Here is a 72,089-nt window from a genome sequence, read left to right as displayed (position 1 = left end):
GGCCAGTGGATAAAACCAGCCTAACCCTGCCCTTTGTCACGTCGATGCGCTCGCAGTCGTCCAAATTGATACCTGAGAGGGGCTCTTGTCCTGCTGCTTCCCACGCGTTCATGCCAGCCGTTGAAATTTCGGCTGAGTCATCGGCCTGGACGACCTCTACCTCATCTCCATCCCACTGTATTATGCATTGGTGCATTGTGGAGGGAATGCAACAGTTGGCGTGGATCCAATCTCTTCCTAGCAGAACAGCATAGGTGCTCTTGCTATCGACGACGAAGAACGTCGTAGGGATAGTTTTCCTTCCTACGGTCAGATCCACGTTCAGAACACCTTGTGCGTCAGACGCTTGGCCGTTGAAATCGCTCAATGTCACGTTGGTCTTGATTAGATCCGAGCTAGAGCGTCCTAACCGACGTAGCATAGAGTAGGGCATAATGTTGACTGCCGCTCCGGTGTCCACCAGCATCTTATTGACAGGCCTCCCATCAATATAACCTCGCAAGTACAAGGCCTTCAGATGTCTGTAACTTCTTTCCCGTGGCTTCTCAAAGATAACCGGCCGTGGGCCGCAGTCAAGTTGTGCCACAGGTGCCTCGTCTAATCCTGGAGCACTGAACTCCGAAGGAAGGATGAACACCATGTTTGTGCCAGCCGATGTTTCATCATCGGCTTTCCTCTGCTTGGGGCGCCACTCCATTTTCTGTGGACGACCCTCTTCATCCAGGGTTCGCTGAACTTTCGCAGCCAGATCAGGTCGCGCCTTCCTTAGCGTATGCAGGTATAACCTTTCGGCTTCCTCCAAGCCGCGCAATCGCTGAACCCTGCGCTTTTGGGAACGGCTGAGCCCGTCAGGGCACCACCTTGGCCGGTGGTACCTGTCTTCTTCTTCTTCTCCCTCGTCTTCTGAATCCTCGAGATCTTCCAAACGAGGGGACTCAGCGCGTTTGCTTTGTGTTGGGAGAGGCCCTAGACGTTTGAACGCGGACACGTTGGCTGCCTCCTTCTTCTCCTGGTTGCATTCTGGGCAATTGCCGATTGTAGGCAATCGGCTCATTCCTGAATCCCAGCAGTGTCTGAAGAAGGGGCAGTCCCAATGCCTATCTTCGTTGCCTTGCTCCCTTGTCTTTTCCTTGGCACGGCGCTCGCACTCCTCCTCATCGCGATCATGCCGACGACGTCTTCTGGCTTCTCTAGCCAGACGATCTCTTTCATCATCATCGCTGGATCGTCGGCGTTGGTCACACTGACTCACATACTTGTTGAGGAGGTGATTAGAGAGGGGTCGCTGATATCTTATGTTCTTCACTTCTCCCTCTGTGATGTAGCGCTTGCCATCGTGACGGAGCCGATCGCGTGGAGCGGCCTCCTCTGTGTCCTTGCTACGAGAGCAGCTGCCCTCGTCTCCGTCCTTGCCAGCGTGGTGTCCAAGTCCTACCATGTTGATGCTGCACGAGGATCCTGGCTGGCAACCTTCAGGATAAGTGCACTCCACCATGTTAATGGCGGGGAAGGGGTGAGTGTCGACCTTCATGGCGTACTGGTTGAAAATCAGACGTCCTTGTTCTATCGCCATTTGGATCTGCTGACGCCACACCCTGTAGTCGTTGGTGGCATGGGAGACCGAGTTATGCCATTTGCAGTATGGCTTTCCATTCAGCTCCTGAACCGTGGGGAATTTGAGACCTTCGGGTATCTTCAACTGCTTCTCCTTGAGCAGGAGGTCGAAGATTTGCTCAGTTTTGGTCACGTCAAAATCAAACCTTCTGGGCGGACCTAGTGGCTTTACCCATTTGCAGGACACGGGGGTTGCCCCCCGAGTCCATTCAGCCACTGCTACCTCTTGATCTCCCGCAGAAACTTCGTCTTCATCTGCCTCGACCAGGACCACTTGGCGCTTGAATTTGTCCTGGTACAAGTCCGGGTGGCGCTGTTCATATGCCGACAGTTTCTGAACCATGTGCGCCAGTGAAGGGTAGTCTGCTTGAGAGGCCATGTCCTTGATTTGTGATGCAAGGCCCACCACTGCCAACTCGACTGCTTCCTTTTCAGTCACACGAACCGAATAACATCGGTTCCTAAGATTTCTGAAGCGCTGGATGTATTCTGCCACAGTTTCTCCATGCTTCTGACGTATTTGTGCTAGATCGGCAAGGCCAGACTCGGAAGCTTCTGAGTGGTACTGCATATGGAACTGTTCTTCCAACTGCTTCCAAGTCCGGATCGAGTCTGGTGGCAACGAGGTGTACCACCCGAAAGCCGATCCCGTGAGGGACTGTGAGAAGAACCTCACGCGTAGTGGATCCGACACTGAGGCTGTTCCTAGTTGTGCCAAATATCGGCTCACATGCTCGATGGAGCTGGAACCATCTGATCCACTGAACTTGGAGAAGTCAGGGAGCCGATACTTGGGTGGTAGCGGGACCAACTCGTATTCATCGGGGTACGGCTTGGAATAGCCGATTGTCCTCCTTTTCGGCACCATGCCGAACTGGTCTCTCAGGATTGTACTGATCTGATCCGCGGTGCTGGCTGCAGGAGTCAAACTCTGAAGATTCGCCGGGGTGGCGTACTTAGCCAGCCATGCTTGCTTTTCCAGCTCTGAGCCAACTGCAGGAGCTGGGCTCTGGAGGTTCGTCGGAGTGGCGTACTTAGTTAGCCACGTTTGCTTCTCAAGATCTGTCGCTGACGCTCCTCCTGTTTTCCCATAAGTCCCTGATGTTGCGGCCTGGTTTGTGAGCGCCCAGCTACCGCAGTCTGGCACATATGTGCACATGTACCCGTGAGGGATCTCCTTAGGCGCCTCCTGCAAGAACTGGCAATCACTAGGGTCACCACCGATCTTGTAGACGACGAATGCCGGTGAGTTCGGCACTTCTGGTGCTGCCCACGCAAATGGCAGCGGTGGACGGGACTGGAGTGGCAACTCTCCTTGATGTGTCCCGAGAGATGGTCCTGACGGCGAGTACTGATGCCTCATGATCTCCTGGATCACCCGAAGAGCAACACGCTCCAAAGTGTTCACCAGGTTCTCAGAGTGGCGGTGTAGCGAGTGAGCCACCATGTAGTTGATCTCCTGCCGCAGGGACCTGGTGCGTTCTTCTGACGGGGCAGAGAGGTCTATCCCATCGAGTGCACCGTTAGGCGAGAACCCCTTCCACCTGATGCCATGTGAACGGGTTCTGTGAAAAGAGCCGATGAGATCGGCCTCGAGGATCGCTTTGACCTCGTCATACTTCTTCTTGAGCTCGTCGGTCAGATCCTCATACGTGACTGGCGTGCCATCCGCCATCTCAGATGTAGATGGCGATGTGGTTGATGTCGAAGCTTGTCCCACCGGGCGTGCCAGAATGTGTTGCGGTCAAAACCCACCGGCGAGCAGCGACGGGCAACACAGTAGAGCCGGGAACAACTTAGGGCTGCGGCTGGCCCTGGTCCCTCCGAGCGACGGCCCTCAAAGCCTCTGGTACACACGTCCGATGCTGATGCAAGGGCGTGCCACCTGACCTATACCTGGTCAGGAAGGTGATGGAGATGCCTCGCTTAGTTTCCTGCATGGCATACACGTAAACATTAAATACGAGCCTCGATCGGCTCTCAGGTTATCCTGTGAATCGGCTCAAGGAGCCGATCCACCCATGATTCGTACGAGGTGCACGAATATATGGTGGTCCTGCTTGATCAAGATAAAGCTAAAACGATCTACGACGATTTAGGGTTTTCACCGCATAATCGGATCATCCTACTCACGATTGGGCCTCGCGGCCACGCACAGTGATCGTAAGCCGATCCTAGACAAGGCCTAAAAACCAACACGAGGTTGATCCCCGGAACATCCTGTCTAGGACTAGCAAACGACACCTTGCGTGCCGCTGGATCCTCCAACCCTTTGTAAGGCCTAACTATTGCAGATATTAAACTAATCCTTGAAGAACAAGGAGCAACCGTAACGGATCGGATCTACTAAATAATGATCAAGCGGGGTGCCGCCCCCACACCTAAGATAGGTGTGAGGGCGGCTAGATATGCAAGGGTTGCACTACGATAGCATATGATACGAAGAACAATGCTAACCCTAACATATCTAAGATAACTACGTTGCTCGCCATCAAAAAGGCTTCAGTACGAGCAACGCATGAACAACATAAAGCTTGTGCTGCCTAGATCGCAAGATGCGATCTAGGCAGCATGATGCTTACCGGTAGAAACCCTCGAGACGAAGGAGTTGGCGATGCGCCGAGATTGATTTGTGGTTGAACGTTGGTTGTTGTTTATTCCATAAACCCTAGATACATATTTATAGTCCAGGGGACTTTCTAACGTGGGAATAATCCCCACCGTGCACGAGACAAATTCTAACTAACCGACACGTACCCTACTACATTACAGATACACGGGCCAACTAGCCCAAACTTAGCATATAAAGGCCGATTCACGTATTTCTTCAGTATATAATCTTCAAATCCATCTTGATCGCGGCCCACCTCTGACTCGGTCAAATTCTGGTGATAACACATGCCCCCCTGGTTTTGGAATTGATAATTCCAAAATCACTCTGCTTTTCCTTCGTCGGGTCATGTCGTGGCAGAACCGTCGCAGTATCCTTCATCATGATGCCTTGCCTTCTCAACTTCTCCGCGTGACCTGGCAGGTTTTTTTTTCTTTTAGGCACCACTTCCTCGAAAACTGTTGTGGCATTGAATTTCCACTATATCCCCTTTTATTTAACCGCTCCGCACAGTTTACCTCCGCATCCCCTCCGCATTGGAGAGTTGGGGAACAATAGTTTTGCTTAGCAAACAACTACGAACTAGGGTTTATCTTAAACGTGGTCTAAAGCAGCTAGAGGGTCGTCCAAGGCACTTATATAGGCGTCCGGGACGAGTTCTGGTCGAAAAGATACAAGAATAACCGACCCAGAATAGATCTGGTCGAGACAGACTCGGACTGGTCCGGTCTGGAATCCGTTCGACCGGGCTGTGGACCGGGCGGGCCGGTCTGTGGTCCGGTCAACCGGGCTGGCAACCGGAAACTTCGCAACTTTCCGGTTTTTGCCCGGTACGATAAATCTCATCCGGTTGGCGGCCGGTTGGCGACCGGTCGACCGGGCCAGGGACCGGGCTGGCCGGTCTGACCGGGTTCTGGACCGGCCTGGACGTCGTCTTCTCCTCTCGCGCATGCCTCCCGCTCCTCCCTCGCGCGTCCATGAGATATCTTCATGTCCAGCTCCATGTCCAGCTTCACGGCCATCTTGACGTCCGTCTTCATGTCCAGCTGCTCCTCTCCTCGTGCGATGCTCGTCTCCTCTTGATACCTGATGATAGATAAGTAATAGGACTTAGGCAGTATAAAGTTCTCATCAATCAAAGTATCGTTTAGAAACAAGTTCACCTGTTGTTTAAGTAGCTTCGCACGAGCTCTTGTAATTGGTCCAATCCGAACTTCATTGGACTTGAGCTTCACAGCAGGTTCATCTTCATTTATCAATGACGGAGGTAGTGGTGTAGTAGGGATGTCCTCATCATCTCCCCCCCTTCAAAAGGCGTCGACCCCGACGCTCCAAGGTCTTCTCCGTCATATGGTGTCAAATCAGCAACATTGAAAGAATTACTGACACCAAACTCATCAACTGGAAGATCTATCGAGTATGCATTATCATTGATCTTGGCAAGCACTTTGTAAGGACCAGCACCACGAGGCTTCAACTTAGACTTCCGTAGCTTCGGGAACCTATCCTTGCGAAAATGTACCCAGACCATATCACCAGGCTTGAACAACATCTCTTTGCGCTTCTTGTTCATCCTTGCAGCATTGCTCTTGCCTTTCTTTTCTATCAACTCTTTAGTCTTCACATGGATCTTACGCACAAAATCTGCCCTCTTGGATGCCTCCATATTAACTCTCTCATGTATGGGCAAAGGCAACAAGTCAAGTGGAGTAATGGGTTTGAAACCATACACCACCTCAAAAGGACACAGCTCCGTGGTAGAATGTACCGCCCTGTTGTAAGCAAACTCCACATGCGGCAAACATTCTTCCCACTCCTTCAGGTTCTTCTTGATCATGGATCTCAATAGTTGTGACAAGGTTCGATTCACCACTTCAGTTTGACCATCAGTTTGGGGATGACAAGTAGTACTGAACAGTAGCTTTGTCCCCAGCTTTCCCCAAAGTGTCTTCCAAAAGTAGCTCATGAACTTCACATCACGATCAGAAACAATAGTCTTCGGGACTCCATGTAATCGAACAATCTCCCTGAAAAATAGGTTAGCAATATGCGACGCATCGTCGCTTTTGTGGCAGGCAATAAAGTGTGACATTTTAGAAAATCTGTCCACTACCACAAATATAGAATCATGGCCTCTCTTAGTACGCGGCAAACCCAACACAAAATCCATACTAATATCCTCCCAAGGTGTAGTAGGTGCCGGTAACGGAGTATACAAACCGTGAGGCTTCAGCTTGGACTTGGACTTGTTGCAAGTAATGCACCTCTTCACATACCTGTCCACCTCCCGCCTCATCTTTGGCCAATAAAAGTGATCAGCGAGCATGAGTAGCGTCTTCTCACGCCCAAAGTGACCCATCAAACCTCCAGCATGAGATTCCTGCAATAAGAGCAAACGCACAGACGATTCTGGAACACATAGTTTGTTAGCTCGAAACAAGAACCCATCGTGTATGTGATATTTTTCCCATGCTTTACCAATAACACACAAGCGGTATGGTTCAGCAACATCATGATCAGTCGCATATAAATCACATAGCACCTCTAATCCAGGAATTTTAACATCAAGATGAGTTAACAGCATAGTCTTCCTAGATAAAGCATCAGCAACAATATTATCTTTTCCCTTCTTATGCTTAATAATGTACGGAAAAGACTCAATGAACTCAACCCACTTAGCAAGACGCCTATGCAAAGTAGATTGGGCTTTCAGATATTTCAAAGCTTCATGGTCAGAATGTATGATAAATTCTTTTGGCCACAAATAATGTTGCCAAACCTCAAGAACTCTAATTAAAGCATACAATTCTTTATCATAGATAGGATAGTTGAAATTAGCACCAGAAAGTTTCTCAGAAAAATATGCAATTGGGCGACCCTCTTGCATCAACACACCACCAATTCCAATACCACTAGCATCACATTCAATCTCAAATTGCTTATTGAAATCAGGAAGTGCAAGCAACGGTGCAGAAGTTAACAATCGTTTCAGTTCATCAAAAGCATGATCTTGGGCAACGCCCCACTCAAATGCAACACCCTTTTTAGTCAATTCATTCAAAGGTGCAGCAATAGTAGAAAAATTGGGCACAAAACGGCGATAAAACCCAGCTAGACCATGAAAACTTCTAACTTGACTCACATTCATGGGAGTAGGCCAATTTTGAATAGCTTCAATTTTAGACACATCTACCTCTACTCCATGCTTAGAGACAACATAACCCAGAAATATGACCTTATCTTTGCAAAATGTGCACTTCTCAAGATTACCATAGAGTTTACTATCACGCAACACTTGCAAAACATGTCGAATATGTATAATATGATCAGATTCATTGCGGCTGTAAATTAATATGTCATCAAAATACACAACCACAAACTTGCCAATAAAATCACGCAAAACATGGTTCATCAATCTCATGAAAGTGCTAGGTGCATTAGTCAAACCAAAAGGCATTACTAACCACTCATATAAACCAAATTTTGTTTTAAAGGCGGTTTTCCACTCATCCCCTTCTTTCATCCTAATTTGATGATAACCACTACGCAAATCAATTTTAGTGAAAACAGCAGCACCACTCAATTCATCTAGCATATCCTCTAAACGGGGAATAGGATGACGATATCGAATAGTAATGTTGTTTATCGCTCTACAATCTACGCACATACGCCATGTACCATCTTTCTTAGGAACAAGAATAACAGGAACAGCACAAGGACTAAGGCTTATGCGGATATAACCTTTGTCAAGCAGCGCTTGTACTTGCTTCTGTATCTCCTTCGTCTCTTCGGGATTCGTTCTATATGGCGCCCTATTGGGCAGCGATGCTCCGGGGATCAAGTCAATTTGATGCTCAATACCTCGCAATGGTGGAAGTCCTGCGGGTACCTCTTCCGGAAACACGTCGCTGAATTCCTGCAAAACATTAGAAACACCAAGAGGAAGAGGGGTCATGTCGTTAGAAACCAAAACCGTACCCTTGTACATGAGCACAATAGGCATGGCTGTAGGATCCTCACAAAATTCTCTCATGTCTTGTTTGGTGGCTAATGAGACTAAGGAATTCACTCTCTCACTTTTCGTTATATCACTCACGGCATTACAATTCTCTCGCCTATCTATGGATGCATCCTCCAAGTTTACTTCAATCTTCTGACGAGACTCATTGACAATTTTCTGTGGTGACATAGGCTGTAAGTTAATTTTCTTGCCCTTGAACTCCAAGTGATATGTATTGGCGCGGCCATTGTGTTGCACAGAACGGTCATAGAGCCATGGCCGGCCCAACAGTAGATGACAAACCGTCATAGGAACCACATCAAAGTCAATGGAATCCTTATACGGCCCAATCTCAAAATCAACACGCACCATGTGGCTCACCTTCATCTCACCATTATTGCTCAACCACTGAATATAATATGGATGCGGGTGCGGTAGATACTTCAGTTTTTGCTTGGCACATAACTCTTTGCTTGCTAGATTGCGACAACTCCCGCCATCAATAATGACCTTGCAAGCTTTATCAGGACCAACTAGTGCCTTTGTTTGGAACAAATTATAGCGCTGTGTAGATGCACTTGACTGCACATTAAGAACACGCTGTGAGACAACAATAGTTTGAGCTTCAGAAGGAAAAGCATCATAACCATCACTATCATAATCATCCTCATCTGGAGCATTGGGATCAACATCATCTCCAGTTTCATACTCATTGTCCTCATTAACTATCATAACTTTGCGATTAGGACAATCCTTCTTGAAGTGACCCTTGCCACCACATGTATGACAAACCATATCACGGTTGCGCGCTGTCGACATATTAGAACTAGTTCCACTTGCCGCAGGGACGGGCTTCTTTGTGTTAGACACATTAGACACCGGCTTGCTAGACGAAGAAGGAACATCCGTAGGACGCATAGATGGCGCCGTGGAGGGTGGCAGCCTAGGCGTGTAACGCCCCGCACTTGTAGCACGGCCCCTCTGTTGCGCTTCTTCAGCCAACTGTGACTCAGCTTCTCTTGCATGATGTAGTAACTCATTCATGGTAGCATATTTGTGATGACGCACAATGCCTTTGATATTAAACTTGAGCCCATTGAGAAAACGCTGTAGTATCATCTCCAAAGACTCACGGACACGGGCACGCTGCATAAGCATCTCCATCTCCATATAATAAGCATCAACTGTCATAACACCTTGCTTCAATTGGGTCAACTTATCAAACACAGAACGCAAGTAATTGGTAGGGACAAAACGAGCTCTCATTGCCGCCTTCATAGTATGCCAAGTGATAATAGGCAGCTCACCATCTTCTTCTCGATTCTGGACAAGAGCATCCCACCAACGCAATGCGTAGTCATCAAATTCAGAGGAAGCAAGTTTGATCTTCCTATCTTCAGTATAATCAGGATGTAAATGCCATAGTCTCTCAATCTTCAGCTCCCATGTAAGATATTCTTCAACATCAGTACCTCCTTCAAATCTGGGAATTGAGAACTTGGGCTTACCCAAACCATCGTCTTGTTGTTGAGGAACACGGCGGGCTCCAATTTCAGCAAGACCGCGATTGACACCACGTGGAAGACCACGACCAACACCACGTCCCATGCCTTGAGCGGCAGCTGAAGGAGATATGCCCTAGAGGCAATAATAAAGTGGTTATTATTTATATCTTTATGTTTATGATAAATGTTTATATATCATGCTAGAATTGTATTAACCGAAACATTAGTACATGTGTGATATGTAGACAAACAAGAAGTCTCTAGTATGCCTCTTAAACTAGCTTGTTGATTAATGGATGATTAGTTTCATAATCATGAACATTGGATGTTATTAATAACAAGGTTATGTCATTGTATGAATGATATAATGGACACACCCAATTAAGCGTAGCATAAGATCTCGTCATTAAGTTATTTGCTATAAGCTTTCGATACATAGTTACCTAGTCCTTATGACCATGAGATCATGTAAATCACTTATACCGGAAAGGTACTTTGATTACACCAAACACCACTGCGTAAATGGGTGGCTATAAAGGTGGGATTAAGTATCCGGAAAGTATGAGTTGAGGCATATGGATCAACAGTGGGATTTGTCCATCCCGATGACGGATAGATATACTCTGGGCCCTCTCGGTGGAATGTCGTCTAAATGTCTTGCAAGCATATGAATGAGTTCATAAGAGACCACATATCACGGTACGAGTAAAGAGTACTTGTCAGGAGACGAGGTTGAACAAGGTATAGAGTGATACCGAAGATCAAACCTCGGACAAGTAAAATATCGCGAGACAAAGGGAATTGGTAATGTATGTGAATGGTTCATTCGATCACTAATGTCATCGTTGAATATGTGGGAGCCATTATGGATCTCCAGATCCCGCTATTGGTTATTGGTCGGAGTGAGTACTCAACCATGTCCGCATAGTTCACGAACCGTAGGGTGACACACTTAAAGTTGGATGTTGAAATGGTAGTACTTGAATATGGAATGGAGTTCGAATATTTGTTCGGAGTCCCGGATGAGATCCCGGACATCACGAGGAGTTCCGGAATGGTCCGGAGAATAAGATTCATATATAGAATGTCATTTTATGTGAATTAAAATGTCGCGGAAGGTTCTATGGAAGGTTCTAGAAGGTTCTAGAAAAGTCCGGAAGAAACCACCAAGGAAGGTGGAGTCCACATGGGACTCCACCTCCATGGCCGGCCAACCCTAGTGGGGGAGGAGTCCCAAGTAGACTCCCCCTTAGGGGGCCGGCCACCCCCCCATATGGGAGGTGGAAACCCCACCTTTGGTGGGAGTCCTAGATGGGCTAGGTTTCCCCCTCTTATGGAAGGTTTTTGGTTCGGGTCTTATTCGAAGACTTGGACACCAACCCTTGGGGATCCACCTATATAATGAGGGGACAAGGGAGGGGGCCGGCCACCCCAAAGACCACAAGCTGGCCGCCCCATTGAAGTGGCCGGCCACCCCCTCCCAAACCCTAGCCGCCCCCCTCTCCTCCATATCTCCCGCGTAGCTTAGCGAAGCTCCGCCGGACTTCTTCACCGCCACCGACACCACGCCGTCGTGCTGTCGGATTCAAGAGGAGCTACTACTTCCGCTGCCCGCTGGAACGGGGAGGTGGACGTCGTCTTCATCAACAACCGAATGTGTGACCGAGTACGGAGGTGCTGCCCGTTCGTGGCGCCGGAACCGATCGTGATCAAGATCTTCTACGCGCTTTTGCAAGCGGCAAGTGATCGTCTACCGCAGCAACAAGAGCCTCCTCTTGTAGGCTTTGGAATCTCTTCAAGGGTGAGACTCGATATCCCCTCGTTGCTACCGTCTTCTAGATTGCATCTTGGCTTGGATTGCGTGTTCGCGGTAGGAAATTTTTTGTTTTCTATGCAACGTTATCCTACAGTGGTATCAGAGCCGTGTCTATGCATAGATGGTTGCACGAGTAGAACACAATGGTTTGTGGGCGTTGATGCTCTTGTTATCTTTAGTTTGAGTACTTTGCATCTTTGTGGCATAGTGGGATGAAGCGGCTCGGACTAACTTTACATGACCGCGTTCATGAGACTTGTTCCTCGTTCGACATGCAACTTGTATTGCATAAGAGGCTTTGCGGGTGTCTATCTCTCCTACTATAGTGAAGATTCAATTTACTCTTCTATCGAAAACATTAGTATCAACGTTGTGGTTCATGTTCGTAGGTAGATTAGATCACTCTCGAAAACCCTAAACCACGTAAAATATGCAAACCAAATTAGAGACGTCTAACTTGTTTTTGCAGGGTTTGGTGATGTGATATGGCCATAATATGATGATGAATATGTATGAGATGATCATTATTGTATTGTGGCAACCGGCAGGAGCCTTATGGTTGTCTTTAAATTTCATGTTGAGTAGTATTTCAAAGTAGTTGTAATAGTTGCTACATGGAGGACAATCATGAAGACGGCGCCATTGACCTTGACGCTACGCCGACGATGATGGAGATCATGCCCAAAGATGATGGAGATCATGTCCGTGCTTTGGAGATGAAGATCAAAGGCGCAAAGACAAAAGGGCCATATCATATCACATATGAACTGCATGTGATGTTAATCCTTTTATGCATCTTATTTTGCTTAGATCGCGACGGTAGCATTATAAGATAATCCCTCACTAAAATTTCAAGATAATAAAGTGTTCATCCTTAGTAGCACCGTTACCAAGTCTTGTCGTTTCGAAGCATCTCGTGATGACCGGGTGTGATAGATTCAACAAGTACATACAACGGGTGCAAGACAGTTTTGCACATGCGCATACTAAGGTGGCCTTGACGAGCCTAGCATGTACAGACATGGTCTCGGAACACGTGATACCGAAAGGTAGAGCATGAATCATATGGTTGATATGATGAACACTTTGAGTGTTCGCCATTGAAATCACACCTTTTCTCGTGATGATCGGGTTTAGGTGCGGTGGATTTGGTTCGTGTGATCACTAAGACAATGCGAGGGATATTGTTTTGAGTGGGAGTTCACTTAGGTTTTTAATTATGTTGAATTAAAATTTGAACTCAATTTGTCATAAACTTAGTCTAAACTATTGCAAATATATGTTGTAGAGATGGCGTCCCCAATCAATTTTAATCAGTTCCTAGAGAAAGAGAAACTTAAGAGCAACGGTAGCAACTTCACCGACTGGTTCCGTCATGTGAGGATCTTCCTCTCTGGCGGAAATCTACAATTTGTGCTTGATGCACCGCTAGGTGACCCTCCTGCAGAAGATGAAACCGATGAAGTAAAAGCTGTTTACGCAACTCGGAAAACTCGGTACTCTCAAGTTCAGTGTGCCATCCTGTGCAGTCTGGAATCCGATCTTCAAAAACGTTTTGAGCACCATGATCCTCATGAGTTGATGAATGAGCTGAAAGCTATATTCGAGACTCATGCGACCGTGGAATGCTATGAAGCATCGAAACATTTCTTCAGCTGTATGATGGAAGAAGGCAGCTCCGTTAGTGAGCACATGCTCGCCATGACCAGGCATGCGAAGAAACTCAGTGACTTGGGAATAGTGATTCCTAACAGACTGGGGATTAATCGTGTCCTTCAATCACTGCCACCAAGTTACAAGAACTTTGTGATGAACTACAATATGCAGAACATGAACAAGGAGTTACCTGAACTCTTTGGCATGCTAAAAGCTGCTGAGATTGAGATCAAGAAAGAGCACCAAGTGTTGATGGTCAACAAGACCACCAGTTTCAAGAAACAGGGCAAGTCTAAGGGAAAATTCAAGAAGGGTGGCAAGAAAGCTGCCACGCCTCCTATGAAACCTAAGAACGGCCCTAAGCCTGATGCTGAGTGCTATTCGCAAGGAGAAGGGAGCCTGGAAGCGTAATTGCTCCAAGTATCTGGCTGATCTGAAGAGCGGCCTTGTCAAGAAGAAGAAAGAAGGTATATCTGATATACATGTTATAGATGTTCATTTCACTGGTTCTCGTTCTAGTACCTGGGTATTTGATACTGGTTCGGTTGCTCATATTTGTAACTCGAAATAGGAACTAAAGAATAAACGACAACTGCTGAAGGATGAAGTGACGATGCGCGTTGGAAACGGATCCAAGGTCAATGTGATCGCAGTCGGCACACTTCCTCTACATCTACCTTCGGGATTAGTTTTAAGCCTAAATAATTGCTATTATGTACCTGCGTTGAGCATGAACATTATATCTGGATCTTGTTTAATGCAAGACGGTTATTCATTCAAGTCTGAGAATAATGGTTGTTCTATTTTTATGAATAATATCTTTTATGGTCGAGCACCACAAAAGAATGGCTTATTTCTGTTAGATCTCGATAGTAGTGATACGCATATACATAACATTGATGCTAAGCGAATTAAACTGAATGATAATTCTACTTATATGTGGCACTGTCGTCTTGGTCATATTGGAGTGAAACGCATGAAGAAACTCCATACTGATGGATTACTTGAATCACTTGACTTTGAGTCACTTGATAGATGCGAAGCATGTCTAATGGGAAAAATGACAAAGACTCCATTTTCTGGTATGATGGAACGAGCTACTGACTATTGGAAATCATACATACCGATGTGTGCGGACCAATGAGCGTAGCATCGCGCGGTGGTTATCGTTATGTTCTAACCTTCACAGATGATCTGAGTAGATATGGGTATATCTATTTCATGAAACATAAATCCGAAACTTTCGAGAAGTTTAAGGAATTTCAAAGTGAAGTAGAAAATCAACGTAACAAGAAGATTAAATTTCTACGATCTGATCGTGGAGGTGAATATCTGAGTTATGAGTTTGGCATGCATTTAAAGAAATGCGGAATACTTTCACAATTGACACCGCCGGGAACACCTCAACGTAACGGTGTGTCCGAACGTCGTAATCGAACTCTCTTAGATATGGTTCGTTCTATGATGTCTCTTACTGATTTGCCGTTATCATTTTGGAGTTATGCATTAGAGACAGCCGCATTCACTTTAAATAGAGCACCATCAAAATCCGTAGAAATGACACCGTATGAATTATGGTTTAATAAGAAACCTAAGCTGTCATTCCTGAAAGTTTGGGGTTGCGAAGCCTATGTAAAGAAGTTACAACCGGACAAGCTAGAACCCAAAGCGGAGAAATGCGTCTTCATAGGATACCCTAAGGAAACTATAGGGTACACTTTCTATCACAGATCCGAAGGCAAAATCTTTGTTGCTAAGAACGGAACCTTTCTTGAGAAAGAATTTCTCACTAAAGAAGTGACTGGAAGAAAAGTAGAACTCGATGAGATTGATGAATCTATACTCGTTGATCAGAGTAGCGCAGTACCGGAAGTTGTACCTGTACCGCCTACACCGGCAACAGTGGAAGCTAATGATAATGATCATGAAACTTCAAACGAGGAAACTACTGAACCTCGCAGATCGACAAGGGAACGTGCCACTCCTGATTGGTATGATCCTTGTCTAAATGTCATGATTGTGGATAACAATGATGAGGACCCTGCGACGTATGAAGAAGCGATGATGAGCCCAGTTTGTAACATCTCAAGTTTCAACAATAATAAACAAGAAAGAGAAACTCCCCAAACTCAAATTTTGCAATTAACAAAAACTTTTTCTATGCATATAGGGCCACATATAGATAAATGCATATGAGTGATTTCTTTTGTGCAATTGCCATGATGAGTGTTAGTATGTGTAAACCTTGCTTTGTGAACCCTAACAAAGTTCACTAAACCCTAAATTGGGGAGAAATAAAGAAATTGGGAAAAACCCCTCTCTCACTCACATACCCTCTATGTAAAATAACCAATCCTCAACCAAGGCCAAGTTAGCTTGCCCCTTTGCTTCTAAAATGCATCAATGTGATAAACTAACCCTTTTGCATCCTTGGATCAAGAATCAAACCAAAAGAAATCAAATTTTCTTCACACATGTGATAATGGTCACATCTCACAAAAATATTTTCTTCACCTCTTCACCCCGCTGTATTTCTCAAATCTTGAACTAAGCAAGGTCAACTAAAGCCAGGTCATCCAAGACCATGTCAAGGTGAGTAACTTTGGTGTTGACCACCCTCCCTAAAGTTGACTAGGTTGACCAGAATAAGAGGGCAAAGAAGGAACCCGAGAGAGAGAAGAAGATCACCCCAAATTTTGAAAACTTGCAAATCAATTCCAAATTGAGTGCCACCACCACCAATACATCACAATATTTATATAAATGAGTTTCACCAAAAAGGTTTGCAAAATTCGAAAGAAAGTTTCTTGCGGGCATTTGGTCGAACAGGTGGCAGGCAGCTTCTAGAATTGTTGTTACATGCTATTATCCACCAGATTTTGACCTAAACCACTTTGGCAAAGTGATCATCAGCCTCCCCTACACCCCCTGCCTCTAGCCCAGTACTTGCATGGCTGATAAAAGTGGAGGAGAAACCCTAAAACATGCTACACAATGCCATGCCGGCCACCTTTGGCTCTCCTCTCCCTGGCCCCTCCCTTGTCGTTTCTCCATGTCCTCGAGCATCCCTGGTGCGTAAGGATCACGTCCGTACCACTGGATCGATCGACATTGCACGGCCCTGCCCAGAACGCCCGTGTCCAAAACGCTCCAGGACGTGCCAGCCGGCGTGGTGATCACGCCCTGGACGCGCAAGGACGTCGTCCACTTGCACGCCCTCGTCCTCGCCCTGCATCCCTACCGCCGCGTCGAGCATCGCCTCTGCACCCTCTACGAGCTAGACGAACGCCCGTGCCTGCCCTGCCCCGTCGCTGGCGCTCGAGACGAAATGATGCCGCGCGCCCAGTGATGGACATTGCACGCGCCCGAGCGATCCCATCCCTCTTTTGCCGCGCCAGCTACTCCTTGAGCATCTCCAGGACAAGGCCTACACGCTCCCGTCCTTCGCTTGCCCTTTCGCTCGCTGGAACCGCCACGCCATGGCCGCGCCCTTGCAGCACCCCACGGCACCCTCGCCGCTATAAATAGAGGCCCTCCCAGCAAGCTCCTCTCACACCACTCGACTCCCCTCTCACCCCTGATCATCCTCACCACCTTAGTTCGTTCGATTGCCGCCGGAGGAGGAGCAATTTCAAGATCGGAGCCGCCGGGGGACGCAGCTCACCGTCGACGATTGGCGCCACCCCAAGCGCCGCCGCTGCTCCCAACCTCTTCCCCATCGACTACACCTTCACCGCGCTTACTGCCTGAGTCCTGCATCGGCCTGGTAGGCTCCCCGACCCCCTTCTGCCGCCGTGCCCTCGTCGGAATCCCGCCGGGGACGACGACGTTCCCACACCGTCGATCCTCCCCCTAATCCTACGGTCGAGATAGAACATACCGGTTCGGCGTTTAAATAGACACCGACAGGTGGCCCCCACCCTGTCAGCGCGGCCCGAGCGCGCCAGCCGCGTGTTGGGCTGCGAAGTGCTGCCAAATTTCGTTTCGGCCCATTTACTTTTCCCGCCCAGCCCAAAAATTCAAATCTGGTTTATTCTTTAATTCAAATTGCTCTGCTGAATGTTTAGTAAAAATTGAATAGTTGTTTTTCTACCAAACCAAATCTAGCAAATTTTTATACCGTTGGAAAGCCCATAAAATTTCCCATCCAATGCCACTGGCCCCATCTCCATTTTCGTTATAGATATAATTTGACAAAAAAGACAAGACAGGGACTTTTACACATTCAAACTTTATTTAAAAATCAACCCGAATAGATTTTGATGTAATTCCAACTCTAATAAATCACAAATGATGTCCTCTAATTGATTATGCAATAACATAGCCCTGTTGTTTGTATGATCATGGACTAGATCAAATAAAATGGCTATGTAGTCATTTCTAGAGCATTTTTAAGTGGAATTCAAACTCAACCCCAATATGAGAATTACCTCTCATCTAAATTTTGATCCTAAGTACTAATAACCAGGGGGAATGACTTAGGCAAATGAACCCTTGAGAATTATACTTAGAGATTTTAATTCATTTAAATGCTAAGTTTTTAAAACTATGTGAAGTGTAACACTTCTATTAAATTGAACTCACATGTAATAGATATGAAATGTTGACTTTGGGGTCAACCTATATTTCATACCCTATTATTATATGGAGAGATTAAATCTTAATATTAAGTAATGCAAAGAAATGGAATCCTTTAAAGACCTACATATCAAATCTAAGAAATAGGAATAATGAGAGGAAATTATTTTCTTTCTAATAAAGATCAATCCTATAATCCACCATGCCATGTTTGATTGATGATAGGACTAGTGTGTGAACTATTTTTGAGTGCCTCTAGTTTAGCATGTGAGCTTGGTTTAGTATTTATACCTCGTATTCGTATATAGACGCTAGTAACGAGGAATACCAAGAAGAGGAGGGCTACTCTCAGGAAGAAGAAGAGAACTTCGATAACTACCCAGCTCAAGGCAAGCTAACCCTTGCTAAACACAAGTGCTTAGCTCTACAAGAGCAAAGGCACCATCACACTTTACTTTTATGTTTTACCTATCCCATGTTTTTACTTACAATTGCTTTTGCTTATTTATTTCAAAGTACCCTTTTTATTTATGATTCCCTTGTCTAGATTAGAACAAGAGTATCAAAGTTAGCCTAAGCAAATAAAGCTAGATAGCACCCCCTTCACATAGTGGCTAGTGCTAAGCAATTAAAATTGACTACTCTAGATGGGAACATTTGTGAAGTGGTTTGAAGTGAAAGATTTTGAAGGTGAATATGACCAAGAGAAGATGGTGATTTTTGGCAAAATAGATGATTGAGTTTGAATGCGATACCTTTCCAATGATACAAGTACCCCCACAATACCTGATTATGGGTAGAGCTTAACTAGAAACTTGTGTATTTTAGTATGGGTTCCCTCTGAACAAACATCATAGGGGTTACGCTGCGGCTGCCTCCGTTACTTGTGGATTGATGTTGAAAGGAGGTGAATATACGGCCCAAGCCCTGTGCAGTTCCCGGGTTGACTGCGGTTTCCACCGGGAGGCCAAGCTCATGGGGAGAGGTGCTCATACTAGCATATATAAGTGAAAGGTTTCGATTGATGATCCGCGTACTGTGTTACGATGATTCGAGGTTACCCTCGACGGATGTAATCAAAAGTTGTGGCACAAGAGTACAACCTCTGCAGAGTGTTAAACCTATTCGAATAGCCGTGTCCACGGTTACGGACGTTTGGAAAGGCCATACTATCTCCGTTATCATTAAAATGTTTTGGTTCTAGGAATGAATGGTGGTTTGAAAGGTGACATTATGGTGATCCATAATGAGTTGTGGGAATGACACTAATGTTCCCACTTGAGTTAGTCTAGCACATGATTTAGGCTTTACCAAAGATTTATGAAACTAAACTTGGCTTTATGCAAATAAACCTAGAGCCTAGCACCCCCTTACACTTAATGAGTATTTTATCTTAGAGTTAGTTTGCGAGTACTTTAAAAGTACTCATGGCTTTGCCCTGGCTATTCAAATGCCAGACTATGAAGGAGAGCACCAGTATCAGGATGACGGACAACAGGACGTCTACGATAACTAGGATCGTCTTCTAACGTCAAGCGTTGCCTGTGGAATAGATCGTCCACTACTACTTCGCTTCCGCTACTATTTGTGATGTTGAACAATATATTCGTGTAATATGGGATCATGTGATCTATGGTTGTAAGACAATATGAGTTGTAATAAATGATGACTCTATGCTACTTACTATTATGTCTCGCAAAAACATTATTCCTGGGATTGCGATGTACGGCATAATAGGCATCTGGACTTAAAAATCCAGGTGTTGACAGATTCCAACAAATGGCCAGAAGCCATGAAATCCGAAATGGGATCCATGTATGATAACAAAGTATGGACTTTGGTAGACTTACCTGATAGCCGAAAGGCTGTCGAGAATAAATGGATCTTCAAAAGAAAAACAGATGCTGATGGTAATATTACTGTCTATAAAGCTCGACTTGTCGCAAAGGGTTTCCGACAAATTCAAGGAGTTGACTACGATGAGACTTTCTCACCTGTAGCGAAGCTAAAATCTGTGAGGATTTCGTTAGCAATAGCTGCATTTTTCGATTATGAGACTTGGCAGATGGATGTCAAAACGGCGTTCCTTAATGGAGACATTGAGGAAGAGTTGTATATGGTACAACCTAAAGGTTTTGTCGATCCTAAAAATGCTGACAAAGTATGCAAACTTCAGCGTTCAATCTATGGACTGAAGCAAGCATCAAGAAGTTGGAACCGACGCTTTGATAAGGTGATCAAAGACTTCGGGTTTATACAGTGTCATGGAGAGGCCTGTATTTACAAGAAAGTGAGTGGGAGCTCTGTAGCATTCCTGATATTATATGTAGATGACATATTATTGATCGGGAATGATATAGAACTATTAAGCAGTGTTAAAGGTTATTTGAATAATAGTTTTTCAATGAAAGACCTTGGTGAAGCATCATATATATTAGGCATCAAGATTTATAGAGATAGATCAAGACGCCTAATAGGGCTATCACAGAGTACATATCTGGACAAGATTCTAAAGAAGTTTAGAATGGACGAAAGTAAGAAAGGGTTCTTACCTATGTTACCAGGCAAGGTATTGAGTAAGACTCAAGGACCGGCTACGGCAGAAGAAAGAGAAAGGATGAATAATATCCCCTATGCCTCGGCAGTAGGATCTATCATGTATGCCATGCTATGTACTAGACCGGATATAGCACATGCTGTTAGTTTGACTAGCAGATATCAAAGTGATCCAGGAATGGAACACTGGACAGCGGTCAAGAATATCCTGAAGTACTTGAAAAGAACTAAGGATATGTTTCTTTGTTATGGAGGTGACCAAGAGCTCGTTGTAAACGGTTACACCGATGCAAGTTGGAACACTGATCCTGATGACTCTAAGTCACAATCTGGGTACGTGTTTATATTGAATGGTGCTGCAGTAAGCTGGGCAAGCTCGAAGCAGTGCACGGTGGCGAAGTCTTCAACAGAATCGGAGTACATAGCGGCTTCAGAGGCTTCATCAGAAGCGGTATGGATGAAGAGGTTCATTGTAGAGCTTGGTGTGGTTCCTAGTGCATTGGACCCATTAATCATTTACTGTGATAACATGGGTGCCATCGCCAATGCACAAGAGCCAAGGTCACACAAGAGGCTGAAGCATATCAAGCTGCGTTACCACTCGATTCGCGAGTACATCGAAGATGGAGAAGTAAAGATTTGCAAAGTACACACTGATCTGAATGTAGCAGATCCGTTGACTAAAGCTCTCCCTAGGGCAAAGCATGACCAACACCAGAATGCCATGGGTGTTAGGTATATTACAATGTAATCTAGATTATTGACTCTAGTGCAAGTGGGAGACTGAAGGAGATATGCCCTAGAGGCAATAATAAAGTGGTTATTATTTATATCTTTATGTTTATGATAAATGTTTATATATCATGCTAGAATTGTATTAACCGAAACATTAGTACATGTGTGATATGTAGACAAACAAGAAGTCTCTAGTATGCCTCTTAAACTAGCTTGTTGATTAATGGATGATTAGTTTCATAATCATGAACATTGGATGTTATTAATAACAAGGTTATGTCATTGTATGAATGATATAATGGACACACCCAATTAAGCGTAGCATAAGATCTCGTCATTAAGTTATTTGCTATAAGCTTTCGATACATAGTTACCTAGTCCTTATGACCATGAGATCATGTAAATCACTTATACCGGAAAGGTACTTTGATTACACCAAACACCACTGCGTAAATGGGTGGCTATAAAGGTGGGATTAAGTATCCGGAAAGTATGAGTTGAGGCATATGGATCAACAGTGGGATTTGTCCATCCCGATGACGGATAGATATACTCTGGGCCCTCTCGGTGGAATGTCGTCTAAATGTCTTGCAAGCATATGAATGAGTTCATAAGAGACCACATATCATGGTACGAGTAAAGAGTACTTGTCAGGAGACGAGGTTGAACAAGGTATAGAGTGATACCGAAGATCAAACCTCGGACAAGTAAAATATCGCGAGACAAAGGGAATTGGTAATGTATGTGAATGGTTCATTCGATCACTAATGTCATCGTTGAATATGTGGGAGCCATTATGGATCTCCAGATCCCGCTATTGGTTATTGGTCGGAGTGAGTACTCAACCATGTCCGCATAGTTCACGAACCGTAGGGTGACACACTTAAAGTTGGATGTTGAAATGGTAGTACTTGAATATGGAATGGAGTTCGAATATTTGTTCGGAGTCCCGGATGAGATCCCGGACATCACGAGGAGTTCCGGAATGGTCCGGAGAATAAGATTCATATATAGGATGTCATTTTATGTGAATTAAAATATCGCGGAAGGTTCTATGGAAGGTTCTAGAAGGTTCTAGAAAAGTCCGGAAGAAACCACCAAGGAAGGTGGAGTCCACATGGGACTCCACCTCCATGGCCGGCCAACCCTAGTGGGGGAGGAGTCCCAAGTGGACTCCCCCTTAGGGGGCCGGCCACCCCCCCATATGGGAGGTGGAAACCCCACCTTTGGTGGGAGTCCTAGATGGGCTAGGTTTCCCCCTCTTATGGAAGGTTTTTGGTTCGGGTCTTATTCGAAGACTTGGACACCAACCCTTGGGGATCCACCTATATAATGAGGGGCCAAGGGAGGGGGCCGGCCACCCCAAAGACCACAAGCTGGCCGCCCCATTGAAGTGGCCGGCCACCCCCTCCCAAACCCTAGCCGCCCCCCTCTCCTCCATATCTCCCGCGTAGCTTAGCGAAGCTCCGCCGGACTTCTTCACCGCCACCGACACCACGCCGTCGTGCTGTCGGATTCAAGAGGAGCTACTACTTCCGCTGCCCGCTGGAACGGGGAGGTGGACGTCGTCTTCATCAACAACCGAACGTGTGACCGAGTACGGAGGTGCTGCCCGTTCGTGGCGCCGGAACCGATCGTGATCAAGATCTTCTACGCGCTTTTGCAAGCGGCAAGTGATCGTCTACCGCAGCAACAAGAGCCTCCTCTTGTAGGCTTTGGAATCTCTTCAAGGGTGAGACTCGATATCCCCTCGTTGCTACCGTCTTCTAGATTGCATCTTGGCTTGGATTGCGTGTTCGCGGTAGGAAAATTTTTGTTTTCTATGCAACGTTATCCTACAGCAGCAGCATCCGCATTGTCACCTTGTACACTGCCATCATCATCATGCGGTGGTTGTTGTGGTTGCACCATCGTACGTATCTCAGCAACAGCGTGTGTCAACGCTTGTATAGATTCTTGCATAGTTGTCACGGATGTTTGAACGGCGTGAACCGCTGTAGTCGCCTCATCGACCTTCAAGTGGACACCTTGCATTTCCTTGTCCAACACATCACTAGCAACTCGGATTTCACGTTGCAAATGATCACGAAGACCCTCATATTCACGCCAAGTAACTGGTGTATCGTCGGGCTTTTTCTGCATCACGTCAAACTCAGAAGAAGACATGATTAGTAGGTTAGTGCACTAAACAAAAATCTTTGGTGGTACTCTCACAACTCACTCAAAACTGATAAGAAAGGTAAATCTTACCGTTCCAAAGTGAATTAGTATTGCTTACCAACTTGGATTGACGGACTAGTGCACGGATGTAGCGAAGCGAATATCCAGGGTATAAGAACAAATCACACGACAAAGTAGGATATATGTGGGGCTGTAGGTGGGCTACCTATTTGCACCAATAACAAGCTCTAGCGCTGACCGTAGACAACCAATGATACTCACACAAGGCGTTATAATGGGGCAATGCAACTATATGTGGGAAAAGTTGCAATGCACAAGAGAGACGCTAGCCAAGCTCAACGAGACAGGCACAAGATTGCTCAACTACGGGTGCAGTAAAGTAAACTTAGGCCTTCACTTGATTCAACTAGCACAACACTTTTCTTTTTGGATTTTTCATTTGTATAACACACGCAGCTATGTAGCTCTTTTTGCTTCTTTTCAATTTGCTCTTTTTTTTTTTGATATATGACACAACTCCTTGATAACACGGCCAACAGAAATATGCAAAGCACCGATAACCTAACGAGCAGCCTGTCGAGCGGTAAAACTAGTCTCTTCTGGGGAAGTTCCTAGTCACTTTATATCGATAGGCTGTGTCTATGGTTGGGAACAAGCACACTGTACGCTATGTGGACTCGGAGTAACAAAACTGACACCACTAGATATAGTAACACAAGATGATAGAGTAAACTCAAAACCCTAAAATACTAGATAGAAAGAAAAGATACGCAAAAACAACTACGAAAAGCAACTAAAACTCGAAATTAGTGCAAGCTAAGGCTATGGTAAACCCTAACCCTAACTTTTTATGGCTTTTTCTGGATAGGAAACACTCACAACTCAACTATGGGGTGGATTGTGGATGGCTTACCGAGGAAAACTGGAGCTCTGATACCAAGATGATAAGGGGTCGCCCGATCTTCTCAGTAAGCGACGGGTGGTGATGAACACGTGATGGTAGCAGCGGATGAAATCGATGATGATGAGGAGGATAACTTGTATGACACCGATGAAGTCTCTCGATTGATTCCTGATGCCAATGCAACAGCTCTCAACCCTGCAAGATATTCGCAACTCCACACACTTGCGCACGTAGCCGCCGACCACGAAGCGGTAGATTGCAATCTTCTAATCCCCAATGGAACAGCAGATCACACAAACTTTCAGTAGCATAAAACTCCAGATCGCAACGAATTGGAGAGTTGGGGAACAATAGTTTTGCTTAGCAAACAACTACGAACTAGGGTTTATCTTAAACGTGGTCTAAAGCAGCTAGAGGGTCGTCCAAGGCACTTATATAGGCGTCCGGGACGAGTTCTGGTCGAAAAGATACAAGAATAACCGACCCAGAATAGATCTGGTCGAGACAGACTCGGACTGGTCCGGTCTGGAATCCGTTCGACCGGGCTGTGGACCGGGCGGGCCGGTCTGTGGTCCGGTCAACCGGGCTGGCAACCGGAAACTTCGCAACTTTCCGGTTTTTGCCCGGTACGATAAATCTCATCCGGTTGGCGGCCGGTTGGCGACCGGTCGACCGGGCCAGGGACCGGGCTGGCCGGTCTGGGAGCCGGTCTGACCGGGTTCTGGACCGGCCTGGACGTCGTCTTCTCCTCTCGTGCATGCCTCCCGCTCCTCCCTCGCGCGTCCATGAGATATCTTCATGTCCAGCTCCATGTCCAGCTTCACGGCCATCTTGACGTCCGTCTTCATGTCCAGCTGCTCCTCTCCTCGTGCGATGCTCGTCTCTTCTTGATACCTGATGATACATAAGTAATAGGACTTAGGCAGTATAAAGTTCTCATCAATCAAAGTATCGTTTAGAAACAAGTTCACCTGTTGTTTAAGTAGCTTCGCACGAGCTCTTGTAATTGGTCCAATCCGAACTTCATTGGACTTGAGCTTCACAGCAGGTTCATCTTCATTTATCAATGACGGAGGTAGTGGTGTAGTAGGGATGTCCTCATCACATCACCTTCCTGACCAGGTATAGGTCAGGTGGCACGCCCTTGCACCAGCATCGGACGTGCGTGCCGAGTCTTTGCGGGCCGTCGCTCGGAGGGACCAGGGCCAGCCGCAGTCCTGGGAGCCTCCCGGCTCTACTGTGTTGCCCGTCGCTGCTCGCCGGTGGGTTTCTGACCGCAACAGCCACCAAGGAACTGGACTAGGAGGTCGTCCTGCTGGTTGTGGACATAGTGAGAGGAAACCCCTACTCCGAGTAATTCAGGAGTTTGGGCTCCCATAAGGAAAAGTTTAGGAGTACTGTATAAACATGAACAACATATATACAAGTGTCATCTGAGATGACTACGATCTAGGTTGAAGCACGACATTACATTCTATAGTAACAACAACATGATGCATAGTACGTGCTATGACCCGCTCTCGTACCCCCTATTCTTCTAGAAGAGGGGCTAGGATGGCATCCGAATCTCCATAGATGTGATGTGCCTTTGATCGTTGCCCACCAACCAAGAGCGGAGAGTGAGAATGATTTAACTTTGCCTAGCTGTGCTATAACTCAGATGATGACAGAGGGGATGCTTGAAAGGCGAGTATTTCAAAAAAAGTTGGAAAAACTTAATTAGGAAGAATAACAATGGGGTTGTCACCTTGAGAAGAAAAGGAGGAAGGACCACGAAGTGACCCTTAAGGCTTTGTTTGGCACTACAATTTTGGTGGGATTAGTGGTACTAATTCCCACCAAACTTCAAATTCCCACTTGTTCCTAAGAACATGTTTGGTTCTAGTGTATTAGCCTATTTTAATCCCCATCTTTTCCCACTATTCTTCAAATGTAGTTTATTTTTTCTATTACCAATACACTACTCCTACTTAGTGGATTTGAGGGGATTGTGTGACGGTAGGGCTTTCACCCAATCCATCGGAAGATTATCCCCACTAGGCGGAGAAGCCCAAGGCGGAGGGATGCTAGACCAACTCCTAGCCCAACCCTATGACCTGGACAAAGGGGAGGCAACCGGGCTCGCCATCCTCCTCTCCCAGCACCTGGGGCCACCGCCGTGCACATGCCGACTAGCATCTCCGAGGAAGAGGCACTCAGGCTGGCCATGCAGGCTTCACTGCCCCCGTCGCCGCCCCTGTCGCCATTGGATCAGTGGCCTGATCCTCCGCCTGATCCTCCTCCACCGTCGCCGTACCACATGTTGGCGCCGACGCCCAACTATAGCCGTGGGAGATGTCGGTAGCCGTCGACCTGACCGGTGTCCGCTGCGACGACAATCAGTAGATGCCAATGTAGGCTAGGGCTTGCAGGCCTCGGAGGCTATTTTTAGATTTCGTTGTATTTTTTTTATTTTTCCTATGTAAATTATGTTTTAAATCAATGAATTTTATAAAAAAAGTTCTAAATGGGGTTGCTTCCGAACAAACATATGAGGCAACGAGTTTAATTTCGTGGCAGCGGCCCAACCTAAAAAACACAAACAGTCGTGACCTCCAAAACAGGTTCGGGCAGCTAAGATGCCCTAATCCCCATAAAAACTCTGATACCATAAGAAGACCCAGGGTGTCAACCGATATTTAGGAGGAGAGTTATTGAGTTTCACAGGTGGTTCAACACTCCTAATTATTAAAACATGGATAATTTCGTTCTTACACTTTGTGAGCGTACTCAAGGGTAGAAGCGTTCAGTCAAGAAGAAGGGGCGTTAGATTGACATGTTTGTGAGATTGAGGGAGTTTTTTTTTTTGAGGAAAACTACCGTCCATTAAGATGCATGGACCTCTCTCATTACATGAAAACTAAAACCCACAGGGGGTAAACCCAACCACACATGGCGTCCAGCTGGGAGCGTCGTCGCCATCCGAGCAAGATTGTGTGCATCGGTATTGGATTTCCGGCCTTCATGACAGAAGGAGACGCCTCCTCTCCGCCTCGCCATGATCTGAACTTCCCTGGTAATGTGACTGAACCGCCCAAGAGAAGAGCCCAACAGCCCCTGCACCACTTCCATGCAGTCCGAGGCAACCATCACGTCGCCAATATCCAGATCCGCTGCCAACGCCAAGCTCTCCCGACAGGCCATCGCCTCGAGGCACCCCGGGTCCATGACGCCCTCAAACACCACAGCTGACGCCCCAAGGAACACACCCTCCGGCGACCAGCAAACAGCGCCCACCGAGCCTCTGCACCTCGTCTTAGCAACAGCTGCATCAGCGTTGATTTTGTGCTGCCCACTCGGAGGAGGAAGCCAACGCGGCACCGCTGGCTGTCCACCCCCCGTTGTCTTTACCTTTTTGTTCCCACACTCGCCCAGGTCCTTTATGAACGATTCGATGAAACAATGCGTCGATAAAGGGCTCTGGTATATCTCCTCATGGATCGCCTTTCGCCGCGCATGCCATAACGCCCAAAGGGTGATCACCATACGCACGAACTCGTCCTGGCTGAGAGTTTCCATCATGACAAACAGCCATTGCCTAGCCGAAGGTTCTGTCATGAGACTTATATGCTCCACGATGGTTGATTCTGTAAGGGCCCAAACACACCGCGACATATTGCACTCAATGAGTGAGTGGCGCCATGAGTCCTCCTGCCCACATATCGAACAACAAGGAGAAGGAGCCATATTTCTTCTGTGCCGGACATCTCCCGTGGGAAGGGAGCAGTGAGCCAGCCGCCACAAGAAAATCCGTACCTTAGATGGTACCTTGCATTTCCACAACTTAGTCCATTCCCTCTCTTCCATCTGAGACGACGACGCCGCTGGTCGCCGTTCAATATAATCCTCCCGAGTCTTTTTAACCGTAACCAAAACTCGGTACGCTGATCTGACAGAGAAAATTCCAGACTTCTCAAAATGCCAAGCCCAGAAATCATCCTGCACCCGCATGCATAGTGGAATACCTCTGATTACTTCCACGTCCATGGGGAGGAAAAACTCCTGAAGCTTCTCCACATTCCACGCAGCCGTGCTGCGGTCAATATAGTCACTTACTACACCTGGAGCATCCGCCTTGATTGGTGCCACCGGGGTGAGTCGGGAATCCCTCGGCAGCCAGTTATCGCGCCACGCATCAGTGGTGGAACCATCTCCAATCCTGCGTATCAAGCCTAGCTTCAAGGTATCCCGCCCTTCCAGGATCGCCCGCCATATCTGGGACGGATGTGTGCCCAACGATGCCGACAGGAGGTCCGTATGGGGGAAATACACCGCCTTAAGCACTCTTGCACTTAACGAGGCCGGCTCCTGCAGGAGACGCCACGCCTGGCGTGCGAGAAGAGAGAGGTTGAAGAGTTCGATGTCGCGGAACCCCAGCCCTCCCATATACTTCGGTTGGGTCATCTTCTCCCATGACACCCAACTTGTTCTTCTTTTTCCATCCTTGCTGCCCCACCAGAATTTCCGCAGCATAGCATTGATATGATCACACAGCCCCTGAGGTAGTTTAAAACAGGACATTGAGAAGGTTGGCACAGCCTGCGCAACAGATTTGATGAGAATCTCCTTTCCGCCCACAGACAACAATTGCTCCAACCAACCCAACACCTTCTTCCAAACCTTATCTTTGAGGTATTTAAAGGCCCCATTCTTGGACCGGCCTACTCCTGAAGGCATTCCTAGATATTTCTCACTCAACGTTTCCCTGTTAACATCGAGCTCCGTCTTGACACTTTCTTTTATTGCCGCTGGACATCTCTTGCTAAAAAAGATAGAAGATTTGTCCATATTAATTCTCTGACCCGATGCATCACAGTATCTTGTCAGAACCTCTTTTACCTCCGCAGCTCCCTCATAACAAGCTCTGAAGAACAGCATGCTATCATCTGCAAAGAGGAGGTGGTTCACAGCCGGAGCTGTAGAGGCCACCTGAATACCATTAAGCGCTGATGAATGATCTTGTGATTTTAATAGGCACGAAAGGCCCTCTGCTTCCAACAGAAACAAATAAGGGGAGATGGGATCTCCCTGGCGAATCCCCCTCGAAGGCCGGAACTCCTCCTGCGGTACTCCATTGAAGAGGACCGAGAAGGATACTGTCGTCACGAGCCGCATAATTAGCGATACCCATGCCGAGCTGAAGCCAAGTCGGAGCATAATCGCCTCCAGATATGGCCACTCCACCCTGTCATACGCCTTCCGCATATCCAGCTTCAGCGCACAGAACCGGTCCTTCTTGGCTCTCGAGTGCTTCATAAAATGGAGGCATTCATAGGCAGTAATGATATTATCAGTGATCAATCTACCAGGCACAAAGGCAGACTGTTCCTCTGATATGATCTCTGGCAAGACCCCCTTCAACCTGTTCGCAGCAACCTTGGACGCTACCTTGTATATCACATTGCACAGGCTGATCGGGCGAAACTCCCCAAGCTCCTTTGGACTTGCTACCTGTTGCGGTCAAAACCCACCGGCGGGCAGCGACGGGCAACACAGTAGAGCCGGGAACAACTTAGGGCTGCGGCTGGCCCTGGTCCCTCCGAGCGACGGCCCGCAAAGCCTCTGGTACCCACGTCCGATGCTGATGCAAGGGCGTGCCACCTGACCTATACCTGGTCAGGAAGGTGATGGAGATGCCTCGCTTAGTTTCCTGCATGGCATACACGTAAACATTAAATACGAGCCTCGATCGGCTCTCAGGTTATCCTGTGAATCGGCTCAAGGAGCCGATCCACCCATGATTCGTACGAGGTGCACGAATATATGGTGGTCCTGCTTGATCAAGATAAAGCTAAAACGATCTACGACGATTTAGGGTTTTCACCGCATAATCGGATCATCCTACTCACGATTGGGCCTTGCGGCCACGCACGGTGATCGTAAGCCGATCCTAGACAAGGCCTAAAAACCAACACGAGGTTGATCCCCGGAACATCCTGTCTAGGACTAGCAAACGACACCCTACGTGCCGCTGGATCCTCCAACCCTTTGTAAGACCTAACTATTGCAGATATTAAACTAATCCTTGAAGAACAAGGAGCAACCGTAACGGATCGGATCTACTAAATAATGATCAAGCGGGGTGCCGCCCCCACACCTAAGATAGGTGTGAGGGCGGCTAGATATGCAAGGGTCGCACTACGATAGCATGTTAAACGAAGAACTATGCTAACCCTAACACATCTATGATAACTACGTTGCTCGCCATCAAAAAGGCTTCAGTACGAGCAACGCATGAACAACATAAAGCTTCTGCTGCCTAGATCGCAAGATGCGATCTAGGCAGCATGATGCTTACCGGTAGAAACCCTCGAGACGAAGGAGTTGGCGATGCGCCGAGATTGATTTGTTGGTTGAACGTTGGTTGTTGTTTATTCCATAAACCCTAGATACATATTTATAGTCCAGGGGACTTTCTAATTTAGGCGTGCACCTAACCGTGCACGGGTAAAACTCTATCTCTTAATCTAAGATGCGATCTACTATATTACAGATATATGGGCAATCTAGCCCAACTTTGCATATAAGGCCGATTCACGTATTTCTTCCGTATATAATCTTTAAGCCCACCTTGATCGCGGCCCACTTCTGACTTGGTCAAATTCTGGTGATAACACATGCCCCCCTGGTTTTGGAATTGATAATTCCAAAATCACTCTGTTTTCTCTTCGTCGGGTCATGTCGTGGCAGAGCAGAACCGTCGTAGCATTCTTCATGATGATGCCCTGTCTTCTCAACTATTCCGCGTGATTTGACCGTTGTCTTTGGGCACCGCCTCCTCGGAAACTGCTGTGGCATTGAATTTCTACTATAGCCCCTTTATTTAACCGCTCTGAGCAGTTTGCCACTTCACCACCTTGCTCTGTTCTGGCCATCAGCACCCAAAAAACCCCCAATCTCCCATAGCCATGTCTTCCTCTTCTTCCTCTTCCACCTCGTTGGTCTTCTCTGACTCCTCCTCATCCCGCGAGCCGACGCCGGAGTGGGACTCGTTGGCGGCGCACGACATCCTCGCCCCAACGACGTGGGACAAGGAGGAACACGATTCCTCCATCTGGTCTAAGGATGACAAATCCCTGACCGACGGAGAGGGCGACCTTCAATTCCTCGTCGAAGGGGAAGAAGAGGCGGAGAGCGAGGATGACCGCTTCTCCTGGGACGATTTCACCTCCTCCGAGGAAGAGGCAGAGGAGGAGGACGACGACGACGACTCCCTCGAAGGTTATCCACCAGCGAAGCGCCTCCGCACCTGGTGGGACGACGACAGCGATGACGACGATGAGGAAGATGAGGCTCCCGTAGAAGTCTACGGAAGCTCTGATGAGGAGCCTCTCAGCAGCTGCGCCGGAGGCAGCGACGACGAGGGCAGCAACGGCCCCTAGACTAGGGATCAGTATTAGTAGCCGGCTTTTGCCCTCCTCTTCCCTGAGCAATCGGCTCTTTCTTTGTAAGAAATCCCTCTATTAATGAAGAAAATATCCCTCCATTAATTTTGCTTCCTTGTCAACTTTGCCGATCGTCGAATGGAGCTGTCGTACAGAGAGCCGATAGCAGAACATCGGCTCGCATTGCGATCTGAGGCCAAGCTGTTGCTTAAACACGCAGTCCAACAGGCCTCAATAGGCCTAATTCTCGTCCAAACCATCGGATTGAACTCCCCAGCAACCCACTAGGAGATTCGTCTCACACATCATGATTTCTGGCCTGAACCGATTCCGTTAACTTGCTAATTTGAGCTTATTCCTCTAGAGTCGATATCAGCGTACCGGCTTTGTTATTCTGAAGTCGATGCCCGTGCATCGGCTGTTTTGCATACTGTTATCTCCGTATGTTTTCTCAAGTCGATGTCTGCGCGTCGGCTGTGATTTTCTTTTTTACTGGCCGATTAAAATCGGCCCCCATATCTTACTGCCCATCATCCCACATGCTTGGGAAATACTTCTTGAGGTGTTGACCATTGACAGCTACTGGGAACTTCTCGCCGTCCAACTCTTCCAACATGTATGCATTACCCTTCAAGGCCTGGACAACTTTGTACGGACCGTGCCAATTAGGAGACCATTTGCCATATGCCTTGTCCCTGGTTCCTAACGGCAACGCAGCTTCCCATACTAGATCACCAACTTGAAACTCCTTTGGTCTAACCTTCTTATTGTAGGCACGAGCCACCCTGGCTTTGTTCTCCTTAATCTTCTCCAATGACCAAAGCCTAAGTTCTGTTGCGTCCTCAATAGTGTCACTCATCAAGGCTGCATATTCTTCAGCTGTCAGATCATTCTGAAACGTGACACGTCTTGATCCAGCCGTAATTTCCCAAGGTAATACGGCTTCCTGTCCATAGACAAGCTGGTACGGCGAAGTCTTTATAGCTCCATGGCACGACATGCGGTAGGCCCATAACGCTTCTGATAACTTCTCATGCCAATCCCTAGGGTTCTCGTCAATTTTCCTCTTGATCAGCCTGATTAGGCTCTGATTGGACGCTTCAGCTTGCCCATTAGCTTGAGCATAGTACGGAGATGATCGGATCAGTTTAATCCCCATGTCATCGCAGAACTTCCTGAATTCTTTAGAAACAAAGACCGAACCTCCATCGGTCGTGATAGTTTGGGGAATCCCGAACCTATGAATGACGTGTTCTTTCACAAACTTGATCACATCTTCTGATTTCACCTTCTTCATAGGGACGGCTTCCACCCACTTGGTGAAGTAATCTGTGATAACCAAAATCCATTCATGTTTTTTGCTCGATGCCGGATGGATTTTGCCGATCATATCCATGCCCCACCCCCGAAACGGCCAAGGCTTGATGATAGGGTTCATCGCTGATGCTGGTACCATCTGAATCTTCCCGAACATCTGGCACGCTTGGCACCCCTTGTAATAATTGAAGCAATCTTCAAGCATGGTGGGCCAATAAAACCCTGATCGCCTGATTAGCCACTTCATCTTATGAGCCGACTGATGAGTTCCACGGGCGCCTTCATGCACCTCATGTAAGAGCCGATTAGACTCAGTTGGTCCCAGGCACTTGAGTAGCAGCCCTTCCAACGTCCTGTAGAACATGTCGTCTCCTATGAGGACATACTTCATGGCTTTGTATCTTATCCGTTTAGGTGCCCCCCGAGCCGAATCTTTTAAGTAATTAAGGATTTCGGCTCTCCAATCATCCTGTTCCAGGAATTGTACCTGAACTTCCGACCCGTCAGCTATATCTATGTAGCCTGACGCCATTTGTGCGAGATTGTTGGCCTCGGTGTTTTGGGATCTTGGGACCCAATTAAAGTTGATGTACCGAAACTGTGTCATCAACTCACGGCATTCCATCCAATATGGGAAAAGCGATTCACTCTCGCACTTATATTCATCCGTGAGCTGGTTAATCACCAACTTAGAGTCTCCAAAAAGCTCTACTGCTTCCGTCCCGGCTTCCAGTAGCAACTCCATTCCCTTACGTATTGCCTCATATTCTGCTGCGTTGTTGGTGCAAGGGGTAGATAATCTAATGGAGAAGGAGTATTCTGCCCCCCGAGGCGACACGAGCAGAATGCCGATGCCACAACCATCGTCGCAAGCCGATCCATCGAAGAACATAGCCCATGCACGTATAGATAGTGCTGCTATATTGGTACTGATCCGTTCAGCGATAAGATCGGCCAACGCTTGTCCCTTGACTGCTTTCGCAGGCTGATACCGGAGATCGAACTCTGACAACGCAAACATCCACTTACCAAGTCGGCCTTTCACAACAGGGGCCGACAACATGTGCTTGACAACATCTGACTTGCATATGACGATGATCTCTGCCGTCAAAAGGATGTGATGAAGCTTGGTGCAGGTAAAGAACAGGCAGAGGCAAAGTTTCTCGACCTCAGGATATCTTGTCTCCGCGTCCAGCATCCTTCTGCTGAGGTAGAAAACGACCTTTTCAACGCCCTCGTAGAGTTGCACTACTACCGAAGCGATGGATGTGTCAGCTACTGATAAGTAGATGTAGAACGGCCTGTCTTGCTGGGGCGGAACTAGCACAGGCGGCGTCATCAGATACCGCTTAATCTCATCAAACGCCTGTTGCTGTTCTGCCCCCCAGTGAAACTCGTCGTCAGATTTAGTTTTCACCAGCGCCATGAACGGCTCGATTCGCCCTGACAGATTAGAGATGAATCATCGGACGAAATTGATCTTGCCGATGAGACGTTGGAGCTCCTTTTTCGTGGTTGGCGGCTGCATGGTACGCACCGCCTCCTGACTTTTCAGGCCGATCTCAATTCCCCGTTCATGAACCAGAAATCCTAGGAATTGACCAGCCGTCACGCCAAAGGCACACTTCTTCGGATTCATTCTCAGTCCGAATTTCCGAGTTCGGTCTAGGACGCGCCGTAAATCATCCAAGTGTCCCTCCATGGAGACAGACTTGACTACCACGCCGTCGATATAGATCTCCACCAACTTACCGATCAGATCATGAAATATATAATTCATGGCGCGTTGGTACGTTGCACCAGCATTCTTCAACCCAAAGGTCATGACTACATATTCAAACAAGCCTACTGCCCCTGGCACTCTGAATGCGGTCTTGTGTATATCTTCCGGAGCCATGAAGATCTGGTTATAGCCGGCGTTGCCATCCATGAAGCTCAACACCTTGTGGCCAGCAGCGGCATTTATCAACGTTTCTGCCACAGGCATCGGATACTCGTCCTTTGGAGTGGCTCTATTGAGATCTCAGAAATCGATGGCCACACGCCACCGGCCGTCCTTCTTCTCTACAGGAACGATACTGGAGATCCACTCAGCATACCTGCATGGCCTGATGAACCCGGCGGCCAACATTTTCTCGATCTCTTTCTTGACTTCTTCCAGAATTTCGGCCCTCATCTGACGTGCTCTTTGTTGGAATGGCCGAAATCCTTTCTTAAGGGGGAGCCGATGTTCAATGATGCTCCTGTCTAACCCAGGCATCTCCGTGTAATCCCATGCAAAGCAATCTGGGTATTCCTTTAACAGAGCTATCATCTGTCCCCTGAGCTGTGGATCTAACTTCTTGCTGATAAAAGTCGGTCGCGGCTTATCCCCAGGACCAATGTCAACTTCCTCTAGCTCATCAGCCGATGTAAACCCATACCCTAGCTTTCCGTCCCCTGTGAGGTCGACGCCACATACTGGGAGAGCAGGTGGTACGGATAATAAGGGCCGATCGCTAGAATCGGCTTTGATCTTGATCATCACCAGGATCTTTTGGCAGTGTCGGGGCCGATCGCGTGGAGCAGCTTCTTCCTTATCTTCGCTATGAGAGCAGCTGCCCTCGTCTCTACCCTCATCAGGGAGGTGCCCCAATTCTACCATGTTGATGTTGAACGAGTATCTTGGCTGGCACCTCCCAGGGTCAGTGTCATTAACCCTGTCAACGGCGCATGACGGTGAATTAGGCACTTCTGGTGCCGCCAATGCGAATGGCGACGGTGGACGGGACTGAAGTGGCACTTTTCCTTGGTAGGTCCCGAGAGCTGGTTCTAATAGAGAGTGCTGATACTTCATGACCTCCTTGATCATCCGAACGGCGACATGCTCCAAAGTATTCACCAGGCTCTCAGAATGGCGATGCAACGAGTGAGTCACCATGCCGCTAATCGCCTGGCGCAGGGCCCTGGTACGTTCTTCTGACGGGACGGATAGGTCCACTCCATCGAGCGCGCCTTCCGATGAGAACCCCTTCCACCTGATGCCATGTGAACGGGTTCTGTGAAATGAGCCGATGAGGTCGGCTTCGAGGATGGCTTTGACCTCGTCATGCTTCTTCTTGAGCTCGTCGGTCAGATCCTCGTACGTGACTGGCGTGCCGTCCGCCATCTCAGATGTAGATGGCGATGTGGTTGATGTAGACGATTGTCCCGCCGGGCGTGCCAGAATGTGTTGCGGTCAAAACCCACCGACGGGCAGCGACAGGCAACACAGTAGAGCCGGGAACAACTTAGGGCTGCGGCTGGCCCTGGTCCCTCCGAGCGACGGCCCGCAAAGCCTCTGGTACCCACGTCCGATGCTGATGCAAGGGCGTGCCACCTGACCTATACCTGGTCAGGAAGGTGATGGAGATGCCTCGCTTAGTTTCCTGCATGGCATACACGTAAACATTAAATACGAGCCTCGATCGGCTCTCAGGTTATTCTGTGAATCGGCTCAAGGAGCCGATCCACCCATGATTCGTACGAGGTGCACGAATATATGGTGGTCCTGCTTGATCAAGATAAAGCTAAAACGATCTACGACGATTTAGGGTTTTCACCGCATAATCGGATCATCCTACTCACGATTGGGCCTCGCGGCCACGCATGGTGATCGTAAGCCGATCCTAGACAAGGCCTAAAAACCAACACGAGGTTGATCCCCGGAACATCCTGTCTAGGACTAGCAAACGACACCCTACGTGCCGCTGGATCCTCCAACCCTTTGTAAGGCCTAACTATTGCAGATATTAAACTAATCCTTGAAGAACAAGGAGCAACCGTAACGGATCGGATCTACTAAATAATGATCAAGCGGGGTGCCGCCCCCACACCTAAGATAGGTGTGAGGGCGGCTAGATATGCAAGGGTCGCACTACGATAGCATGTTAAACGAAGAACTATGCTAACCCTAACACATCTATGATAACTACGTTGCTCGCCATCAAAAAGGCTTCAGTACGAGCAACGCATGAACAACATAAAGCTTCTGCTGCCTAGATCGCAAGATGCGATCTAGGCAGCATGATGCTTACCGGTAGAAACCCTCGAGACGAAGGAGTTGGCGATGCGCCGAGATTGATTTGTTGGTTGAACGTTGGTTGTTGTTTATTCCATAAACCCTAGATACATATTTATAGTCCAGGGGACTTTCTAATTTAGGCGTGCACCTAACCGTGCACGGGTAAAACTCTATCTCTTAATCTAAGATGCGATCTACTATATTACAGATATATGGGCAATCTAGCCCAACTTTGCATATAAGGCCGATTCACGTATTTCTTCCGTATATAATCTTTAAGCCCACCTTGATCGCGGCCCACTTCTGACTTGGTCAAATTCTGGTGATAACACTACCTTCGGAATCAGAACAATGAACGTTTTGTTGATGATCTCCGGAGTATCCTGTCCCTTTAGAATTCGAAGGACAGCCATAGTAACCTCATCACCACAGACATCCCAGTGGCGCTGAAAAAAATGCGCGGGGAAACCATCCGGGCCCGGCGCCTTCGTCGGGTACATCTCAAACAACGCGTCCTTTACCTCCTTAGCCGTGAAAGGGGCGTCCAGCTTCCTATTCATCGCCTCCCCGACCCTTCTTGGGACACAGTTCAGCACCTGGTCCATGTTCGCCACACCCTCTGAAGTATATAAGTGCTGGTAGAAATCCTTGGCAACACGTCCCATCTCTCCTTCATCAGTTACCACTGTACCATCTTGATTGATCAGCTCCGAGATTTTATTTCTCTTCTTCCGCTGACTAGCTCGCAGATGAAAGAATCTCGTATTCCTATCTCCTTCAGACAGCCACTGTATGCGAGACCGTTGGCGCCACATGACCTCCTCACAGGACAGCAGCTCCGCAAGTCTCTCCACAATTTTTGTCTCCTCGTATGATGTACCATGTCTACCCGGCCGTGACCGTAGCTCGCCCAGCTCCCGCTGAAGCGTGCGGATTTGATGACGGACACTGCCAAAGGTCTCACGGTTCCAGACGGTCAGCTGCCTTGAAACACCCTCTAGTTTGCTTCTCAGCTCCGACACATTTCTGCTCCTGTCCGATCTCCAGGAGTCCGCCAGAAAATCGGAGAACTGCTCATGGTTCTCCCCCTCCTTTCCTGTAGACAGTGTTGGGCCTCCAAGAGCAGAGGTTTGTAGAACAGCAGCAAGTTTTCCCTTAAGTGGATCACCCAAGGTTTATCGAACTCAGGGAGGAAGAGGTCAAAGATATCCCTCTCATGCAACCCTGCAACCACAAAGCAAGAAGTCTCTTGTGTCCCCAACACACCTAATAGGTGCACTAGTTCGGCGAAGAGATAGTGAAATACAGGTGGTATGAATATATATGAGCAGTAGCAACGGTGCCAGAAAATAGCTTGCGGGCGTGTAGTTGATGGTGGTAGTATTGCAGCAGTAGTAACACAGTAAAACAGTAAACAAGCAGCGATAGCAGTATTTAGGAACAAGGCCTAGGGATTACACTTTCACTAGTGGACACTCTCAACATTGATCACATAACAGAATAGATAAATGCATACTCTACACTTTTGTTGGATGATGAACGCATTGCGTAGGATTACACGAACCCTCAATGCCGGAGTTAACAAGCTCCACAATTTGTTCATATTTTAGTAACCTTTAGTGTAAGATAGATCAACAGACTAAACCAAGTACTAGCATAGCATGCACACTGTCACCTTCATGCATATGTAGGAGGAATAGATCACATCAATATTATCATAGCAATAGTTAACTTCGCAATCTACAAGAGATCATGATCATAGCATAAACCAAGTACTAACACGGTGCACACACCGTCACCTTTACACACGTGCAGGAGGAATAGACTACTTTAATAACATTGCTAGAGTAGCACATAGATGAATAGTGATACAAAACTCATATGAATCTCAATCATGTAAAGCAGCTCATGAGATTATTGTATTGAGGTACATGGGAGAGAGATGAACCACATAGCTACCGGTACAGCCCCGAGCCTCGATGGAGAACTACTCCCTCCTCATGGGAGCAGCAGCGGTGATGAAGATGGCGGTGGAGATGGCAGTGGTGTCGATGGAGAAGCCTTCCGGGGGCACTTCCCCGTCCCGGCGGCGTGCCGGAACAGAGACTCCTGTCCCCCAGATCTTGGCTTCGCGATGGCGGCGGCTCTGGAAGGTTTCTGTGGGTTTCGTCGAACGCATCAGGGTTTTCGCGACGGAGGCTTTATATAGGCGAAGAGGCGGCGCAGGAGGGTCGAAGGGGTGCCCACACCATAGGGTGGCGTGGGCCCCCCTGGCCGCGCCGGCCTAGGGTTTGGTGGGCCTGTGCCCCCTCCCTGGTGGTTCTCGTGTGTTCTGGATGCTTCCGGTGAAAATAGGAACCTGGGCGTTGATTTCGTCCAATTCCGAGAATATTTCGTTACTAGGATTTCTGAAACCAAAAACAGCAGAAAACAGAGGCGGCACTTCGGCATCTTGTTAATAGGTTAGTTCCAGAAAATGCACAAATATGACATAAAGTGTGCATAAAACATGTAGATAACATCAATAATGTGGCATGGAACATAAGAAATTATCGATACGTCGGAGACGTATCAGCATCCCCAAGCTTAGTTCTGCTCGTCCCGAGCAGGTAAAACGATAACAAAGATAATTTCTGGAGTGACATGCCATCATAACTTTGATCAAACTATTTGTAAAGCATATGTAGTGAATGCAGTGATCAAAACAATGTATATGACATGAGTAAACAACTGAATCATAAAGCAAAGACTTTTCATGAATAGTACTTCGAGACAAGCATCAATAAGTCTTGCATAAAAGTTAACTCATAAAGCAATAAATTCATAGTAGAGACATTGAAGCAACACAATGGAAGATTAAGTTTCAGCGGTTGCTTTCAACTTGTAACATGTATATCTCATGGATAGTTGTCAATGCAAAGCAATATAACAAATGCAATATGCAAATATGTAGGAATCAATGCACAGTTCACACAAGTGTTTGCTTCTTGAGAGGGAGAGAAATAGGTGAACTGACTCAACATAAAAGTAAAAGAATGGTCCTTCAAAGAGGAAAGCATCGATTGCTATATTTGTGCTAGAGCTTTGATTTTGAAAACAAGAAACAATTTTGTCAACGGTAGTAATAAAGCATATGTATCATGTAAATTATATCTTACAAGTTGCAAGCCTCATGCATAGTATACTAATAGTGCCCGCACCTTGTCCTAATTAGCTTGGACTACCGGATCATCACAATGCACATGTTTTAACCAAGTGTCACAAAGGGGTACCTCTATGCCGCCTGTACAAAGTTCTAAGGAGAAAGCTCGCATTGGATTTCTCGCTATTGATTATTCTTCAACTTAGACATCCATACCGGGACAACATAGACAACAGATAATGGACTCCTCTTTTATGCATAAGCATGTAACAACAATTAATAATTTTCTCATATGAGATTGAGGATATATGTCCAAAACTGAAACTTCCACCATGGATCATGGCTTTAGTTAGCGGCCCAATGTTCTTCTCTAACAATATGCATGCTTAACCATAAGGTGGTAGATCTCTCTTACTTCAGACAAGACGAACATGCATAGCAACTCACATGATATTCAACAAAGAATAGTTGATGGCGTCCCAGAAACATGGTTATCGCACAACGAGCAACTTAATAAGAGATAAAGTGCATAAGTACATATTCAATACCACAATAGTTTTTAAGCTATTTGTCCCATGAGCTATATATTGTAAAGGTGAAGAATGGAAATTTAAAGGTAGCACTCAAGCAATTTACTTTGGAATGGCGGAGAAATACCATGTAGTAGGTAGGTATGGTGGACACAAATGGCATAGTGTTGTTTGGCTCAAGGATTTGGATGCATGAGAAGTATTCCCTCTCGATACAAGGATTAGGCTAGCAAGGTTGTTTGAAGCAAACACAAGCATGAACCAGTGCAGCAAAACTCACATAAAAGACATATTGAAAACATTATAAGACTCTACACCGTCTTCCTTGTTGTTCAAACTCAATACTAGAAATTATCTAGACCTTAGAGAAACCAAATATGCAAACCAAATTATAGCATGCTCTATGTATTTCTTCATTAATGGGTGCAAAGCATATGATGCAAGAGCTTAATCATGAGCACAACAATTGCCAAGTATCACATTACCCAAGACATTTATAGCAATTACTACATGTATCATTTTCCAATTCCAACCATATAACAATTTAACGAAGGAGAAACTTCGCCATGAATACTATGAGTAGAAGCTAAGGACATACTTGTCCATATGCTACAGCGGAGCGTGTCTCTCTCCCATAAAGTGAATGCTAGGATCCATTTTATTCAAACAAAACAAAAAAACAAAAACAAACCGACGCTCCAAGCAAAGCACATAAGATGTGATGGAATAAAAATATAGTTTCAGGGGAGGAACCTGATAATGTTGTCGATGAAGAAGGGGATGCCTTGGGCATCCCCAAGCTTAGACGCTTGAGTCTTCTTGATATATGCAGGGGTGAACCACCGGGGCATCCCCAAGCTTAGACTCTTCACTCTTCTTGATCATAGTATATCATCCTCCTCTCTTGACCCTTGAAAACTTCCTCCACACCAAACTCGAAACAAGCTCATTAGAGGGTTAGTGCATAATCAAAAACTCACATGTTCAGAGGTGACACAATCATTCTTAACACTTCTGGACATTGCCCAAAGCTACTGGAAGGTAATGGAACAAAGAAATCCACCCAACACAGCGAAAGAAGCAATGTGAAATAAAAGGCAGAATCTGTCAAAACAGAACAGTCCGTAAAGACGAATTTTAAAATGGCACCAGACTTGCTCAGATGAAAATGCCCAAATTGAATGAAAGTTGCGTACATATCTGAGGATCACTCACGTAAATTGGCATAATTTTCTGAGTTACCTACAGAGAATTTTGCCCAGATTCGTGACAGCAAAGAAAACAGTTTCTGCGCAGTAATCCAAATCTAGTATTTACTTTTCTATCAAAGACTTTACTTGGCACAACAAAACACAAAACTAAGATAAGGAGAGGTTGCTACAGTAGTAAACAACTTCCAAGACACAAATATAAAACAAAGTACTGTAGCAAAATAACACATCGGTTATCTCCCAAGAAGTTCTTTCTTTATAGCCATTAAGATGGGCTCAGCAGTTTTAATGATGCACTTGCAAGAAATAGTATTTGAAGCAAAAGAGAGCATCAAGAAGCAAATCCAAAACATATTTAATTCTAACATGCTTCCTATGCATAAGAATCTTGTAAATAAACAAGTTCATGAAGAGCAAAGTAACAAGCATAGGAAGATAAAACAAGTGTAGCTTCAAAAATTTCAGCACATAGAGAGGTATTTTAGTAACATGAAAATTTCTACAACCATATTTTCCTCTCTCATAATAACTTTCAGTAGTGTCATGAGCAAACTCAACAATATAACTATCACATAAAGCATTCTTATCATGAGTCTCATGCATAAAATTATTACTCTCCACATAAGCATAATCAATTTTATTAGTTGTAGTGGGAGCAAATTCAACAAAGTAGCTATCATTATTATTCTCATCATCAAATATAGGAGGCATATTGTAATCATAATCAAATTCACTCTCCATAGTAGGTGGCAACAAAAGACTACTATCATTATAATCATCATAAATAGGAGGCAAAGTATCATCAAAGAAAATTTTCTCCTCAATTCTTGGGGGACTAAAAAGATCATGCTCATCAAAGCCAGCTTCCCCAAGCTTAGAATTTTCCATAGCATTAGCAACAATAGTGTTCAAAGTATTCATAGTAATAACATTCCCATTAGCATGCATATAAAGTTCCATGGGTTTTTTAATTCTCTCTTCAAACACATCATGTCCTAATTCAAGATAAAGTTCATAAAGATCTCTCATATTTTTGTTGTTTTCCATTATGCCTAACTAGTGTAAAACAAGAAACAAAAAGTTGCAATTGCAGGATCTAAAGGAAATAGCTTCGAGCACAAACACAATGGCGCCAGAAAAGTACTTTACCTGGAACCGAAGTATGAGTGCCTTTTTACCTTTCCTCCCCGGCAACGGCGCCAGAAAATAGCTTGATGTCTACGTTCCCCCTCCTTTCCTGTAGACAGTGTTGGGCCTCCAAGAGCAGAGGTTTGTAGAACAGCAGCAAGTTTTCCCTTAAGTGGATCACCCAAGGTTTATCGAACTCAGGGAGGAAGAGGTCAAAGATATCCCTCTCATGCAACCCTGCAACCACAAAGCAAGAAGTCTCTTGTGTCCCCAACACACCTAATAGGTGCACTAGTTCGGCGAAGAGATAGTGAAATACAGGTGGTATGAATATATATGAGCAGTAGCAACGGTGCCAGAAAATAGCTTGCGGGCGTGTAGTTGATGGTGGTAGTATTGCAGCAGTAGTAACACAGTAAAACAGTAAACAAGCAGCGATAGCAGTATTTAGGAACAAGGCCTAGGGATTACACTTTCACTAGTGGACACTCTCAACATTGATCACATAACAGAATAGATAAATGCATACTCTACACTTTTGTTGGATGATGAACGCATTGCGTAGGATTACACGAACCCTCAATGCCGGAGTTAACAAGCTCCACAATTTGTTCATATTTTAGTAACCTTTAGTGTAAGATAGATCAACAGACTAAACCAAGTACTAGCATAGCATGCACACTGTCACCTTCATGCATATGTAGGAGGAATAGATCACATCAATATTATCATAGCAATAGTTAACTTCGCAATCTACAAGAGATCATGATCATAGCATAAACCAAGTACTAACACGGTGCACACACTGTCACCTTTACACACGTGCAGGAGGAATAGACTACTTTAATAACATTGCTAGAGTAGCACATAGATGAATAGTGATACAAAACTCATATGAATCTCAATCATGTAAAGCAGCTCATGAGATTATTGTATTGAGGTACATGGGAGAGAGATGAACCACATAGCTACCGGTACAGCCCCGAGCCTCGATGGAGAACTACTCCCTCCTCATGGGAGCAGCAGCGGTGATGAAGATGGCGGTGGAGATGGCAGCGGTGTCGATGGAGAAGCCTTCCGGGGGCACTTCCCCGTCCCGGCGGCGTGCCGGAACAGAGACTCCTGTCCCCCAGATCTTGGCTTCGCGATGGCGGCGGCTCTGGAAGGTTTCTGTGGGTTTCGTCGAACGCATCAGGGTTTTCGCGACGGAGGCTTTATATAGGCGAAGAGGCGGCGCAGGAGGGTCGAAGGGGTGCCCACACCATAGGGTGGCGCGGGCCCCCCTGGCCGCGCCGGCCTAGGGTTTGGTGGGCCTGTGCCCCCTCCCTGGTGGTTCTCGTGTGTTCTGGATGCTTCCGGTGAAAATAGGAACCTGGGCGTTGATTTCGTCCAATTCCGAGAATATTTCGTTACTAGGATTTCTGAAACCAAAAACAGCAGAAAACAGGAACTGGCACTTCGGCATCTTGTTAATAGGTTAGTTCCAGAAAATGCACAAATATGACATAAAGTGTGCATAAAACATGTAGATAACATCAATAATGTGGCATGGAACATAAGAAATTATCGATACGTCGGAGACGTATCAGCATGTCCCACGTTTTGTGGCGCTCATCCACCTGAGCTTCACCATATACCACAGTGAGGCGCCAGGGGTCCTTCCCCTCTTCCGTAACCACAGTGTCAAGATGGTACTGAGAATAGGGTAAAATCTCGATCTTTATTACATCATTATTCCAAAACAAACCCAGACCGCCACTGTGGCCTGCACTACTAACAGCGAAACTCTTATTGAAACCTAAGCTGCGAGCTAAAGACTCCACCCGAGCCCTGTGAAGCTAGGTCTCCACGACAAAGAGCAAGGACGGTGCATATTTCTCCGCCAACACACGGAGATCACGGACTGCCGCAGGACCTCCCAGACCACGGCAGTTAATTCCCAAAACACTCATTGGGACTGGCGGCCCCCATCTGAGGCCGCCGAACCAGTCACGGTAGTGTTCTTCTTCAAGGCAGGCTGCTTCTTCGAACGCTTTTGTTCTCGTGCAGATGGTGGTGGAGGCGGTGTGCCCTCTCTCGGGGCATAGAGCTTCTCCCCCTCGTTGCCACCAAAGTCCAACTTTTTCTGCGTTCCGCCCTTGCCCCCCTCCGCTATGACCCCCGGCTCCTTCCAAGTCAGTACAAGACCTCAGTAGCTGCTGTACCACATGTAGCCTCTTTAACAGGGCTCACCTCCGTCAAACTTGCATCAGTGGACGAACGTTTGTGGCTGTCAACTATCGCTCCACCTCCAAGGCCACGACCAGCGCCACGCCCTGCGTCCCTGATGCCGCGCCCAGACCGGCCTCCCCCTCCTCTCCCTTGCGGCATCTCCTGCCTGGCCCCATGCATCACACCCGCAGCCTGCCGACTATCACCTCTGCCATGAATTCTAGCCCGATTCCAGGGCGTGTCAGCCAGCATCCAGGTGCCAAAACTCACTCTACCAGGAGAGTGTACTCCCGACCCGCATTCCTCCTGCTCATGCCCGAGAAAGCCACAAATCGCACAGAACAGCGGTATCTTCTCATACTTAACTTTCATGATCACCTGCTCCCCTCCTTCCGGCTTGAAAGAAACAAACCGTGTTAGGCACTTTCGAACATCAATCCAGACTCTCGCTCTGACGAAGTCACCTTCCCCCGAGCCATTATTGTTCATATCAATGGCGATCACTTCGCCAATATCCTTCGCCAATTCCGTAACAAGACCCCTCTTACGGTACAGCTCAGGCACATCCAGAATCCTCACCCATGCATGGATCCTGTTCAGTTCCACCGTTGTCGCACGGCAGCTACCGTCATACTTCTCTATCAGCAATCCATGATCCCGAAACAGCCACGGGCCCTGCTCCGTAATCTTCTTCCAATCACCCAGACAATTCGCCTGTACAAGAAATTTGTTCCCCTCCAACTCCCGAAATCCTATCTCCTGAGCCGGGGCCCAAGCAAAGATCATGGTCTTCTTCAGAGATGCCGAGCTGAAAGGTCTCGTAGTCAACAGCTTCATTACCGCCATCCACTTCGATTCCTCCTTTAACGCCTCCACATCCCTCTTCGCCACAAACACGCCACCAATATCCTCCCCCTTAAGGTCCAGACTGCGCAGCAACTCCTCAAGCGACGGCTCACGTACCGCCTGATCCTTCGTCCTACTTGCCTCCCCGTTCTCCTGTGCCTCCGCCATGCCCCAGATCCTATCAACCACCCTGCTCCGGAGAAAAACACACCGCCAAGGCCGGGCAGCCGACTATGTCGACCCCTGGATCAGCCCGAGCGGAGTTCCCGTGCGCGGATGGGATGGATCGGACGTGGGGAAGAGAAAAACCTGCCTCCGGCGGTGTGATCGCCGGTGAGGTAGCAAAACCCTAGATCGCCGGTGAGGTAGTCATCGTCGTTTCCTGCCTAGCCTAGCACCCACCGAATCAGAATCCAGCCCATGTGAGATTGAGGGAGTATGGGGCGGAGCGACACCCAGGGCAACAAGGGCCATGGCCCGGGCCGCTGGGAATTTTTCCTCCTACTACTGTACTGTTCCCGGAAAATAAAAATAGCCCGGGGCGAAACCCAGGTCAGGCCCAACTCGTCGCTCGCTTCGTCTCTCCCGTAATCGACCCTGTAAAATCAAATCTCCGCAGTATTAGCCGTCCGATTTCGGGCGCCGATCCGAACCGTCCAGCTTTCCTCCTCTCCAACGCCGCCGCGCGCGCGCCGGCGCACAAGTCAAACCCATTGGATCCGGTTTTTTCCACTCGAGAGCACGGTTCCCCTGCTTGCCGCCATGGTGATCTCCGCCCCTCTCTGCCACGGCTTCCTGCCCTTCCCCGCAGTCGCCAAGGACTCCTCTGCGCGCTCCAGGAGGCGGAGGCTGGTCCTCGCCGCCGGCTGCCGCTGCGGTCCAGTCGCTGCCGCGGCGACGGACGCGGCCCCTGCGGCCGATGCCGCCCGCGTCGCCAGGAGGAGGTAAATCGGAATTGCTCTTCTACACAACACTGGTCATGATCTATTAACAAGATAGCTCTAAATAATTTGCGTAACAACAGTTTTGCCGTCCGAATCGTCACCTGAACCGAAGCTGTGAGCGTTGCTGTAGCATGCCATCGCACCCTTTGATTGCCTGACGGTGTTCCTCATGATGGATGACACTCCCTGTATTCATCCAACAGGTGCGAATGCTTTGATCTCCATCAGCAGATGGTTCCCTTCGCTGAATCATGGGCTAGGCAGAAGTCCATTGTTAAGAGGAGGAAAGGGCTGGTAGACAGCGACGAGGATCACGCGGACACCTTGATCGCCCTGCAACATCCACCCGTTTATACACTGGGCACCGGCAGCAGCGAGGAGTTCCTCCATTTCGACGTACAAGATTCTCCTTATGAGATTCATCGTATTGACCGTGGCGGGGAGGTTACATATCATGGTCCTGGACAGGTACTTATTACAACCTCTGTTCACGATTTGGAAAGCTAGGGGTGGTTAAGTTTGATCTATCGTGTGTCTCAAAGTGTAGCTCGCATTGTTGTACTTCAGTTTGGTGGTGTGTGTTTCCTGCTTATCTGCCTACTGTTTCGAACTTAGTTTTTGGCTTCATGGTAGGCAGGTCTTAAGTAACTAAAGCCTCAAATTAAAGTAAAGAATCAACCAATGACACTTTTATTGAAGGAAATTATGAACCTTTTGAAGGAAGAACAAGAATCCTTAGCTTGTGATGTACCCGATTCTCTTGAATTTCAGTTCTCCTTGAATTGCAGATCTTCTTCCTTTTGTAGCTCAACACTCCATGTTTTTCTTACAGTCAATTATTTTGCTTCCTTAGCTTGTCATGTACCCGATTATCAATTTGCGGTATCACGAGTTGGATCTTCACTGGTACCTTAGGTCACTGGAAGATATGATCATCCGTGCCCTTCACTCCACATTTTCTATTAAGGCTTCAACAGTAAAAGGCCTCACTGGTGTCTGGGTTGGTATGTTACTATCTTTTTGGATACTACAAAGTGTTTTATCATGCCGTCACTTATCTCTTTGTTAACTTGTATAAGCTATATTTCCTCTGCAGGGGATCAGAAAGTTGCAGCTATTGGAATCCATTGCTCACGATATATAGTATATCATGGCCTTGCTCTAAACGTCACAACTGACTTAGCCCCTTTTGAACGTATCGTTCCCTGTGGCATAAAGGACCGCCGCGTTGGGAGCATTGAGGGGATATTACAGAAGAATTCCAGTGGAAGGGAACTTAATGATGCAGAACTGATGGATATAGCTTATGAGTCGTTGATTAAAGAGTTTGCTGAGATTTTCCAGCTCTCTCTAGAACCCAGCACTGATTTGTATCTCCAGCCAAGATAATGTTATCAATTAACTGCAGAATACATTACTAGAGTACTGGAATCACACTTCACCGAAGAAGTTGGGAACAAATACAAGCATATTATAGCAGCGGCAAGCTAGCTTTATTCGAAACTGCAATCTCCTTCAGTCCAATAGTTGCAGAACTAGCAATACGGGTGCATGAATTCAGGCTTTTGCTTCACCTGCAAATTCAGTCACAAGAGACGTTTCAGCAAATCTGACAGTTGTTTGTGGCGCTGGACAGATGAGAGAAATTCAAGCAAAAGCAAATGACCTTCTTTGGCTGTCGAAGTCGATCCTAATGCCTTGGCGTCAACACCTGGCCACTCCTTGCAGGTGCAGTGCTTCCCTTTCTCAATGCCGTCATAGATGGACTTGACGTGTTGGCCACATCCCTTCCAGGTGAACTTGCCGCACTTGTCGCACTCCACCTTATAGCACATCTTGTAGTGTTCTTCTTCAGGTGCTCCCTGAACCCCTGTGTTGGTAAGTGTAGTTATGCTGTTCTGGACTAGATGGTGCCTCCGTCCGGTCTCCATGGATCCAGCATTTATAGGAACAGCCTGGTGTGGATAAGTTCTATGTGTGGTCCAGCGCTATTGGTGGAGGAAACAAAGTTCGGATAAGTCGTGTAATTTTGCAGCTTGTAAAACCCTTGTAGGTATCACCAATGCTGTGGCAAAAACAAGTCTGTGTACTCTTGTGTCGATCAATGATCAGACCAAAGTTTGCAAAACAAGTCTTTGCTCTTGTGTTAATCTTGTTGAAATGGTCAAACCAAAGTTTGTAAAACACAAGTCTCTGCTCTTGTGTTAATCTTGTTACACTGATCATCCCAAAGTTGCTAATTCTTATGATGCTGTCGGTATTCCCCCCTCTTCAAAATGTGTGATGTTCCTGAACTGAATTGAACTGCTGCTGCTAGTGCAACATCTCGTAACTGTACAGCAATCTTCATCATGAAACACTTCAGCCCAACCAAAAAAATGTTTAGATTACATTTGGTATACTTGGAGTGTACGAGAGCGAGCTCAATTAGCGGCATAGCTACGCAAAGCGTGGCATGGAGCCGTTGGTCGACTGTGAGCTCTGGTCGCTGGTCCAGATGTCCTGCACCGACACCGGCGACCGGGCTTTCTTTGCCGTCGTGTCCTGGTCAGCCATGTTGGCGACTGGGCTCGTTATGCCGGACTCGGGGGCGGCGTCCCTGATCCGGCGCAGCTCCTCGGCCACCTCGCTCATGCACGGCCGGACGTCCTTGTCGAATGCCAGGCACCGGAATGCGAGCTCGCTGACGTGCCGGACGGACTCCATGACCCACTCCTCGCCGTGGCCGACGAGCGCCGGGTCGACGATCTCCTCGACCCTCCCCTTGCCGATCCTGTCGAGCGCGAGGGAGGCGAGGTTGACCTCGCTGGGCGGGCGGCCGAAGTCGACGACCCTCATGGCGGTGATGAGCTCGAGCAGCACGACGCCGAAGCTGTAGACGTCGCTCTTGTCGGAGAGGTGGAAGCTCTGGTGGTAGTCCGGGTCGACGTACCCCGGCGTGCCCTGCGGCGCGGTGGAGACGTGCGAGCGCGAGGCGTCCTCCGGCCCGAAGCCTCCGCGGGAGAGGCCGAAGTCGGCCAGCTTGGGCCGGAGATCGGCGCCGAGGAGGATGTTGCCGGACTTGACGTCGCGGTGGAAGATGGGCGGCCGCGCGGCGTGCAGGTAGGCCACGGCGGCGGCCGTGCCCGCCGCGACGCCGAGACGCGCGCGCCACGGCAGCGTGTCCCCGGTGTCGCCACCGTTGTGGAGGTGGTGGGCGAGCGTGCCGTTGGGGACGAGCTCGTAGACGAGGATGTGCTCGCCGCGGTCGAGACAGCAGCCGAGGAGGCGGACCAGGTTGGGGTGGCTCAGGGAGGAGATGAGCCTGATCTCGTTGAGGAGCAGCGCCACCGACCTGCCGTCGTCGTCGTCGTGGCGGCACCGGAGGCGCTTGATGGCCACGAGCGGCGCCGTCGAGCTCCCCGGGAGCCTGCCGACGTAGACGGTGCCGTAGGCGCCCGTGCCGAGGCGGTGCGTGTGGGAGAAGGAGTTGGTCGCGCGCGCCATCTCGTTGTACGTGTACACCGGAACTCCGCTCGACGACGCCGCCTCAGACAGCTGCCGTATCGCCGCCAGCCGGTTTTTGCACGGCCGGCCCTTGTTGCCGCCAGCTGAGCGCCGGCGTCGAACCATGCAGAGCAGGATTAGCACGCCGGCCGCCGCCACACCCGCGAGGACACCTGCTATAAACGCGCGCACATTGATAGCCAAAGTTGGTTAAACGTTACACATCTAGCTTGGTGAAGATCACACTACTAATCTAAGTGTAGATAGACTAGATCATCTGGTTTAATAGCTTTGATCCATGAAACTATTATGCTAGTACAAGCAATCAGGCACAAGTTGATTTTGTTATAATCTTTCTTCGCAAAAAAGCTCTAAATGATTATTCCATAATTTTTCCTAAAACTAGTCACAATGGAAAGTATCGTACACTATTATCAGTGTATTTTATGATATCACCCTATAATGCATAGTACTAGCATGGACCAGTATTAGTTCCATCATATTTAACATTTTATAGAATCTAAATGTAAATTTGTGTGTACATGATGTATTTGCTATTAATTTTTTTAGCTTTACGAACTATAATACCACTCTCACCTCTCTCGTAAATTTTGTTATACATTTTGTAGTAAGTTTTATCAGTAGTACAACCTATTATACATTTACTGTGGCTAGTCTAAATGCAGATTGGCTAGTGGTATAAATGAGAATCTTGTCGAGGTCAAACGAAGCGGCAGAATTATTTGAGACGAAATGCAACTTTTATTTTCTTCCCATTTTCCCTTTCAACCGTTTCCACCTGTTTCTACTTTCCAGCTAGCCAAGTCAGCAGTCAAGAATTCATGCAGGCAAATTCAATGCATGGAGCCAACGGCCTTGACCGGAAGCAGCTTGACACTTCACTGTTCTACTCCACACGGTGTCGTGTACGTAATTGCATAAGGACCAGGTCAGAAAATATTTTCACGTACCTCCAACTATGATAGCCAGTTTCCTCTTAGAACTCGGCTTAACTGCAAACACACACAAACAAACGTTGCATCAGTATGTGACCATCACCATTAATACTCAGGGTCGTCAGCCAAAGGGTTTCGATGCAGCCATTTTAGTGCCCTGAGGTTTCCTGTTTGTCAAACCCATGTCACATATACTGTTTGCGAAAAAAAAAATCTCACTTGTAAAGTTGCGAAATCTGAAAAATCGTTCCATCAGTATATAGCTGTCATGATTAATTTTCACGTGTCAGAGAGAGGTTGGATGCAGCCGTTTATTGCCGTGGGGATTCATGTTTGTCAAATCCATGTCACCATCAATCTCATGTTCAAAGCTCCACCGTATAAGTACATTTTGATTGTCAAAGTTCATGCTTTGACCAAGATATGTAGCATTATACCCATGCCTGCGAGATAATATTCCCTCTGTCCCATGAAAGATGTCTTAGATTTATCTAAATTTAAACTTGTTTAATTTGGTTTCCTATTTTTGAATGTCAGTGTAGAATGTATTTTGCTTCTCTCCATATGATAGAAAAAAGTGATCGACGCAATAAACATCCAATATCTATACACAAACATTCAGACATGGAAAAAAACCACTTTCTTGCTTCTTTTGATGATTACTTCGTGTTGATGTTAACATGATTCTTTCTCTCCCTATTTCGCTCCTAGTAATGTAACTATTTGCTTCACGAGAAAATAAAGCGTACCTTAATTTAAAGGAATGTGGCATCATTTTGATCAATTTACACTATTTTGCCAATCATCATTTCATATTTCTTTAATCTCTGTCATGTGGAATCAAATACAACCAACCCTAAAACTGATTATCTATTTCGACATCCAGAATTTTAGTGAAAATTGATCGATTTAAACTATGTCACAAATCATAGTTTTATAGCTTTTATTAATCTTTGTCACGTAGAATTGTTGAACACAATCTAAAAAGGTAGAATTGAACATGACCAACCATAAAAATTGATTTTCTATTTCGACGTGCAGACTTTTAGTGAAAATTGTTTCGTAATTTTTGGTTTATAGGCAGGAGTGACTTCTCTTTGATGATGGTTAAATTTTGTCTACTTGCAATACAACCAAGATTTAAGAAATTTTCCAAACAAATGAATAGACAAAGTTTCTTTTAATTGTTTTAAGAAAGTGTCCCTCTACTACTTAAGTTGCCAAGTGTGAACCAATAGATTGGCTTAGCCGCGCATGATTGACCGTAGGGAACGACTTGTGAGTGCAGCTGACGTGCCGTACTGGCGCTGCTGGCCCCACCACAAAAGTTTGGAAGCACTAGCTCACGATCGACGGACGACTCACCTTTGAAGCATCCGTCGCCGGCGGAGAAGCCGTCGCCGTTCATCCCCGACACGCACGCGCACTGGTGCCCCGGCGCCCCGCTCGGCGTTGTCACGTCGGTGCACGTCGCGTTCGCCGCGCACCCCTCGGCGCCGCCGCGGCACGTCCCGTTGAGCCACCAGCCCAGCTCAGCCACGCCGAACTCCAGCGACACCGCCCCCTCTGGCGTTTCCGCGAACAGCACGGAGGTCAGCGCGTTGTCGCATGTTGCACTATCCGCCTTATCCCAATTCAGGAAAACGCCCGCGGACGTGGCGTTCGGCGAGTTGGAAGCGACGCACACCACGCCGCCGGCGGCCGACGCCGTCTCGTTGTCGCCGCACTGCGCTGTGCGGAGCAGCCTTGATATGACGGGCACTGGCACGGTGCACGAGGTCGAGTTGATGTCGCGGCATCCGCCGCGGAGGAACAGGCCGGTGCGGGACGTGACGCCGTAGTTGGCGCCGGAGAGCGTTCTTCTGGCGTCGGGGACGCCGCGGCTGCATGACGACGGGAGGGTAAGGACGAAAGTGGAGGCGGTGGAGCTGAAGCCGTGGACGCGGTACGAGGTGCCGTCGTCTCCTCCTATGGATGGGATGGTCACCGTAGAGGTGTTGACGTCGCAGGATAGAACGATGGGGCAGCCGGCGGAGAAGCCGAAAGGGTAGGGGACGATGGTGCCGCCGCACCGGCGGCGGCACCAGCCGGAAGCTACGGCGGCGGAGGAGTAGCTGGCTTCATGGTGGAGCAAGACAAGGAGCACGACGAAGAACGGACGGTGCATCTCTTGGTGCGCAGTACTTGGAGACTACCACAACGAAGAGGGGGGAGATTTTGGTTGGTGTAGTTGCCTGCTGAAAATGAACCAGTTGTAGGTGGGCATGAGCAGTTAGGACAAAATGGTCAAGGAAACAGTTCTGAATAGTGTTTTCGTTTTTTTTTTCTCTTCAAAATCTATTTTGGATTGATGCTCTTTTGACTATTATCAGTAGCACTCAATTCAAGTGGGCCTTGTAAATAGAAAAGGTATTTTTCTATGATGTGCACGATCTCAACTGTTGATTTCTATCCGATAGAAATTGGAGAGTTGCACATTTTTATAGCTGTGTGCACAACTAAAAAACAATACAGCTTAGAAAATAATTACGACTCCCTTTCAAAAAAAAAATAGCTAACTACTTTTAACATAACGCACTGCAAATCCTAAATCTTGAACACTGTTAATATTTTCTTTTTTCTTCAAATCTATTTTGAGTTGGTGCTCTTCTGACATTACTATTCTCATTAGAACGCAGTTACTTGGGTCTTATATCTGTAATAGAAATGGTCTCGACATGTTGATATTTATTCGATAGAAATTGGAGAGTTACACATTTGAGTTGTGTGCCCAACAAAAGAAAATAATATTTTTCACGCAACTTAGAAAATAGTAAACTACTTTTAATATAACACACAATGCAAATTCCAAATCATGAATTCTGATACTAATATTTTTTTATCTGTTAGCTTTATACGCAATAATCATTATATAAAATAGATGGGAGATTATACACAATTTGTTAACGAGGTTGCGATGAACGCCTACATCGTTGTGTCATTCTTGACTTCCCATGTACTAATCGTACTACCACCGATGACAACGTCACCGAGGTCAACGGGCACATGCCAATCACCACACAATGCTGACCTGATCACCCTTGCCACGGGTGCCATACCATCCTCATATAATCTCGTGTCTAACCTTCCAGCTTGCTTCTAGTCTAATTTGAATGCCCACGATGCCTTTATATTTTAGGCCAAGGTTCCTCATGTTCAGATCCAACACCTAATCTAACCACGCAATTCAAGTTCAATTGTAACCTATGCATATGGTTGACACAACTTCAACATCTTCAAATCTATTTTGAAATGATGCACTTTTGACTATTATAAGTTTATAACTAGCACTCCATGTAGTGGGCCTTATATAGACATACTAGCATATTATATAATAAAGAAGGTTTGATTATTATACCCATAATATATGAATTTTCTTTCTATGATGTCGGGCGTTGATTTTTTATCCAATGGAAATTGGGTAGTTGCACGTTTTAGTAGTTGTGTGCACAACTACAATAATTATATTCCAGGCAACATACAAAAGTCCTACTCGTACTCATGTCAAAATAGAGATTGGGTAGTTTTGCTTATTTTAGGAATAATTAACTTTTAGTAGCACATAATACAAATTCTGAACATATAACTGGGGGTGGTACACAATTGTCATTTTCTTATGGAATTGCTTATGCTGTTCATATGTACACCAAAATCCATCAAATTTGGAATGTTGTGTATACAAGCTTGGCTCACGTAGGGTTTGGGGTTTAGGCGCCGCCCTGTTGATTGATATCTAATCAAACCAATTTATTGGAGTACAATAAACTGAAAGTTTAGTGGAAAGTTGAATGTCCTTTTTTTTTGGAATAGAGGTTGAGACTCCCAACCTCTACATCAATACACACAAACTTTTTTTATTCAACAAAAACTGACAAGACAAATACAAAAATCAACACGAAGTCATCATCCCCACGACATGTATCACTACACCTACAAGATTGTTGAAGGGGGCAACCATGATCTCACATATAACTACATCATCTAAAGTTGGAGGCTACACCAACGGCAAGCCGAGAGAACAACCGCTTCAGCACACCCTCACCGCGCGCCGCATGCATACGGTCCAGAAGTCATCGCCATTGTCTTCCGTGAACCCATTTTCAGAATAGGGTTCAGTGCATTGGCTTTGCTGGGTCTATTGTCGGATGCCACATGATGCTAGACATCACCCCACCATGCGCACGTCCATCATCACACGTCCATCACCAAGACCTTGCTCGTCCCGCCGCGTCGCGACCCACAATCACCAGTATGGAAGATCCCATGCCGCTCCACCTCCTGACGCCTACAACAAATATATGCTCCAAAACGATGTCCTCGAGGTTTTCCCCGATAGCACCGTCATCGTTCGACCTGAGAGTTTCAAATCTAGGTTTCCCCCGAAGCAGCCCGAGCGAAAAGACGATAACACTACAACGACGGTACCTTCATAAAGGTAAGGGTGCATAAACACCGTCAACACCCACCATGACTTGGAGCTCGGTTTTCACCAGAGTGGGGATCATACTTGTGCTAATAAAAACCAAATGGCACAATGACCAATTCCGCCCAATGATAGATCGGCCATCATCTGCATGCTAGAGGCGTTTAGCAATGATCGAAATTGCCAAAGAAACGTCCCATCCACCTGCTGCTTGCAAGCTACTGGTAATTGTTTTGATTACTTCTTGGGCCCGAGCACATTCGACCTCTCCCTGTCACGGATGTAAAACCATTCGGCAACTTGGCAATCCCGTGTTGCGTGACGGATCGTCTCGTTAGGAAACTGTAGTGCTAGCTTGGTTCATATATTCCTAAAAAAAACCTTTGTTTGAGATTTGGTGTTTTGGGTTATAGAAGCATACTAAACTATTATATAATATACTAAAATAAAATTTATATAAATGGTACAAATAAATTTTCTCGTGTATATTCGGGCATACAATGTTCGCACATAATTTTTCAGAAAAAATAATAATTTATATGGCATGTGTAAAAAAACACAAAGAATGTCCAACAATAGTTATGTTAAAACATCAAAATTTATCTTTTTCACACGGGGCACAAAAAAATCCAGATAACTTATGCGCGGACATAAAATATGTAGATGTACATGCAAAATTTTATTTCAGATTTTTTGATACTCCAAAAAAATTTAGTTTTACACAATAAGTTTATATACACCCGTGAGCCGGAAATGTTCGTATATACTCCATATAACTAGATAATCAAGTTCAGCCTCGAGCCATATGGCAAGGCCATCGATAGTGGACTTTTTTTTTTCTTTTCGCTCCTAGGCAGCACTAATCATGCTTTTTTTATAGAAAAAAATCTATTTACAAGCTTTTTAAAATTAGGAAAAAAAATGTTCAGATGTAGTTCATAGTTTATTGAAAAACATGCAAAATGTCAATTTTAAATAGATTGCATTTTGGATATTTTATTTTATTTTTATGTACGTCTTAAAACTTTACATGTTCATAGGTTACATCATTGACTATATATAATTTTTTTCTTAATTTTCAGAACTTTGAAATATGATTTTTTTTTATTTTAAATGAAGAGATCACTGGAGCCCAGGAGCAAAGACACTTTTTGAGCAACACAATGCACGTAAACCGGGCAGACGGCTCTATCTGGCGTCGATGATGCTGCGAGTGTAACACGCAAAAGTGACACATGCGTCTCTGTGATTTACAGAAACTTACGTGAGTCTCGCGTGACACTGTTCTATGGGAGACAATTCATGCAGCCCTAGAAGTCTTGGCACTTCTGCACAGATTTTGTTTGTCACTTCCTGGCTGCGCAGACTGTTCTTCTCGTCGTAGGTTCCGTTTGTCTTCCTTTCCACCAGTTCATCTGCCAGGTCACACAATCTGCGTTTACCTTGGCTTGCACTCCACCACAAGTTCAGTTTCGTCAGGTCCTCGCATCGACCAGCCGGGAGGTTAAGGACACCCACCCATGACGTACGTTGGGAACTAGAATAGTTGTTGGGCAGCTCCTTTGATCAAGACTTCCTTGTCACTTTGGCTCTAGTGATTATTATCGCTTCATTGCTTTAGCTTTTTTGCTGGATTTACGTGTAAACTTTAGAACTTTCATAGGTTCATAGGCCCCTCGGGCGTGGACAAACCCGATCGAGTGCATAGGTTCAGAGACGACTTTCACTTCCTCGTGTGAGTCTTCTGAGGTAGGGCTGCAAACAGTTATCGACAATTAGACTAGGTTCAAACTTAATTCACAGTAAGATTCGAGTGAGTTCAGACTGCGTCAAGTTAAATGTCTAGCTGTAAAATTTTATTCACACTAAGCTTGTGATGATCTCGAGCTAAGCTAATCAATAGTAAAAAATTCAATATTGGTTGCATACAGAAGGAAGGAAAATCCTATCCACAACATATATAAAATGAACAACTTAATCTTCCAGATTTTCTTAATTAAATCACGACCTTGGTAGAATGAATAAATCCCATCCACGTCGTAATAACTTATCCTATTTCCTTTAATATATAACACATTTTTTGAACATATTTTTATTTTATTTTTTTCAAGCTATCGAGTTTAATCGAGCAATCTTGGGGTGTCTAGAGATCATCTCATTTCTAATTGAGCTACTCCACATAAAACACTTATACGTGGATCTTTTCCTTCTGATTCGATCTCGAGTCGAGTGTCGTGTGTGGAAACACTCACAAAGGTGGTCGGAGTCAATTAGCTACACACTTGACCACTACCTTGTGTATGCATGACCGTGATAGACATCTAACCTTTAAGCCCATGGGCATCTTCTGGATTGATTGTATCTCCTTGCTGCTAAAGTCTTTTGAGAGTCATCCCTATCTCTCGGACACTTCACCCCTCATTCATCATTTCGCCCCTTGATGCCCAATGCGTCATTTCGAAGGCCTTGTAGATACAAGTGGCATTTTTTTGCCTGATTAATTTTAAGTGGTCGCGTCTCCGCCGACGAAGCAAGTGGCCGTTGCTAGTTTCCCCTTTCACCAGTCCAGCGAAGAAGGACCAGATTGCAGTCTACATCTTCTATTTTGGGTCTTTTGTGCAAAAGGTGAAGACCACGCAGTAACTTTTATCTTTATTGACGTCCTCCATATAAAATATAATCCCACTAGTTTTTATAATTGCACTATGGTCTCCAAGAGGAGTTTTTTTTAGTTCGCATCATGAATTCATGATGATGTGATTGATCCTGCAAGTGTATGCTGTCTGCTACTCTGGTACGATACTTGTCTAGACTAGTGTCCATCAGGTGACGTGGGTAATAATTATCGGTGCTGCGCGCAATGATCGACAGAGCAAGTACAATAAAATTTAGTCAGCAGACTATAAGAATTTAAATATAATATATGTGCTTAGTTGGAGAAGAGAGAATAAGAGAGAGAAGGTGAGTGAGCTCTAATGCAATAGCTAACTCTGAGACTAAGAGACTAAGAGCATCTCTAACAGAGCCCGTAAACGTATAAACCGTAAAACGCGAGTTCAGGCCACTGAACTCGTGTTTACGGGTCGAAAAAATGGTGGCGCAGATCAGAACCCTAAACAAAAACTGTAAAAAAGCATCTTTTCGTAAATATACCACATATTTACCACTGGACCCACTTGTCAAAAAAAAAATTCCTCACATCTTCTTCTTCCTGTGAAGGCTTCATGACCAACACCTCCACGTCGCCCCTGCCGCGCCCCGCCCACCCAGGCCGCGCCTCCATGCCCCGACCAACACCACCGCGCCGCCACGCCCCGTCGCCCGCCCAACACCGCTGCGCCGCCACGCCTCGCCAGGCCTCGCGCGGCCCCCGGCCCCGCTGCGCCGCCCGCCGCTTCGCTTCGCCGCGCCGCCGCTCCGCCCTGGCCCCGCGCCTCCCGACCTCGACTCCGCGCCGCCCGGCACTGCGCGCCCGCCCACTGGCCCCGCGCCGCCCCGCACTGCGCGCCCCGCTTCGCTTCGGCCCTGCGCGCCAGGCACGCCTCGGCTGCGCCGCTCCACCCTGCCCTCGCCCCGCCCCACCGAACACCGCCCCGGCGAGCTCGATCCCTCCCCGCCTCATCACGGACGCCTCCAGGTCCGCCCCGGCCGCGCCCGGCGAACTCGTGGCCGGCCAGCTGTCCGCTCTCCCTTCCCCGAGCTCGCAACGCACGGCCCCGCCGAAATTTGGTTGACATTCGGCCGGATTTTATCGAATTTGGTCATATTCTGGTAGTCTTCCGGCGGAAGTGCACTGTTTGGAGCTGAAGTTTCAGCCCGCCAAAACACCACTAGGAGTACAGTTTCAACGTTCAGTTCGACCTTTCGACCCCTACAAATACAGGCCGACGGAGCGAACCGAACGCAGCCCGAAAAAATATTTTTAGTTTTGGCTCGTTTACGGTCACTGATCTGCGCCATTTTTTGGCTCGAACCCGTAAACTGGCGGTTATTTTTCGGTTTTGGGCCTTTTACAGGCTCTGTTAGAGATGCTCTAAATAGTGGACCATGTATTGATAATGTAGTGTATTTTTAGAGCCAACTATTGTACTGTACATACTAGCTATATATTGGCTATAAATAAGGTGGCATATGCTTAGGGCATCTTCAGCAGCGCGACGCAAACGGACGCTGAGCGACCGTTTGTGTCCGCCGTGACCGGAAATGTGTCTGGGACCTGTTCCAGCGGGGCGACGCAAAGTGATCGGGCCGTCCGCGGAGACGCAAACCTGGCCCAAATATGCACCAGGTTTGCGTCTCGGCGGACGCTCGGCGGACGCGCAAAGTGTCCGCTCGCTTCCCCACCGGGCCCGCCTGGCAGCGGCACAACTGCTTCGTCTTCCGCGGTATTACTTCTGGACGGCGCGCTGCAGCCTTTGTAGGGGCCGCGTTAATGGCGTGCCTCGGCTTCCGCGAGCATGCGCAGCTAGTAGGTGTTGCACTGGCAGGCCATTGAAGGCGGGATGGCGTCGGAGCCTCTTAAAGGGACGCTGCCGGCGGCCATTTCCCCGACCAAAACCATTGGCAAAATCCCACAGTAGCCACCACGCGGACGCCATGGGGAAGAAATGCTGGCCATTCCGGAAGATGAAGAACGACCAGGAGGCTAGCGGCTCGCGTTCCGGCAAGAAAGCACGAGTCGGCCGGTACGTCCGCGTTGACCTCGCTCGGCAGCTATGGGAGGAAAACCGGCCGGTACCATGGCCGGACGCGAACTTGCCGGGAGGGGGCTGGTACCTGAACTCGCGGTGCGTGCCGGTCCCCCCCGTGCCGCGCTCGGGCCAAGAGCGGCGCGACAAGGTGCGGCGCCGCCGCGCGGTGTTGCCGCCGGATCTGCGGGAGGATCCGGCGTACGCGCTAAACTCCTACAACTGGATTTCCTTCGGGGCGTGGGAGTTCGACGCGCGGCGCCGCGCTGCCTACCTCGCCGACGTAGACTACTTCGAGCGCGAGATCGCCGCCGAAGAAGAAGAGAACGACCACGAGGACGTGGACGAGGACGGCGACGAGGACAAGGACGGCGACGTGACCATGCCGCAGTACGACCACGACGACGGCGGACCGGCGTGGGATCCGGAGAACCAGCCGCCGGACATTTTAGAGGAGGAGGTCATTGCCATGGCACTCGCCAACAGCGAGCAGGACGAGCTCAACGAGCTCGCTTTGTTGGACGGGCTCGCAATCCAGCTCCGCGAGTCAGCGCTCGCGCAGGGGAGGCCGGCGACTCCTCCGGCCACGCCGACGCGTTCCAACGTCCGCGCTCCACCTGCTGCTCCAGCGTGGGATCCCTGGCCACAGCCTCCTGCCCGTGCGGCGGTACCTCCTCCACCGCCGGCGTACGAGCTTCCATGGCCGACGCCGCAGCTGATTGACCTCGTCAGCGACGACGACCAGTAGACAACGTCTATTTTAGCACCCCTTTCTGGCTTTTTTATGTCATTTTTATTATCATGTAAATTATGGCGTATGAATGAAAAAAAACATTATGCGTCGTGCCGCTGGAGCCACCCCCGACCCAAATGGACACCCAGACACTTTTGACCATTTGGCCCGACGCAAACGGACACGACACGTCCGTTTCCAAAATGCGTCGCGCCGCTGGAGATGGCCTTACAGCCATCAGCTCGCTATACTATTGATTTGATCGACGGAGCCAAAGCGATGTCCCATCCGGCCATCATCCGCCCGGTGCACGCGAGCTATTTTGCTTGCTTCTCGGACCCGTGTGCACTCGACGTATCCTCTGTCACCGATGCTACATCATTCACCAACCGGGCAATCCCATGTCCACTCTCGATCAAGCATATATGTGAGTCGACTTTGTGCACGAACTTAGCTACCTCATGCTGATGATGCGCCAAACGCATGAAGGAAGTACTAGCATCTCTTGCAGACCCGTAAATGTCTGCCCTTAGAGTATGATAAACTTGATGTACGGACTGAAAACATGTCACGTGAAACAGATCCTCTAAAAGAGAACACGTGAAACAGATCCTCTAAAAGAGAACAGTGAAACGAAAAACATTTCTAAATATGCCACTATAAGGCTTAGTGTTTTACTTTTTTCCCTTTCTTTTCATCAACTTCTTCCCAAGCCCTAGCTCGATTACCCAACCGCACGGGTCCTGACCACGCTTCCGCCCCTCGCTAGCCTCCTCGCCTCCCGCCCTGCACACTCGGCTCCACGCTCGCCTCGTGTTGGCCGGCCACTTGGCCCCTTCGGCCAACACCACGACAAGTAATAGAATGTAGTGGGGCCGGCGTCGCGTGTGAGTGGGGAACGCTAAGAGGGAGGTCGTGGCCAGGCTGGGCGACTACAATGGTGCTCGGGCGAGACTCTCTACGGCTATAAATTTAGCTAAACTCCAACGAGTCTACGGACAGAAGGTGTTGGGGCGAGATGAAATGTCCGTCCCACCAAAAAGCGAGGAGGAGTACATGCGCACTCAGTTTGGCCTCACAACTTGCGCATGTTCAGGTTGGGTGGTTTGTTTTCAAGACCTACAATTTTTTTAAGAACATGGGTCATATCCATTTTTTTAATGAAAACTGAAAACCCTGTTGTTGTTTTTTTTTTTTGAAAGATCCAACAACTTGTTGGCTTTCGATTTTCATTAGAAGGTAGCAGTATTTACAGCGTGGCCGATGGCCAAGGTGAAAGAAAAAAAGAAAGAGAGAGAAGCTAAAAGAACCCTAAGGCGCTAGAGCAGGGAAGGATCTCAGGGAGGTTCCCAGATCAAACGCTGGAGCTTCTTTGCACCTGCGAAGGCCCATCCGCTTGCTTCGTCTTGGATACGATTCATCAGCTGACGCAGAGTGCTTGCCTTCGCTTTGAAAATTCTGGCGTTTCTTTCTGTCCACAGCTCCCAAAGCACAAGGATGATGATAGATCTGATGCCATCTCGGTGGTCTGTGTGCGAAGCAACTATCATTGTATTCCATACATCCTGTGTGTTATCGCATGCACTCCACGCACGTGGGGCAAGGGCGCTACAATGCGGCCAGGAGGCGATGGACGCCCAAAGAATCCTTGCAAAGGGGCAGTCGAAGAAAAGGTGCTGAGGCGTTTCTAGGTTCCTTATGCACATGGGACAGAAATAGCAGTTTGGCCAGCCTCTTTGCATGAGCCTGTCAGCAGTCCAAACGCGATTCTGAATCAACAGCCATCCAAAGAGCTTACATTTGGCCGGTGCCCATGCCTCCCAGATTAGGTCTTTGTAGGGATTCGTTGCATAGAAAACAAAAAAATTTCCTACCGCGAGAACGCAATCCAAGCCAAGATGCAATCTAGAAGACGGGAGCAACGAGGGGATGATCAAGACTAACCCTTGAAGATTTCCAAAGCCTATAAGAGTAGGCTCTTATTGCTGCGGTAGACGATCACTTGCCGCTTGCAAAAGCGCGTAGAAGATCTTGATCACGGTGCCACAATCGGGCAGCACCTCCGTACTCGGTCACACGTTCGGTGTTGATGAAGACGACATCCTTCTCCCCGTTCCAGCGGGCAGCGGAAGTAGTAGCTCCTCCTTGAATCCGGCAGCACGACGGCGTGGTGGCGGTGGCGGTGGAGATCTCCGGCGGAGCTTCGCTAAGCGTGCGGGAGAAGAGGAGGAGAGAGGGGGCGGCTAGGGTTTGGGAGAGGGGGTGGCCGGCCACCTAGGGGTGCGGCCAAGCTATGGGCTTGTGGTGGTTAGCCCCCTCTCCTATGCCCCTCATTATATAGGGGGAAGCCCCAAGTGTTGGACTACAAGTCTTCGAATAAGACCCGAACCAAAAACCTTCCATGTGTAGGGAAACCTACCCAAGGTGGGAATCCCACTTGGGGTGGGATTCCCCCCTTCCATGAGGGGGTTTGGCCGGCCACCCTTGGGGAGTCCACCTTGGACTCCTCCTCTTTAGGGTTGGCTGGCCATGCAAGGTGGAGTCCCTCCGGGACTCTACTTTCCATGCTGATTTCTTCGGGACTTTTCTAGAACCTTCTAGAACCTGCTATAAATGCACCGGATCATTTTCAAACTTGGAATATGACTTCCTATATATGAATCTTATTCTCCGGACCATTCCGGAACTCCTCGTGATGTCCGGGATCTCATCCGGGACTCCGAACAAATATTCGAACTCCATTCCATATTCAAGTTCTACCATTTCAACATCAAACCTTAAGTGTGTCACCCTACGGTTCGCGAACTATGTGGACATGGTTGAGTACTCACTCCGACCAATAACCAATAGCGGGATCTGGAGATCCATAATGGCTCCCACATATTCAACGATGACTTTAGTGATCGAATGAACCATTCACATACGATACCAATTCCCTTTGTCACGCGATATTTTACTTGTCCGAGGTTTGATCTTCGGTATCACTCTATACCTTGTTCAACCTCGTCTCCTGACAAGTACTCTTTACTCGTACCGTGGTATGTGGTCTCTTATGAACTTATTCATATGCTTGCAAGACATTAGACGACATTCCACCGAGAGGGCCCAGAGTATATCTATCCGTCATCGGGATGGACAAATCCCACTGTTGATCCATATGCCTCAACTCATACTTTCCGGATACTTAATCCCACCTTTATAACCACCCATTTACGCAGTGGCGTTTGATGTAATCAAAGTACCTTTCCGGTATAAGTGATTTATATGATCTCATGGTCATAAGGACTAGGTAACTATGTATCGAAAACTTACAGCAAATAACTTAATGACGTGATCTTATGCTACGCTTAATTGGGTGTGTCCATTACATCATTCATACAATGATATAACCTTGTTATTAATAACATCCAATGTTCATGATTATGAAACTAATCATCCATTAATCAACAAGCTAGTTTAAGAGGCATACTAGGGACTCTTTGTTTGTCTACATATCACACATGTACTAATGTTTCGGTTAATACAATTATAGCATGATATATAAACATTTATCATAAACATAAAGATATAAATAATAACCACTTTATTATTGCCTCTAGGGCATATCTCCTTCAGTCTCCCACTTGCACTAGAGTCAATAATCTAGTTTACATTTGTAAAGATATAACACCTTGGCCTTCCGGTGCTTTATCATGTATTGCTCACGGGAGAGGTTTTAGTCAACGGATCTGACATGCTCAGAAACGTATGTATTTTGTAATTTATTTGCGTCTCAACGCATCACTCATTTCCAAAAGAGTCGGCATTAAATATGTTTGATCTTCTGGTGGATCCTTAATTCCGCGGTCTGAAATAAGTCACTAATATTGTCACATACAATATAGCTTCAAAGTTCTGACACTATCGGAACTACACCAAGTTCTCAAAGAACTTCTTGACTCAACATCCTCAGTCATTTGCCAAAACAATGACATACTCTGTCTTTGTTTGTAGAATCCGTCACAATATTTAGAACTCTTCTAAATCTAACATAGACAACTTCTAGCTTATTGTGCTACCTTTAAAACAATACTTAGTCTAATTTGAGATTGAAATTCTATTTTTATATGTGACAAAACAAATATCGGTGTAATCACATTACAGCGACTTGTTTGTCATTTCTCCATACAAAACTATATATATATCCTTGGTTCTTCTAAAGTACTCAAGGATACTCTTACTGTCGTCCAATGATCATCTCATGAATCATTCTGGTATATGCTCATAACATTTTAGAGCACAGGACATCTGATTGTGTACATATTATTCGTGATCCATAATCACTCATGTGTTTTTACTCATTGAGTATCAGATACACTCAAGTCTTGTTAAAACTTCACATGACAAGAACATTTTCTTAATATTTCTATATTGAACTATTTCAATATCCATTCCATGTACTTTGACTTAAACTTATTATGTGTTTCAGTCTATCTTCATAGATCTTGACACTAAATTTGTTTCAGTCCATATCCTTTCATTGAAGTTAATTTCTCAATGAAACCTTTTAATCAAGTATATAATTACATCATTTATAACCAACTATATGTCACCTACATAAAGTATTATAAATATGTCTTAGCGCTCCCACTTAATTTCTTGCAAATGCAAGCCTCTTCATCGTCTCTGATGAAATCAAAAACTCTTTGACTATTTCATCTGGTGAAGATTCCAACTCCGCGATACTTACTTCATCCAATTGAAGTTCGTATACCTATCTAGTATTCCACGAACCAGCAAAACTCTTGGTTGTATCTTGTATACACATTTAATACACACTTCTGATAAGTAATGTATTTTGCCATCCTACTAACATATCTCATAAAGGAAATATGTAGTGATTACTAGAATAATCCATATAGACTTTAAGCATTGCTACGGAAGATCTAATCTTGTCGTAGTCAACTCTTTGAACTTTGTCATAAACAACTTTTTGACAAGTCAAGCTTCTTCAAGGATATTTCATCCAAGTCCATCAATTTTATAGATCCATTTACTTTCAAAAAGTATTTGGATTTCATGGCGTATAGCCATTTTAACGGAGTCAGGGCCCATCATAACTTCTTTGTTTGTAGTTGGTTTATCATTGTTCACAATCAATCCTTTGTCCACAAATCATTTATTTGATCACAAAGTAAACCATACCTACAAGGTTCAATATGTACTTCGATCTCCATGGCTAAAACACTTTGTAGTCATGGGAGCCATGATCGTCGTGGTCGCTTCCGGAACCAATTTCCGATGCTGCGCTACTCTGATCATTATGCTCAGGTTCATAAACCTTATCAAGTTCTATTGTCCTCCCACTCAAATATTTCGCTAGAAAACAATTTCTTTGAAATAAGCAAGTAACATTAACAAACACTTTTGTCATTTACTTCACAGTGGAAAGAATTCCCAATCAATTCTTTGGGATAACCTACAAAGACATTTATCCGATTTTGGTTGTAAACTTTTAGACCAAAATTTAAAGAAAGGACTATCAGGGTTTATACCCATGCCATAACTCGTATGGTGTCATTTCTACGGATCATGATGATGCTCTATTTAGTGTAAAAGCGGTAGTCACTAAAGCATAATCCACAAAAATATAATGGCGTTATAATATTTTATCTCATCATTAATCCAACAAGTTTTGGATACATCTCTCGGATACTACATCATCATTATGATACTCCAAGAAATGTGAGTTGTAGAACAATTTCATGACTCTCTTAGATGTTCGCTAAAACTCGTAATTCAAATATTTTCACCATGATCCAATCATAGATATTTGACTTTTCTATTACGATGATTTCCACTTCATGCTGAAATTTATTTGAATCCATTCAAATATTTCAAACTTCTTCCTTATTGAATATATCCACTTATATACTCAATTCATTGTTGAAAGTTTTCATGAAGTAGAAGAATCTCCCGCACACAACTATGCCCAGTGAACCACATACATCATCATGTATTTTTCACTAAGTTAGTTGCCCGTTCTACTCTTGGCCTATGAACGGTATTTTAGTCATTATTTTTAGAAAAGATTTTGGAAGCGCCAAACGATTCAACAAATCAAATGACTCCAAAAATCCATTTGCATGGAGTTCCTTCATGCGTTCCTTTCTAACATGACCTAAATGGCGGTTCCACAAATAAGTGGAATTCTAATCATTTGCCTTATGGCATTTTAGCGTCAGTATTATGTGTGTGTGTTTCACCATTAAGATTTATAATAACTTATCCATCGTACATGGAGTAATGTCATAATTTGAACAACTCATTCTTTTTATTTGACCAGAGCAAAATAACAATTATTAAGTTCTTTATTATAAATTCTAAGGGCTAGATAGAATGCTAACGACGAACATAATAACACTTTATTTTGTTCCAGACGTGCATTCCTATCATATTCCTTGTCAGTCACTTAGGCCATTGTATTCTTGTATTGCGTTGTTTTGTATGACACTTCATACCAACCAATATAGTACTAATACCCAAGAATTTCATAGTGTGACTTTAACTAGGAATACAACCATAACATGTATATCATTTATATACACCTGAGCTAGACTTTCTAGTCTTTTCTTTTCTTTTTGCCAAAATATCTTTTGCAGTTTCTCTTTTAGCTTTCCTCATTATTCAGAAAAACACTTCAACATCATTACCTTCTAGGTTTTGTTGGTCAAATACCAATAACCTTGAGGTTCTTACTTTGAAGTTGATCATCATATGACAAGTGTTCCAGATTTCACTATTAGTAACTTTGTAATATGATGAACAATTTCACTCATAATTTTATCCATCATGACGACTTTCCGAGACCATGTTTGTACATGCTAGGCTCGTAAAGTTTTAACCTTGGTATTTGCATGTGCAAATCTAGTTTGCACCCGTTGTAAGCACACGTAGAATCTATAACACCCGATCATCACGTGATGCTTCGAAACGACGAGTCTTAGCAACGGTGCATACTAAGGATGATAACTTCATGGATATGCGAATATTATTAGTGCCCCAATAGTTGGAGGATTGTGACGCCTGGCGTCTTCAACCTTCATACATTCCCATAAAACTTATGAGTTTATGTAGTCTCACCAAATTATATTCTATCATCTTGCAATAAGGTCTTAGATATCACATATATCTCATACCTTGATTATTTCTGAAAACTAAATTTTCAGCTCCTTACTTTTCAAACAGATTTGAACTTCAAGTTTCACGGAGACAAGATAACTTTAGGTACTAATTGAAACCATAACTCTTTGAATCAACAATGTGAGATTTACTAAAAGTTTGCAATAGGACTTAAACAATTCTTGATTCTTTAACAATACGGTACCAATCCGTAAAGTTTCTTGTCAGATTTTAACAGTATTTCTATCTCAATAACAAGACTAGCGCATGGTAGAAAACGGATGCCAATACTACAAAATTAATTCAAAATACTACTCAGACTATGTTTATGATAATTAGTTCATGTTTTAATCTAATTACTAATGAACTCCCACTTAATACAACATCCCTCATAGTTGTTAAGTGGTACACGATCCAAATCCACTACACCAAAACCGATCATCACGTGAGATGATGTAGCTTCAATGGTGAACATCAACATGTTGATCATATCATCCATATGACTCGTGTTCAACCTTTCGGTTTCCATTGTCCCGAGGCCATGTCTGTACATGCTAGGCTCGTCAAGCAAACCCAAGTATTCCGCGTGTGCAACATGGCTTACACCCGTTGTATGTTGAGTTTATCACACCCGATCATCACGAGATGCTTCAAAACGACGAACTGTACAACGGTGCATACGAGGGGAGAACACTTTATTATCTTGATATTAATGTGAGGGATCATCTTATAATGCTACCGTCGCGTTCTAAGCAAAATAAGATGCATAAAGGATTAACATCACATGCAATTCATATGTGATATGATATGGCCCTTTTGTCTTTGCGCCTTTGATCTTCATCTCCAAAGCACGGACATGATCTCCATCATCTTCGGGCATGATCTCCATCATCGTCGGCGTAGTGTCAAGGTTCATGGCGCCGTCTTCATGGTTGTTCATCTCATGTAGCAACTATTACAACTACTTTGAAATACTACTCAACATGAAATTTAAAGACAACCATAAGGCTCCTGCCGGTTGCCACAATACAATAATGATCATCTCATACATATTCATCATCACATTATGGCCATATCACATCACCAAACCCTGCAAAAACAAGTTAGACGTCTCTAATTTGGTTTGCATATTTTACGTGGTTTAGGGTTTTCGAGAGAGATCTAATCTACCTACGAACATGAACCACAACGGTGATACTAATGTTGTCAACAGAAGAGTAAACTGAATCTTCACTATAGTAGGAGAGACAGACACCCGCAAAGCCTCTTATGCAATACAAGTTGCATGTCGAACGAGGAACAAGTCTCATGAACGCGGTCATGTAAAGTTAGTCCTAGCCGCTTCATCCCACTATGCCACAAAGATGCAAAGTACTCAAACTAAAGATAACAAGAGCATCAACGCCCACAAAACCATTGTGTTCTACTCATGCAACCATCTATGCATACACCTGGCTCTGATACCACTGTAGGGATTCGTTGCATAGAAAACAAAAAAAATTCCTACCGCGAGAACGCAATCCAAGCCAAGATGCAATCTAGAAGACGGGAGCAACGAGGGGATGATCAAGACTAACCCTTGAAGATTTCCAAAGCCTATAAGAGTAGGCTCTTATTGCTGCGGTAGACGATCACTTGCCACTTGCAAAACCGCGTAGAAGATCTTGATCACGGTGCCACAATCGGGTAGCACCTCCGTACTCGGTCACACGTTCGGTGTTGATGAAGACGACATCCTTCTCCCCGTTCCAGCGGGCAGCGGAAGTAGTAGCTCCTCCTTGAATCCGGCAGCATGACGGCGTGGTGGCGGTGGCGGTGGAGATCTCCGGCGGAGCTTCGCTAAGCGTGCGGGAGAAGAGGAGGAGAGAGGGGGCGGCTAGGGTTTGGGAGAGGGGGTGGCCGGCCACCTAGGGGTGCGGCCAAGCTATGGGCTTGTGGTGGTCAGCCCCCTCTCCTATGCCCCTCATTATATAGGTGGAAGCCCCAAGTGTTGGACTACAAGTCTTCGAATAAGACCCGAACCAAAAACCTTCCATGTGTAGGGAAACCTACCCAAGGTGGGAATCCCACTTGGGGTGGGATTCCCCCCTTCCATGAGGGGGTTTGGCCGGCCACCCTTGGGGAGTCCACCTTGGACTCCTCCTCTTTAGGGTTGGCTGGCCATGCAAGGTGGAGTCCCTCCGGGACTCTACTTTCCATGGTGATTTCTTCCGGACTTTTCTAGAACCTTCTAGAACCTGCCATAAATGCACCGGATCATTTCCAAACTTGGAATATGACTTCCTATATATGAATCTTATTCTCCGGACCATTCCGGAACTCCTCGTGATGTCCGGGATCTCATCCGGGACTCCGAACAAATATTCGAACTCCATTCCATATTCAAGTTCTACCATTTCAACATCAAACCTTAAGTGTGTCACCTTACGGTTCGCGAACTATGTGGACATGGTTGAGTACTCACTCCGACCAATAACCAATAGCGGGATCTGGAGATCCATAATGGCTCCCACATATTCAACAATGACTTTAGTGATCGAATGAACCATTCACATACGATACCAATTCCCTTTGTCACGCGATATTTTACTTGTCCGAGGTTTGATCTTCGGTATCACTCTATACCTTGTTCAACCTCGTCTCCTGACAAGTACTCTTTACTCGTACCGTGGTATGTGGTCTCTTATGAACTTATTCATATGCTTGCAAGACATTAGATGACATTCCACCGAGAGGGCCCAGAGTATATCTATCCGTCATCGGGATGGACAAATCCCACTGTTGATCCATATGCCTCAACTCATACTTTCCGGATACTTAATCCCACCTTTATAACCAACCATTTACGTAGTGGCGTTTGATGTAATCAAAGTACCTTTCCGGTATAAGTGATTTATATGATCTCATGGTCATAAGGACTAGGTAACTATGTATCGAAAGCTTATAGCAAATAACTTAATGACGTGATCTTATGCTACGCTTAATTGGGTGTGTCCATTACATCATTCATACAATGATATAACCTTGTTATTAATAACATCCAATGTTCATGATTATGAAACTAATCATCCATTAATCAACAAGCTAGTTTAAGAGGCATACTAGGGACTCTTTGTTTGTCTACATATCACACATGTACTAATGTTTCGGTTAATACAATTATAGCATGATATATAAACATTTATCATAAACATAAAGATATAAATAATAACCACTTTATTATTGCCTCTAGGGCATATCTCCTTCAGTCTTGGGCAATGGAGGTGATACGGCCGGCGAATTGAGCTTGGTATGCTGTTTTGGCCGAGTAGCAGCCGTCTGAAGAGAGGATCCAAGCAATAGAGTCATCGACGTCCGGCTGAAGGGAGATAGTGGACAGTTCCCGCCAGAGCGAGAGGAAATTTGCAGCGATGATGTCGTGAGGCGCACGTCGTAGGTCCAGGACCCATCTGTAGTCGGTTAACGCCTGCGCCACGGTCCGGTGCTTCCGGATGGAGAACTTGTAAAGCAGAGGGTAGCGACAGCGCAAGGTTTCGCCGCCGAGCCAGTTAGACCACCAGAAGCTGGCCCGAACACCATTACCGATCGTGACTCTGGTAGCGGTTGCGAAGAGGCAGTGATCAAGAGCATTGCAAGGCGTGCCAAGCTACGT

At 46.4% G+C, this 72,089-nt stretch overlaps 3 protein-coding genes across 4 annotated transcripts; 1 reads left to right on the top strand and 2 right to left on the bottom strand.

The window, feature by feature from the left end:
- Positions 1 to 26,351: 26,351 nt before the first annotated feature.
- LOC127303198 (uncharacterized) lies at positions 26,352 to 46,175 on the bottom strand. The gene is made up of 4 exons (XM_051333956.1): positions 45,155 to 46,175; positions 37,275 to 38,035; positions 27,088 to 29,646; positions 26,352 to 26,522 (listed from the first exon to the last, which is right to left on the bottom strand). The coding sequence occupies exons 1-4, from the start codon at positions 46,173 to 46,175 to the stop codon at positions 26,352 to 26,354; spliced, it is 4,512 nt and encodes a 1,503-aa protein (XP_051189916.1).
- Positions 46,176 to 46,666: 491 nt separating this feature from the next.
- On the top strand, positions 46,667 to 49,050 carry LOC127303199 (octanoyltransferase LIP2p, chloroplastic-like). The gene is made up of 4 exons (XM_051333957.2): positions 46,667 to 46,951; positions 47,155 to 47,419; positions 47,805 to 47,955; positions 48,048 to 49,050. Exons 1-4 carry the CDS (start codon positions 46,770 to 46,772, stop codon positions 48,338 to 48,340), a joined length of 891 nt encoding a protein of 296 aa, XP_051189917.2. The 5' UTR covers positions 46,667 to 46,769; the 3' UTR covers positions 48,341 to 49,050.
- Positions 48,217 to 53,651, bottom strand: LOC127298853 (wall-associated receptor kinase-like 14). 2 transcript variants are annotated; one of them, XM_051328712.1, is made up of 4 exons: positions 52,759 to 53,651; positions 51,409 to 51,450; positions 48,618 to 50,613; positions 48,217 to 48,525 (listed from the first exon to the last, which is right to left on the bottom strand). In XM_051328712.1, exons 1-3 carry the CDS (start codon positions 53,558 to 53,560, stop codon positions 49,391 to 49,393), a joined length of 2,067 nt encoding a protein of 688 aa, XP_051184672.1. In that variant the 5' UTR covers positions 53,561 to 53,651; the 3' UTR covers positions 48,217 to 48,525; positions 48,618 to 49,390. The 2 variants fall into 2 exon arrangements, with proteins under 2 accessions (XP_051184672.1, XP_051184673.1); XM_051328713.1 differs by having other exon boundaries at positions 48,618 to 50,610; positions 52,759 to 53,650.
- Positions 53,652 to 72,089: the final 18,438 nt, after the last annotated feature.

Source organism: Lolium perenne, chromosome 5, assembly GCF_019359855.2.
Source record: "Lolium perenne isolate Kyuss_39 chromosome 5, Kyuss_2.0, whole genome shotgun sequence".
Classification (NCBI taxonomy): domain Eukaryota; kingdom Viridiplantae; phylum Streptophyta; class Magnoliopsida; order Poales; family Poaceae; genus Lolium; species Lolium perenne.
Note: the sequence above shows the minus strand (reverse complement) of the source record. Positions and strands in the feature narration are given on the sequence as shown.

Excerpts from the sequence above, each read along its gene's own strand:
- LOC127303198 (XM_051333956.1), bottom strand. The coding sequence starts at position 46,175 with ATGGCGGAGGCACAGGAGAACGGGGAGGCAAGTAGGACGAAGGATCAG. Across the intron at positions 38,036-45,154 it reads TGTTAAAGAGGCTACATGTG|GAAAGGAGGGGGAGAACCAT; the intron begins GTACAGCAGCTA and ends CACTGTCTACAG. Across the intron at positions 26,523-27,087 it reads CGCTCCCAGCTGGACGCCAT|CGGACACCGGTCAGGTCGAC; the intron begins GTGTGGTTGGGT and ends TTGTCGTCGCAG.
- LOC127303199 (XM_051333957.2), top strand. The coding sequence starts at position 46,770 with ATGGTGATCTCCGCCCCTCTCTGCCACGGCTTCCTGCCCTTCCCCGCA. Across the intron at positions 46,952-47,154 it reads GCCCGCGTCGCCAGGAGGAG|GTGCGAATGCTTTGATCTCC; the intron begins GTAAATCGGAAT and ends TTCATCCAACAG. Across the intron at positions 47,956-48,047 it reads CCTCACTGGTGTCTGGGTTG|GGGATCAGAAAGTTGCAGCT; the intron begins GTATGTTACTAT and ends TTTCCTCTGCAG.
- LOC127298853 (XM_051328712.1), bottom strand. The coding sequence starts at position 53,560 with ATGCACCGTCCGTTCTTCGTCGTGCTCCTTGTCTTGCTCCACCATGAA. Across the intron at positions 51,451-52,758 it reads CGGCGACGGATGCTTCAAAG|TTAAGCCGAGTTCTAAGAGG; the intron begins GTGAGTCGTCCG and ends GTGTGTTTGCAG. Across the intron at positions 50,614-51,408 it reads ACTGGCTATCATAGTTGGAG|CAGGTGTCCTCGCGGGTGTG; the intron begins GTACGTGAAAAT and ends GCGCGTTTATAG.